The 56,295-nt window shown below is 42.5% G+C and overlaps 2 protein-coding genes across 3 annotated transcripts; one reads left to right on the top strand and one right to left on the bottom strand.

Moving 5' to 3' along the window:
* The first annotated feature begins 4,030 nt into the window (after positions 1 to 4,030).
* Positions 4,031 to 30,460, top strand: LOC139409597 (GTP binding protein 6 (putative)). The gene is made up of 10 exons (XM_071155002.1): positions 4,031 to 4,804; positions 5,323 to 5,460; positions 5,634 to 5,704; positions 5,834 to 5,964; positions 14,898 to 14,968; positions 15,466 to 15,624; positions 18,413 to 18,621; positions 19,452 to 19,600; positions 21,231 to 21,383; positions 30,173 to 30,460. The coding sequence occupies exons 1-10, from the start codon at positions 4,324 to 4,326 to the stop codon at positions 30,297 to 30,299; spliced, it is 1,689 nt and encodes a 562-aa protein (XP_071011103.1). The 5' UTR covers positions 4,031 to 4,323; the 3' UTR covers positions 30,300 to 30,460.
* Positions 30,461 to 30,703: 243 nt separating this feature from the next.
* LOC139409598 (phosphatidylinositol specific phospholipase C X domain containing 1) lies at positions 30,704 to 55,595 on the bottom strand. 2 transcript variants are annotated; one of them, XM_071155003.1, is made up of 6 exons: positions 55,250 to 55,595; positions 53,370 to 53,506; positions 44,240 to 44,368; positions 43,858 to 44,013; positions 43,193 to 43,376; positions 30,704 to 34,029 (listed from the first exon to the last, which is right to left on the bottom strand). In XM_071155003.1, the coding sequence occupies exons 1-6, from the start codon at positions 55,362 to 55,364 to the stop codon at positions 33,752 to 33,754; spliced, it is 999 nt and encodes a 332-aa protein (XP_071011104.1). In that variant the 5' UTR covers positions 55,365 to 55,595; the 3' UTR covers positions 30,704 to 33,751. The 2 variants fall into 2 exon arrangements, with proteins under 2 accessions (XP_071011104.1, XP_071011105.1); XM_071155004.1 differs by lacking the exon at positions 43,858 to 44,013 and having other exon boundaries at positions 33,611 to 34,029; positions 55,250 to 55,577.
* Positions 55,596 to 56,295: the final 700 nt, after the last annotated feature.

The raw sequence follows: 56,295 nt of genomic DNA, 5'->3' as shown, positions 1-56,295 counted from the left end.
TAGAGAGGAGTCTGGTATCCCGAGAGATGTTCTAGAGAGGAGTCTGGTATCCTGAGAGATGTTCTAGAGAGGAGTCTGGTATCCTGAGAGATGTTCTAGAGAGGAGTCTGGTATCCTGAGAGATGTTCTAGAGAGGAGTCTGGTATCCTGAGAGATGTTCTAGAGAGGAGTCTGGTATCCTGAGAGATGTTCTAGAGAGGAGTCTGGTATCCTGAGAGATGTTCTAGAGAGGAGTCTGGTATCCTGAGAGATGTTCTAGAGAGGAGTCTGGTATCCTGAGAGATGTTCTAGAGAGGAGTCTGGTATCCTGAGAGATGTTGAGGATACTAGTGATGTTCTAGAGAGGAGTCTGGTATCCTGAGAGATGTTGAGGATACTAGTGATGTTCTAGAGAGGAGTCTGGTATCCTGAGAGATGTTCTAGAGAGGAGTCTGGTATCCTGAGAGATGTTGAGGATATTAGTGATGTTCTAGAGAGGAGTCTGGTATCCTGAGAGATGTTGAGGATACTAGTGATGTTCTAGAGAGGAGTCTGGTATCCTGAGAGATGTTCTAGAGGGGAGTCTGGTATCCTGAGAGATGTTGAGGATACTAGTGATGTTCTAGAGAGGAGTGTGGTATCCTGAGAGATGTTGAGGATACTAGTGATGTTTTAGAGAGGAGTCTGGTATCCTGAGAGATGTTGAGGATACTAGTGATGTTCTAGAGAGGAGTCTGGTATCCTGAGAGATGTTCTAGAGAGGAGTCTGGTATCCTGAGAGATGTTGAGGATACTAGTGATGTTCTAGAGAGGAGTGTGGTATCCTGAGAGATGTTGAGGATACTAGTGATGTTCTAGAGATGAGTCTGGTATCCTGAGAGATGTTGAGGATACTAGTGATGTTCTAGAGAGGAGTCTGGTATCCTGAGAGATGTTCTAGAGAGGAGTCTGGTATCCTGAGAGATGTTGAGGATACTAGTGATGTTCTAGAGAGGAATCTGGTATACTGAGAGAAGTTGAGGATACTAGTGATGTTCTAGAGAGGAGTGTGGTATCCTGAGAGATGTTGAGGATACTAGTGATGTTCTAGAGAGGAGTCTGGTATCCTGAGAGATGTTGAGGATACTAGTGATGTTCTAGAGAGGAGTCTGGTATCCTGAGAGATGTTCTAGAGAGGAGTCTGGTATCCTGAGAGATGTTGAGGATACTAGTGAAGTTCTAGAGAGGAGTCTGGTATCCTGAGAGATGTTGAGGATACTAGTGAAGTTCTAGAGAGGGGCGCTGACAGTCCGGACTGTACCCTCAGGGGGCGGGCTGTGTCATTGTTCAGCCAATGAACAGGAGCTCAGGGAACACTCCTCTAGAGTGACATAGGAAGTGGGTCTCATCTCCCTCTGTGCTCCTGCCCTAACCCTACCAGTGTTTTTTCACCAGTACTACCCTACCTGCTGTCCTGGGGAACACTTACTTGACTCCTCTTAGCAGGGGGGTCGACTTGGGACAGCTCAAAGGAGAAGTTTCCCTTCTGTTGCGCATCGGCAGACTGTTTTTTCTGTACAACCAGTTCCATGTTTCTACGGTCCCCTTTCTCCACACTGACCCAGAAGAGGCTGGTGGGAGGAGCTAAAGGAGGACGGGCTCATTGTAATGGCTGGAATGAAATGGAACGGAATTCAAACGTGGTTTCCATATGTTTGATATGTTCCATTTCAGCCATTACAATGAGCCCGTCCTCCTATAGCACCTCCCACCAGCCTCCACTGTCCCGCCGCCATTTAATGGAAACATTCAGTGAGGTCAGGTCTGCTGCTCCATCATATATTCAGGGTAGCTGAGTGGGTGCTTCTGAAATACACTCTTAGAAAAAAGGGTTCCAAAATAATTATTCAGTTGTACCCATAGGAGAACCCTTTTTGGGTCCAGGTAGAACCCTTTTTTTGGTTGCAGGTAGAACTATTTTAGGTTACATGAAGAACCCTCTGTGAAAAGGAAACACAATTCTCATGCTAGAGTGGATAAATGGTAGTACCGGATGTTGCGTATCGTGTTCAGCCAATCAGGTCGCACAAGTGTGTTGTTTACCCTTGATCTGAACGCTGTACCCAATGTCAGGAAGTAGCATTAGCCACCATAGCATGGTGGTGGAGAATGGCGTTTCGTAAAGAAAGTACGCAAATTTTCCCCGTTTTTTTCTTCTTCTGTCATTAAATCGAGTTAAGGAGGAAATCGAAACCGTTGCAGCGTGAATGGAGAAGGTTGTATGTATGAACCGGTCAATGGGGTTTAGGAGTGCATAGCCGGCTCCATTCATTGCCTTTGGACCGTAAGAAAAGATGACTGAATATCGCCATCTGCCAGCCTTTAGGCGATGTGCGACCGTGACACCCAACGCCAAATCAAATTACATTTTATTGGTCACATACACATATTTAGCAGACGTTATTGCGGGTGTAGCAAAATGCTTGTAAATTAACTAACTGTCCGGCAGTGATCATGTTCCAACTTGTCTGACTTTCATCTTGTAAATGCAAATGTATTTGTGCAACTTTGTTCAAATGAACGACACTAGCTAGATTTCCATCCATTTGGCGACAGATTGTCATGTGACTATTCAAAAAATCTCATAAAGTGGTGTTCCCACCAAACAGACTTGTTGCAGATAAAAACCCGTGTGTGATGACGAGGGTGCACACAGAAACTCAATATTTATTGGAAAGGAGCATCAAGATCAACGTGCACGTTCACCACCTTGTGAAGTTCGTCACTAGTTTAATTTGTAGCCTAATAAACTGCATAGTTCCCTGAGTTGTAGTGAGAAGAAAAGCTTTTTTTCCACTAATTTATTTACGTCCCTGTTAGTGAGCATTTCTCCTTTGCCAGTATCATCCATCCACCTGACAGGTGTAGCATATCAAGAAGCTGATTAAACAGCATGATCATCACACAGGTACACCTTGTGCTGGGGACAATAAATAAAATATGTAGATTTGTTGCACAACACAATGCCACAGATGTCTCAAGGGTTAAGGGAGTGTGCAATTGGCATGCTGACAGCAGCAATGTCCACCAGAGCTGTTACCAGAAAATGTTATGTTAATTTCTCTACCATAAAACGCCTCCAACAACATTTTAGAGAATTTGACAGTACGTCCAACCGGACTCACAACTGCAGACCATGTGTAAGTAACCATGCCAGCCCAGGACCTCCACATACAGCTTCTTCACCTGTGGGATCGTCTGAGACCGGCCACCCGGACAGCTGATGAAACTGAGGAGTATTTCTGTCTGCAATAAAGCCCTTTTGTGGGGAAAAACTCATTTAATACAGGACTAGTAAAGACCCAGTACACTACTTTAATACAGGACTAGTAAAGACCCAGTACACTACTTTAACACAGGACTACTAAAGACCCAGTACACTACTTTAACACAGGACTAGTAAAGACCCAGTACACTACTTTAATAGAGGACTAGTAAAGACCCAGTACACTACTTTAATACAGGACTAGTAAAGACCCAGTACACTACTTTAACACAGGACTAGTAAAGACCCAGTACACTACTTTAACACAGGACTAGTAAAGGACTAGTAAAAGACCCAGTACACTACTTTAACACAGGACTAGTAAAGACCCAGTACACTACTTTACTGAAGACATTTCTCATTAAATATTAATATCTGATTTTACAGTGGGTGCTGCAGCACTGTCAGCACCCCTACTTCCTACGGCTATGATCCCATCTGTCATGATCCTTTTTAATAGAGGATGACTTTATTCACATACAAACTGTGGATGGAAACGTGGTTTATGTGACAATCTGGAGTGGCCTACATAGGAATGAAATAATCATGGAAGCTTCTTATATTTGAACGACTGCTTTTTATCATTTTACCAGGAAGCTGTGTCAGGAAGCACTTCAGTCGGTGTGATGCAAATAACATGGCTAACACCCTGGTTTTAATGTCTGTGGTTGGCTGAGGTATTGCGCCTTCTCTGCCACACGTTGTCCACCAGGAGATGCTGTCTGCTTTCAGAAACAGAAATAAAGCATGTGATACCGGAAATGTCTAGTCGACATGTGCAGCTTCAAAACAACACCAGCAAATTATTTTAGACCTTTTCCATAAGTCGCTTCTGTCATCAGAATTGATTGCATTTTCAGCAATGATTCAATATTGCGAAAAGGTTTTGTAGCTAATTTCCTAGAACTGTAGTAATAATGCGTTGTTTTGGTCTCACTCACTTCCCAGTGACATTGTTAGTGGCAACGTTAGCTGGCTAACGGTAGCTAGCTAGTTCGCTACATAGCTAGGCTACTAGCTAACGTTAGGAAACCGTTATCATGTCAACCATAAAGTATTGTATGTTAGGTAACAATGTAGTTACACGTTTATTCCACAAAAGGACCTATTCACGGTGTGTACAGTTGAAGCAGCAGCAGTTTTACTGCGCAGAGAACTGGCTTAAGTTACTAACAAGTTATAAATGCCATAAGAGATCACATCATGTCAATCAATCATCATATCAGTATATCTCACAATATGGGCTTCAACGTCACAGAGCTACAACAGTGTCATGGCAGACATCTATCCCCTTACAACACAGACGCTTTTCACTGTCAACATACCAGCTGAAAATTAGGGATGACGACCATACCCCAGGACATGAAAGCCTGGGCAGGGAGGAGGACGATTATATAGATGACAGTGAGATAGATGAGCTGTTTCAGCACCAGATCCCTATGGTCGGAGAGGGAGACCACCGCATCTTCATCGTCCATCCTGATGTGAAATGGGGAAGCAGGAAGCAGTACCTTACCACAGGTTAGTGGAAACTCAGGAGCTGGCCATTAAACCATGTAAGGCAGTTATGTCATTAGGGTGGGTATAATTTGTGGAATGTTCCAACAGGAATCTGTTCCAAAAACTTCGTAAAGTACAAGGTTGCCAACAAACAACGCATACAGAGTGGCATGATCAATTCAACTAGTTGACGAATAGGCATCAACTCACCACGTAGCTTGTTCTTAATTAATGTTTGTCCATCGGCTACCAGAGTGAGGACAGACATTTTCTGGAATAAACGTAGCCCACTCCCTACCCGGTATCTTATTCTGCCGCTATACAACTTTGTACACGTTGTTTGTTAACAACCTTGTTATTTACAACGTTTTTGGAACAGATTCCTGTTGGAATGTCCCACAAATTATACCCACCCATGTCATAATGAGTTCCAAATGACACCCTGTTTCCCGGGGTCCTCCTATGGACCTTGGTCAAAAATAGAACATTGTAGGAGGCCATTTGGGACGAAGCAGTTCTGTCATGTGTCTCTTTCACAGCCAATCTGATGATGGCGGAGGCAGTGGGTTTGGTCAACACTCTACACAACTGGAGTGTCATCGACAAGATCATCCTCTCCACCAAGACACCAGAGAAAAAGATGATCTTTGGCAAAGGCAACTTCCAGACGCTCACAGGTCTGCCTGTTTTAACCCCATAACTTACCCTCGCCCTAACCCTGTTTCATGAAGTCTGTTCTCTCTCCCTGACACGATTTGACAGGCAATGTTTGGTGATATGTAATGTGAGTCACTATTTAGCATTACTGTATTGAGTCCAGAATCCTATTGTGATTTTTTTTTTTTTTCAGAGAGAATCAGAAGAACTCCGGGAGTAACTGCTGTGTTTGTCAATGTGGAGCGTCTGTCCCCTGCCTCAGAGGTGAGAGTGGGAGACGAGAGCTTTACCCATGCACTACAGTGTAGATTGAGTCTTTATTGTCCCATAGACCTGTCACAATATGGCATATGGCTGCATAGACTTGACTCTGATAGTATGTTTTCCTTTCAGAAAGAGTTTGAGGAGGCGTGGGGGGTGAAGGTGTTTGACAGATACTCTGTGGTTCTCCATATCTTCCGCTGTAATGCCAGAACCAAGGAGGCCAAGCTACAGGTCTCCTTGGCTGAGATTCCACTGCTCAGGTAGCGTCCTAGTATTTTACCTATATATCACCCAAGTATTCATACTAATATAATACAATGTATAAAGTCAGAAAGGTAGAGGCGAAGCGAGAGGGATTACTGAGCCCAAAATCTGTCTTATCCAGCAGGTGGTGTTTTCGCACACCAATCAAGGAGATTTTGTATGGAGGTCAATGAATGGCGAATTTGGTTAACAGAAATTGGAATGGCTTATTTGCTACGAGTGGCTTATTTGATCGAATAGAACTCTCGGAATGATTAGGTTGTTATGAGTGTACTGATATAAGTAGGACACAAAACATCCTGGTAGGGCTGTACCTGAAAGAAGAAAAAAAAATCTTGGTTGACCGAAAGTCGTCTATTCCTTCGACCAATCGATTGCTCAACATTTTTAAACATGTATTTTACCATATATAGACACAGCCAATTTGTTTTAATATGATCAACGATGTGCTTTGAGTTTGTCTGATGCTTTAAGCTTACTGTTTGATGCCTCGAGGGCGCAAGAGTTCGAGATACCCAGAAGAATAAAACCTTAACCTGACCCAACTATTCTCCTCCTGCTCCTGCTGCCTCTCTCCGATTCTGCCATTACTCTCCTGAAGTTGACGCAAATAGTCTACACGAGGAGTTGGCAACCTTTCTCATGTGGAATGACAATATATCTGACCATTTCTACCGATCTGCGTGCCAGTTATGGTTTTCATATGCACATTTTTGTGAAACAGTTTCATTTAATTTATAATACACTTTGTATCTTAAAATCATTGTCATGTGGTTTTAAATTCTATCCAAATTAATTACTTAAAAATCATACAATGTGATTTTCTGGATTTTTGTTTTAGATTCCGTCTCTCACAGTTGAAGTGTACCTATGATAAAAAAATTACAGACCTATCTTCCGAAAAAACTCTTAAAGACCTAGTAATATTGTACATCAATAGCAGTCAATATTAATCGTCACCTTATTTCAGTTTTATTTATTTTATTTATTTTTATTTTACCTTTATTTAACCAGGTAGGCAAGTTGAGAACAAGTTCTCATTTACAACTGCGACCTGGCCAAGATAAAGCAAAGCAGTTCGACAGATACAACAACACAGAGTTACACATGGAGTAAAACAAACATACAGTCAATAATACAGTATAAACAAGTCTATATACAATGTGAGCAAATGAGGTGAGAAGGGAGGTAAAGGCAAAAAAGGCCTTGGTGGCAAGGTAAATACAATATAGCAAGTAAAACACTGGAATGGTAGTTTTGCAATGGAAGAATGTGCAAAGTAGAAATAAAAATAATGGGGTGCAAAGGAGCAAAATAAATAAATTAAATACAGTTGGGAAAGAGGTAGTTGATAGGGCTAAATTATAGGTGGGCTATGTACAGGTGCAGTAATCTGTGAGCTGCTCTGACAGTTGGTGCTTAAAGCTAGTGAGGGAGATAAGTGTTTCCAGTTTCAGAGATTTTTGTAGTTCGTTCCAGTCATTGGCAGCAGAGAACTGGAAAGAGAGGCGGCCAAAGAAAGAATTGGTTTTGGGGGTGACTAGAGAGATATACCTGCTGGAGCGTGTGCTACAGGTGGGAGATGCTATGGTGACCAGCGAGCTGAGATAAGGGGGGACTTTACCTAGCAGGGTCTTGTAGATGACATGGAGCCAGTGGGTTTGGCGACGAGTATGAAGCGAGGGCCAGCCAACGAGAGCGTACAGGTCGCAATGGTGGGTAGTATATGGGGCTTTGGTGACAAAACGGATTGCACTGTGATAGACTGCATCCAATTTGTTGAGTAGGGTATTGGTAGGATGGTCAGTTTTACAAGGGTATGTTTGGCAGCATGAGTGAAGGATGCTTTGTTGCGAAATAGGAAGCCAATTCTAGATTTAACTTTGGATTGGAGATGTTTGATATGGGTCTGGAAGGAGAGTTTACAGTCTAACCAGACACCTAAGTATTTGTAGTTGTCCACGTATTCTAAGTCAGAGCCGTCCAGAGTAGTGATGTTGGACAGGCGGGTAGGTGCAGGTAGCGATCGGTTGAAGAGCATGCATTTAGTTTTACTTGTATTTAAGAGCAATTGGAGGCCACGGAAGGAGAGTTGTATGGCATTGAAGCTTGCCTGGAGGGTTGTTAACACAGTGTCCAAAGAAGGGCCGGAAGTATACAGAATGGTGTCGTCTGCGTAGAGGTGGATCAGAGACTCACCAGCAGCAAGAGCGACCTCATTGATGTATACAGAGAAGAGAGTCGGTCCAAGAATTGAACCCTGTGGCACCCCCATAGAGACTGCCAGAGGTCCGGACAACAGACCCTCCGATTTGACACACTGAACTCTATCAGAGAAGTAGTTGGTGAACCAGGCGAGGCAATCATTTGAGAAACCAGATTGCATAGCAGAGAAGGTATGGTGAGATTCAAAATGGTCGGTAATCTGTTTGTTGACTTGGCTTTCGAAGACCTTAGAAAGGCATGGTAGGATAGATATAGGTCTGTAGCAGTTTGGGTCAAGAGTGTCCCCCCCTTTGAAGAGGGGGATGACCGCAGCTGCTTTCCAATCTTTGGGAATCTCAGACGACACGAAAGAGAGGTTGAACAGGCTAGTAATAGGGGTGGCAACAATTTCGGCAGATAATTTTAGAAAGAAAGGGTCCAGATTGTCTAGCCCGGCTGATTTGTAGGGGTCCAGATTTTGCAGCTCTTTCAGAACATCAGCTGAATGGATTTGGGAGAAGGAGAAATGGGGAAGGCTTGGGCGAGTTGCTGTTGGGGGTGCAGTGCTGTTGACAGGGGTAGGAGTAGCCAGGTGGAAAGCATGGCCAGCAGTAGAAAAATGCTTATTGAAATTTTCAATTATGGTGGATTTATCAGTGGTGACAGTGTTTCCTATCTTCAGTGCAGTGGGCAGCTGGGAGGAGGTGTTCTTATTCTCCATGGACTTTACAGTGTCCCAGAACTTTTTTGAGTTAGTGTTGCAAGAAGTAAATTTCTGCTTGAAAAAGCTAGCCTTGGCTTTTCTAACTGCCTGTGTATAATGGTTTCTAGCTTCCCTGAACAGCTGCATATCACGGGGGCTGTTCGATGCTAATGCAGAACGCCATAGGATGTTTTTGTGTTGGTTAAGGGCAGTCAGGTCTGGGGAGAACCAAGGGCTATATCTGTTCCTGGTTCTAAATTTCTTGAATGGGGCATGTTTATTTAAGATGGTTAGGAAGGCATTTTTAAAAAATATCCAGGCATCCTCTACTGACGGGATGAGGTCAATATCCTTCCAGGATACCCCGGCCAGGTCGATTAGAAAGTCTCATCTCAGTCTCATCTGAAAGTTGTAAATTCTTGGTTATCTTCACGAACCCTGGCTAACAAGTTGAATCAGCAATACAAAATTGGGTTTAATTATTTATTTATTAAATACCTAACTAATCACACAGAATTACATATACACAGAATGAATCATAACTTGATTACAAATTATGTCATAAAGGAAGACGTCCCTAGCGGACGTAACAGATATGACTACGCAAAGAAAGTGGGTTGGGTTTGAGTGAAAGAGCGGGAAGACTGAAGAACAAAGGGAGAAGCGATGTCTCTATCGGGCCGTAGGCAGCCACTCTATCGTAAATACAGAATCTTGTGCATTCTAAATTACCGCCTATTTGGGAAAGGAAAATATATTTACTCTGAGCTGCGCTTAAATAGGTTGGTGGTAGATGGAAGGCCGTGTTGCCCAACAGAGTCCTTTGAAGAGTGTCTCTGAACGGGAACAGGATACGTTGTAGTGTCGTCGACGGGATACTCTGTCTGTCCTCTCCTAGCTCACGTTTATAGCGGCTGATAACTAGAATCTGAATCTGATAACTATAATGTGTAGACTTTCCACTGTACCTTTTATGTCATCCTATCATTGATGAGAATGTCTCAGATGACAACCGAACTGACATCATACTCATTAAGTACCAACGCATACGTTCAACTGGTTGGATTACCAAAATATGTCTAATTTCTCCCCAGCTTCTGATGTTCCCAGAATCTCTATGTTAACCAAGGGATTTTCAATAGTCACATCAGTAGGGTAGAGAGAGGAAAAAGGGGGAGAGGTATTTATGACGGTCATAAACCTACCCCCAGGCCAGCGTCATGACACTGGGGTGCATGAGCGTAATTTCAGGGTGGAATCTCGTGATCTGGTCCATTGGACTGCGAATACTGCAGATCAGATGATCAGAGTCATGGCTTAAACAGTTAAACTAGAGGTTGGGAGAACCTGCCCCCACCCAGTCTAATATTCTGAATTAGTCTCTGACATTTACATTACGAGAGTCAGATAGGGGTTTGCTTGAGAGGGGACTCACTTTTATTCCTATACCTTCAGCGACGGACAGGGAGGCTCTGAGAAGGGACATTCATATCACAGACGTATGAAAATGTTGGATCATTTAACTACAGATTCAATACCATTTATAAAAAGATCAAAATGGGAACCCGATTTGGACTCTCTCTCAGCCAATACAAAGGCTCTTTAGGCAGGCCATAGAAGCCTGTTCTCGGATCTCATAGAAAAGTGGATAAGGACTGAGAAAGAACAGATAGCGTTCAAGAATTGAAGGAAAAATCAGGACATAAGTGATTAAACCAGCGGATAAGGATTCAAAAAGATTTATTTTGGATAAAACACAATATTTAATAGAGGCAAACAGACAATTGAACAATGTTCAGCACTATATACACTGCTCAAAAAAATAAAGGGAACACTGAAACAACACAATGTAACTCCAAGTCAATCACACTTCTGTGAAATCAAACTGTCCACTTAGGAAGCAAAACTGATTGACAATAAATTTCACATGCTGATGTGCAAATGGAATAGACAACAGGTAGAAATTATAGGGAATTAGTAAGACACCCCCAATAAAGGAGTGGTTTTGCAGGTGGTGACCACAGACCACTTCTCAGTTCCTATACTTCCTGGCTGATGTTTTGGTCACTTTTGAATGCTGGCGGTGCTTTCACTCTAGTGGTAGCATGAGACGGAGTCTACAACCCACACAAGTGGCTCAGGTAGTGCAGCTCATCCAGGATGGCACATCAATGCGAGCTGTGGCAAGAAGGTTTGCTATGTCTGTCAGTGTAGTGTCCAGAGCATGGAGGCGCTACCAGGAGACAGGCCAGTACATCAGGAGACGTGGAGGAGGCCGTAGGAGGGCAACAACCCAGCAGGAGGACCGCTACCTCCGCCTTTGTGCAAGGAGGAGCACTGCCAGAGCCCTGCAAAATGACCTCCAGCAGGCCACAAATGTGCATGTGTCTGCTCAAACGGTCAGAAACAGACTCCATGAGCGTGGTATGAGGGCCCGGCGTCCACAGGTGGGGGTTGTGCTTACAGCCCAACACCGTGCAGGACGTTTGGCATTTGCCAGAGAACAACAAGATTGGCAAATTCGCCACTGGCGCCCTGTGCTCTTCACAGATGAAAGCAGGTTCACACTGAGCACGTGACAGAGTCTGGAGACGCCGTGGAGAACGTTCTGCTGCCTGCAACATCCTCCAGCATGACCGGTTGGCGGTGGGTCAGTCATGGTGTGGGGTGGCATTTCTTTGGGGGGCCGCACAGCCCTCCATGTGCTCGCCAGAGGTAGCCTGACTGCCATTAGGTACCGAGATGAGATCCTCAGACCCCTTGAGACCATATGGTGTGGTTGGCCCCAGGTTCCTCCTAATGCAAGACAATGCTAGACCTCATGTGGCTGGAGTGTGTCAGCAGTTTCTTCAAGAGGAAGGCATTGATGCTATGGACTGGCCCGCCCGTTCCCCAGACCTGAATCCAATTGAGCACATCTGGGATATCATGTCTCGCCCCATCCACCAACGCCACGTTGCACCACAGACTGTGCAGGAGTTGGCGGATGCTTTAGTCCAGGTCTGGGAGGAGATCCCTCAGGAGACCATCCACCACCTCATCAGGAGCATGCCCAGGCGTTGTAGGGAGGTCATACAGGCACGTGGAGGCCACACACACTACTGAGCCTCATTTTGACTTGTTTTAAGGACATTACATCAAAGTTGGATCAGCCTGTAGTGTGGTTTTCCACTTTAATTTTGAGTGTGACTCCAAACCAGACCTCCATGGGTTGATACATTTGATTTCCATTGATAATTTTTGCGTGATTTTGTTGTCAGCACATTCAACTATGTAAAGAAAAAAGTATTTAATAAGAATATTTCATTCATTCAGATCTAGGATGTGTTATTTTAGTGTTCCCTTTATTTTTTTGAGCAGTGTATTACTCCCACATTCCTTACAGCTTGAAACTCAGAGGAAGATTAGAGAAATTATAAAAGATAAATATATTTCATCTAAACAAACGTATGGTCTACAGCGAGAAAGTTCTACCCATTGTTTGAAAGACATAAGGACCCAGGTTTATGGACGGTTCCCTTCCAGATACCCCCTCCCCTGACTGTCCCATTGTTTAAAAGACATAAGGACCCAGGTTTATGGACGGTTCCCTTCCAGATACCCCCTGACTGTCCCATTGTTTAAAAGACATAAGGACCCAGGTTTATGGACGGTTCCCTTCCAGATACCCGCTGGCTGTCCCATTGTTTAAAAGACATAAGGACCCAGGTTTATGGACGGTTCCCTTCCAGATACCCCCTGACTGTCCCATTGTTTAAAAGACATAAGGACCCAGGTTTATGGACGGTTCCCTTCCAGATACCCCCTGACTATCCCATTGTTTAAAAGACATAAGGACCCAGGTTTATGGACGGTTCCCTTCCAGATACCCCCTGACTGTCCCATTGTTTGAAAGACATAAGGACCCAGGTTTATGGACGGTTCCCTTCCAGATACCCCCTGACTGTCCCATTGTTTAAAAGACATAAGGACCCAGGTTTATGGACGGTTCCCTTCCAGATACCCCCTGACTGTCCCATTGTTTAAAATACATGTAATGTGGTAGAGTATATTGACTCCTTTCTCAACCCCTTATCTCAGAAGCATCCCAGTTATGTAAAGGATACTATTAATGTGTTAATAAGGAGCATCCCATCTATGTAAAGGATACTATGAATGTGTCAATAAGAAGCATCCCATCTATGTAAAGGATACTATGAATGTGTCAATACGAAGTATCCCATCTATGTAAAGGATACTATGAATGTGTCAATACGAAGCATCCTGTATATGTAAAGGATACTATGAATGTGTCAATAAGAAGCATCCCATCTATGTAAAGGATACTATGAATGTGTCAATACGAAGCATCCCATCTATGTAAATGATACTATGAATGTGTCAATACGAAGCATCCCATCTATGTAAAGGATACTATGAATGTGTTAATAAGGAGCATCCCATCTTGTTAAAGGATACTATGAATGTGTTAATAAGGAGCATCCCGTCTATATAAAGGATACTATGAATGTGTTAATAAGGAGCATCCCGTCTATATAAAGGATACTATGAATGTGTTAATAAGGAGCATCCCATCTTTGTAAAGGATACTATGAATGTGTTAATAAGGAGCATCCCATCTTTGTAAAGGATACTATGAATGTGTTAATAAGGAGCATCCCATCTTTGTAAAGGATACTATGAATGTGTTAATAAGGAGCATCCCGTCTATGTAAAGGATACTATGAATGTGTTAATAAGGAGCATCCCGTCTATATAAAGGATACTATGAATGTGTTAATAAGGAGCATCCCGTCTATGTAAAGGATACTATGAATGTGTTAATAAGGAGCATCCCGTCTATGTAAAGGATACTATGAATGTGTTAATAAGGAGCATCCCGTCTATGTAAAGGATACTATGAATGTGTTAATAAGGAGCATCCCGTCTATGTAAAGGATACTATGAATGTGTTAATAAGGAGCATCCCGTCTATGTAAAGGATACTATGAATGTGTTAATACGGAGCATCTCATCTATGTAAAGGATACTATGAATGTGTCAATAAGGAGCATCCCGTTCTATGTAAAGGATACTATGAATGTGTCGATAAGGAGCATCCCGTCTATGTAAAGGATACTATGAATGTGTTAATAAGGAGCATCCCGTCTATGTAAAGGATACTATGAATGTGTTAACAAGGAGCATCCCATCTATGTAAAGGATACTATGAATGTGTTAATAAGGAGCATCCCATCTATGCAAAGGATACTATGAATGTGTTAATAAGGAGCATCCCATCTATGTAAAGGATACTATGAATGTGTCAATAAGGAGCATCCCAGTTACAGGGGACTGCCCTTTCTGGGACCACCTCACCTATTGGTAAAAATGGTATCTTGGTTTTAACTAGAGGGTCATAAAATGAGTGGGTTAATTGTCTATGTGCCTGTCCACTCTGTACTCCTTGTGGGTAACAGCTTATTTTCCCCTTATGCCTGACCTCAACCCTAACCTCAACCCTAACCTCAACCCTAACCTCAACCCTAACCTCACCCCTAACCTCAACCCTAACCTCAACCCTAACCTCAAACCTAACCTCAACCCTAACCTCACCCCTAACCTCAACCCTAACCTCAACCCTAACCTCACCCCTAACCTCAACCCTAACCTCAACCCTAACCTCAACCCTAACCTTAAATTAAGACCAAAAAGCAAATGAATTTGGACTTTGTAGCTGTGGTAACTAGTGAAAAGCGTTGTGCCTGTTGTTCACACACATAGCATGGTTTTTCCTGATCTGAGCCTCCTCCCGACTGCCTTCCAAGACATTTATTTTCATTGTTAAAGCGGCTGTTAGAGTATCTGGTAAATATAATGGATAATATGTGGTAAAGTAGATTTTTCCAGTATGTGATCCACAGCACCCACTAGTGTCATTTTAATGCACCTCCATTGAAACAGATTCTTAACTGTTTTGAACACTGAAATACTATTGAACATGGTGTTTTCCAACATGTACACAATGTGTTCTTCTGACAGATCCCGTTTGAGAAATGAAGTGGCCAACTTGGACCAGCAGGGTGGGGGCTCCAGATACATTATGGGTTCAGGTAAGCCTACAGGAATATGGCTGCTCCTGGGAACCTGTGGATGTCTCTGCTTCCTCACTTACTGTACTGTAAGTTAGTCTGTATAAGAGCACCAGTTAAATTCCTTTGTCTAGGTGACTAACCCCTCCCTCCCTGTTGTCGAGGCGACTAACCCCTCCCTCCCTGTCTCTCGGTGACTAACCCCTCCTTCCCTGTTGTCTAGGCGACTAACCCCTCCCTCCCTGTCTCTCGGTGACTAACCCCCCCCCCCCCCCCCTCCCTGTCTCTAGGCGACTAACCCCTCCCTCCCTGTCTCTAGGTGACTAACCCCTCCCTCCCTGTCTCTTGGTGACTAACCCCTCCCTCCCTGTCTCTAGGTTACTAACCCCTCCCTCCCTGTCTCTAGGTGACTAACCCGTCCCTCTCTGTCTCTAGGTGACTAACCCCTCCCTCCCTGTCTCTACGTGACTAACCCCTCCCTCCCTGTCTCTAGGTGACTAACCCCTCCCTGTCTCTAGGTGAGACGCTGATGGAGGTACAGCAGAGAGTTTTGCAGGAGAGAGAGCTGAAGATCTGCTCTGCTCTGCAACATCTGAGGAGGAAGAGACACCTGCTCCGCTCCCAACGCAAAAACAGAGACTTCCCCATCATCTCTGTTATGGGCTATACCAACTGTGGTGAGATGCGTGGTTATGGACTATACCAACTGGGGTGAGAGACAGGGGTTATGGGCATTAACAACTGTGGTGAGAGACGGGGTTATGGGCTATACCAACTGTGGTGAGAGACGGGGTTATGGGCTATACCAACTGTGGTGAGAGACGGGGTTATGGGCTATACCAACTGTGGTGAGAGACGGGGTTATGGGCTATACCAACTGTGGTGAGAGACGGGTTATGGGCTATACCAACTGTGGTGAGAGATGGGGTTATGGGCTATACCAACTGTGGTGAGAGATGGGGTTATGGGCTATACCAACTGTGGTGAGAGACAAGGTTATGGGCTATACAAACTGTGGTGAGAGACGGGGTTATGGGCTATACCAACTGTGGTGAGAGACAGGGGATTGTGGGCACAGGAGGTTGGTGGCACCTTCATTAGGGTGAACTGGCTTGTGGTAATGGCTGGAGCGGAATCAATGGAATGGTATCAAAAATGTATTATGGATCCCCATTAGTTCCTGTCAAGGCAGCAGCTACTCTTCCTGGGGTTTATTATGGATCCCCATTAGTTCCTGTCAAGGCAGCAGCTACTCTTCCTGGGGTTTATTATGGATCCCCATTAGTTCTTGCCAAGGCAGCAGCTACTCTTCCTGGGGTTTATTATGGATCCCCATTAGTTCCTGTCAAGGCAGCAGCTACTCTTCCTGGGGTTAATTATAGATCCCCATTAGTTCCTGCCAAGGCAGCAGCTACTCTTCCTGGGGTTAATTATAGATCCCCATTAGTTCCTGCCAAGGCAGCAGCTACTCTTCCTGGGGTTTATTATGGATCCCCATTAGTTCCTGTCAAGGCAGCAGCTACTCTTCCTGGGGTTTATTATGGATCCCCATTAGTTCCTGCCAAGGCAGCAGCTACTCTTCCTGGGGTTTATTATGGATCCCCATTAGTTCCTGCCAAGGCAGCAGCTACTCTTCCTGGGGTTTATTATGGATCCCCATTAGTTCCTGTCAAGGCAGCAGCTACTCTTCCTGGAGTTTATTATGGATCCCCATTAGTTCCTGCCAAGGCAGCAGCTACTCTTCCTGGGGTTTATTATGGATCCACATTACTTCCTGCCAAGGCAGCAGCTACTCTTCCTGGGGTTTATTATGGATCCCCATTAGTTCCTGCCAAGGCAGCAGCTACTCTTCCTGGGGTTTATTATGGATCCCCGTTAGTTCCTGCCAAGGCAGCAGCTACTCTTCCTGGGGTTTATTATGGATCCCCATTAGTTCCTGCCAAGGCAACAGCTACTCTTCCTGGGGTTTATTATGGATCCCCATTAGTTCCTGTCAAGGCAGCAGCTACTCTTCCTGGGGTTTATTATGGATCCCCATTAGTTCCTGTCAAGGCAGCAGCTACTCTTCCTGGGGTTTATTATGGATCCCCATTAGTTCCTGCCAAGGCAGCAGCTACTCTTCCTGGGGTTTATTATGGATCCCCATTAGTTCCTGCCAAGGCAACAGCTACTCTTCTTGGGGTTTATTATGGATCCCCATTAGTTCCTGCCAAGGCAGCAGCTACTCTTCCTGGGGTTTATTATGGATCCCCATTAGTTCCTGCCAAGGCAGCAGCTACTCTTCCTGGGGTTTATTATGGATCCCCATTAGTTCCTGCCAAGGCAACAGCTACTCTTCCTGGGGTTTATTATGGATCCCCATTAGTTCCTGCCAAGGCAACAGCTACTCTTCTTGGGGTTTATTATGGATCCCCATTAGTTCCTGCCAAGGCAGCAGCTACTCTTCCTGGGGTTTATTATGGGTCCCCATTAGTTCCTGCCAAGGCAGCAGCTACTCTTCCTGGGGTTTATTATAGATTCCCATTAGTTCCTGCCAAGGCAGCAGCTACTCTTCCTGGGTTAATTATGGATCCCCATAAGTTCCTGTCAAGGCAGCAGCTACTCTTCCTGGGGTCCAGCAACATTAAGGAAGTTATAAACAATTTAAAAAACATTATAATACATTTCACAACAGATTTCACAATACATTAAGTGTGCTCCCTCAGACCACTACTCTACTACCACATATCTACAATACAATACTGTTATCGTGTGTGTGTCGGTTACGTGTGTAAGCATGTGTCTGTGCCAACGTTTGTGTTGCTTCACAGTCCCCGCTGTTCCATAAGGTGTATTTGTATCTGTATTTATAAATCTGATTCTCCTGCTGCATCAGTTACCTGATGTGCTTCTTCACCTGCATTGCTTGCTGTTTGGGGTTTTAGGCTGGGTTTCTGTACAGCACTTTGAGATATCAGCTGATGTACGAAGGGCTATATAAAATAAATGTGATTGATTGATTGATGTAGAAGAGAGTTCCATGTAGTCATGGCTCTATGTAGTACTGTGGAATAGAGTTCCATGTAGTCATGGCTCTATGTAGTACTGTGGAATAGAGTTCCATGTAGTCATGGCTCTATGTAGTACTGTGCTCCTCCCATAGTCTGTTCTGGATTTGGGGACTGTGTAGTCATGGCTCTATGTAGTACTGTGCTCCTCCCATAGTCTGTTCTGGATTTGGGGACTGTGTAGTCATGGCTCTATGTAGTACTGTGCTCCTCCCATAGACTGTTCTGGATTTGGGGACTGTGTAGTCATGGCTCTATGTAGTACTGTGCTCCTCCCATAGACTGTTCTGGATTTGGGGACTGTGTAGTCACTCTTATTTACTGACTATTACACCTCCAGAAGCACTTATTTAATATCTAATTAAAATATTGTCTCTTCTGCCTGTTCATTACTGTTAAACTCCTATCCCTCCTCCAGGTAAGACGACTCTGATCAAGGCGTTGACTGGTGACGCTGCGCTGCAGCCTAGAGATCAGCTGTTTGCCACGCTGGACGTCACGGTGCACGCCGGCACGCTGCCTAGTCACATGACTGTGCTTTACGTGGACACCATCGGCTTCCTGTCCCAGCTTCCTCACCGGCTCATAGACTCCTTCTCCGCCACGCTGGATGACGTCACTCACTCTGTATGTTACAACACTTTTCATTTCAAAATGTTTACAATTCATCCCAAAGGTGTTCCATAGCGTTACATTTTCCCTTCACTGGAACTAAGGGGCCTAACCATAACCATGAAAAACAGCCCCAGACCATTATTCCTCCTCCACTATGGGGCAGGTAATGTTCTCCTGGCATCCGCCAAACCCTGATTAATTAACCGGACTGCCAGATGGTGAAGTGATTCATCACTCCAGAGAACACGTTTCCACTGCTCCAGAGTCCAATGGCAGTGAGCGTATCACCACTCCAGCTGACGCTTGGTATTGCACATGTTGATCTTAGGCTTGTGTGCGGCTGCTAGGCCACGGAAACCCATTTCATGAAGCTCCCGAAAGGTTCTTGTGCTGACGTTGCTTCCAGAGGCTGTTTGTAACTCGGTCGTGATGCAACCGAGGACAGACAATTATTACGCTCTACGCGCTTCAGGACTTGCCGGTCCAGTTCTGTGAGCTTGTGTGGCCTACCACTTTGTGGCTGAGACGTTGTTGCTCCTAGACGTTTCTACTTCACATTAACACCACTTGCAGTTGACAGGGCAGCTCTAGCAGGGCAGAAATGTGATTAACTGACTTGTTGGAAAGATGGCATCCTGTGACGATGCCACGTTGAAAGTCACTCAGCTTTCAACGTGGCCATTCTACTGCCAATGTTTGTCTATGGAGATCGCATGGCTGTGTGCTCGATTTTACACACCAGTCAACAACAGGCGTGGCTGAAATAGCAGAATCCACTAATTTGAAGGGGTGTCCACATACTGCTGTATAGATAGTGTTCTTTCTCCTCGTTCTGTCCCCAGGACCTGATAGTTCATGTGAGAGACATCAGCCACCCAGAGACTGTGAACCAGAAGGAGAATGTGTTGAATGTCCTGAGGAACCTTCAGATCCCAGACAGACTGCTGAGCTCCATCGTAGAAGTCCATAATAAGATTGATCTGGTGGACAGGTGAGGAGAATAACATTCACATACAGTCTTGTACAGCTAACCTTGTGGGGACACACAATTCAGTCCCATTCAAAATCCTATTTTCCCTGAACATAACCCTAACCCGTACCCTAATCCTAACCTTAACCTGAAAGTCTAACCTTAAACCCAACCCTAGCTCCTAACCCATACCCTAATCCTAACCTTAACCTGAAAGTCTAACCTTAAACCCAACCCTAGCTCCTAACCCGTACCCTAATCCTAACCTTAACCTGAAAGTCTAACCTTAAACCCAACCCTAGCTCCTAACCCTAAAACTAACCCTAGCGCCTAACCCTAGCTCTTAACCCTAGATCCTAACCCTAAAACTAACCCTAGGTCTTAACCCTAAACCCAACCTTAGCTCCTAACCCTAAACCCAACCCTAGCTCCTAACCCTAAACCCAACCCTAGCTCCTAACCCTAAAACTAACCCTAGCTCCTAACCCTTAAACTAACCCTAGCTCCTAACCCTAAACCCAACCCTAGCTCCTAACCCTAGCTCCTAACCCTAGCTCCTAACCCTAAACCCAACCCTAGCTCCTAACCCTAGCTCCTAACCCTGAACTTAATTCTAATTCTAACCTTGACCCTAAACCCCACTATTCTTGTGGGGACTTTTGGTCCACAAGTAGTTAGAACGGTTAGATCAACACACTCAAACACTTCGGTGAGATGCAAAATAAAGTATGTTGAGGGGAGGAACTAAAGCATGTTGAGGGGAGGAACTAAAGCATGTTGAGGGGAGGAACTAAAGTCTGTTGAGGGGAGGAACTAAAGCATGTTGAGGGGAGGAACTAAAGTCTGTTGAGGGGATGGAACTAAAGCCTGTTAAGGGGAGGAACTAAAGTCTGTTGAGGGGATGGAACTAAAGCCTGTTGAGGGGAGGAACTAAAGTCTGTTGAGGGGAGGAACTAAAGCCTGTTGAGGGGAGGAACTAAAGTCTGTTGAGGGGAGGAACTAAAGCCTGTTGAGGGGAGGAACTAAAGCCTGTTGAGGGGATGGAACTAAAGCCTGTTGAGGGGAGGAACTAAAGCCTGTTGAGGGGAGGAACTAAAGCCTGTTGAGGGGATGGAACTAAAGTCTGTTGAGGGGATGGAACTAACGTCTGTTGAGGGGAGGAACTAAAGCCTGTTGAGGGGAGGAACTAAAGCCTGTTGAGGGGATGGAACTAAAGCCTGTTGAGGGGAGGAACTAAAGTCTGTTGAGGGGATGGAACTAAAGTCTGTTGAGGGGAGGAACTAAAGCCTGTTGAGGGGATGGAACTAAAGCCTGTTGAGGGGAGGAACTAAAGCCTGTTGAGGGGAGGAACTAAAGCCTGTTGAGGGGAGGAACTAAAGCCTGTTGAGGGGAGGAACTAAAGTCTGTTGAGGGGATGGAACTAAAGTCTGTTGAGGGGATGGAACTAAAGTCTGTTGAGGGGATGGAACTAAAGTCTGTTGAGGGGATGGAACTAAAGCCTGTTGAGGGGATGGAACTAAAGTCTGTTGTGGGGAGGAACTAAAGCCTGTTGAGGGGAGAAACTAAAGTCTGCCAGATGTATATGTGACTATGCTGTTTATCCATATATACGTTCTTATCATTCATTACATGGATATGTTGTCCTCCTCAGCTATGAGCCCTCTGAGCCCAACAGCCTGCCTATCTCTGCTCTGAGAGGACAGGGTCTGGAGGAGCTGAAGATAGTCGTAGAAGAAGCTATAATGAGATCTACAGGGAAACAGGCCCTGACTCTCCCTGTGGACCTCAGCAGCTCCCAGTTAAGGTAAGGTTAAAAGTATTGGAATCAAGCCACATACTGTGAGTGACTGCTACAGTACAGTAGCAGTCACTTTGAACAACCTTATTCATATGACATTACATGTCCACTTCTTCTGATTTTTCTTCTTCTGCTTCTTCTGCTTCTTCTTCTTCAGTATATACAGTAAGTACGGTGAATTCAGAAAGTATTCAGACCCCTTGACTTTTTCCACATTGTGGATTTAATATGGATTTTTTAAATTCTCAGCAATCCACACACAGTACCCCATAATGATGAAGTGAAAACAGGTTTTTAGATTTTTTTGCAAATGTATTCAAAACGTAAAACAGAAATACCTTATTTACATAAGTATACATAAGTAGAATGAATTGTCCGTAGAGCTCCGAGACAGGATGTGTAGAGGCACAGATCTGGGGAAGGGTACCAAAACATTTCTGCAGCATTGAAGGTCCCCAAGAACACAGGGGCCTCCATCATTCTTAAATGGAAGAAGTTTGGAACCACCAAGACTCTTCCTAGAGCTGGCCGCCCGGCCAAACGGAGCAATCAGGGGAGAAGGGCCTTGGTCAGGGAGGTGACAGAGCTCCAGAGTTCCTCTGTGGAGATGGGAGAACCTTCCAGAAGGACAGCCATCTCTGCAGCACTCCACCAATCAGGCCTTTATGGTAAAGTGGCCAGTTGGAAGCCACTCCTCAGTAAAATGCACATGACAGCCCACTTGGAGTTTGCCATAAGGCTCCAAAAGACACTCAGTCCATGAGAAACAGGGGATGGGGGGGGCTTTGGATCACTACTGGCTGTAAGCGAACGGGTGATGCGCGTTTGGAGCAAGGCTCAGCCATTCAATCACATAACAACAGAATGCAGCGCAGCACGCGACTGAAGAAACACGAGACAATCAATTTGGTAGTTCCAGTATCAACGCGCTCTGGAAAGAGCGGGAGAGAGGAAAGGCAGTTTGCCAGTTACAGCAGCGCGTCCCCTGAACGGTAACGAAGAGGTAGATGAGAAGCTTGACCATGGAGACCGGGGGTTGAGAATGTGACGAAGCCTACTTCATGAGCTGGTACTGAAAAACAACTGGCATTTGGAAAGTTTGAGGTGAGGAAGAAAGTGGTGGACAAGTATTGTTAGCATTGTTAAGTATCTTGCTAGCTGGATCGAATTCTCTGTTAGCTAGCCAGAAAAATGTTGCGCAACATTAGCCAATTTAACTGATCAAATAATTTAGTTTATGGTGTGAAATTATTATACAGGCTGTCATGGTAACAAGCGTTCTATTATAAATGCTGTTGTGGTAACAAGCGTTCTATTATAAAGGCTGTTGTGGCAACAAGCGTTCTATTATAAAGGCTGTCATGGTAACAAGCGTTCTATTATAAAGGCTGTCATGGTAACAAGCGTTCTATTATAAAGGCTGTCGTGGTAACAAGCGTTCTATTATAAAGGCTGTCATGGTAACAAGCGTTCTATTATAAAGGCTGTCATGGTAACAAGCTTTCTATTATAAAGGCTGTCGTGGTAACAAGCGTTCTATTATAAAGGCTGTCATGGTAACAAGCGTTCTATTATAAAGGCTGTCATGGTAACAAGCGTTCTATTATAAAGGCTGTCATGGTAAAAAGCGTTCTATTATAAAGGCTGTCGTGGTAACAAGCGTTCTATTATAAAGGCTGTCATGGTAACAAGCGTTCCATTATAAAGGCTGTCGTGGTAACAAGCGTTCTATTATAAAGGCTGTCATGGTAACAAGCGTTCTATTATAAAGGCTGTCGTGGTAACAAGCGTTCTATTATAAAGGCTGTCATGGTAACAAGCGTTCTATTATAAAGGCTGTCATGGTAAAAAGCATTCTATTATAAAGGCTGTCATGGTAAAAAGCGTTCTATTATAAAGGCTGTCATGGTAACAAGCATTCTATTATAAAGGCTGTCATGGTAACAAGCATTCTATTATAAAGGCTGTCATGGTAACAAGCGTTCTATTCTAAAGGCTGTCGTGGTAACAAGCGTTCTATTATAAAGGCTGTCATGGTAACAAGCGTTCTATTATAAAGGCTGTCATGGTAAAAAGCGTTCTATTATAAAGGCTGTCATGGTAAAAAGCGTTCTATTATAAATGCTGTCGTGGTAACAAGCATTCTATTATAAAGGCTGTCATGGTAACAAGCATTCTATTATAAAGGCTGTCATGGTAACAAGCGTTCTATTATAAAGGCTGTCATGGTAAAAAGCGTTCTATTATAAAGGCTGTCATGGTAACAAGCGTTCTATTATAAAGGCTGTCATGGTAACAAGCATCCTATTATAAAGGCTGTCATGGTAACAAGCGTTCTATTATAAAGGCTGTCATGGTAACAAGCATTCTATTATAAAGGCTGTCATGGTAACAAGCGTTCTATTATAAAGGCTGTCATGGTAACAAGCATTCTATTATAAAGGCTGTCATGGTAACAAGCGTTCTATTATAAAGGCTGTCATGGTAACAAGCGTTCTATTATAAAGGCTGTCATGGTAACAAGCATTCTATTATAAAGGCTGTCATGGTAACAAGCATTCTATTATAAAGGCTGTCATGGTAACAAGCGTTCTATTATAAAGGCTGTTGTGGTAACAAGCGTTCTATTATAAAGGCTGTCGTGGTAACAAGCGTTCTATTATAAAGGCTGTCATGGTAACAAGCATCCTATTATAAAGGCTGTCGTGGTAACAAGCGTTCTATTATAAAGGCTGTTGTGGTAACAAGCGTTCTATTATAAAGGCTGTCGTGGTAACAAGCGTTCTATTATAAAGGCTGTCATGGTAACAAGCGTTCTATTATAAAGGCTGTCATGGTAACAAGCGTTCTATTATAAAGGCTGTCATGGTAACAAGCGTTCTATTATAAAGGCTGTTGTGGTAACAAGCGTTCTATTATAAAGGCTGTCGTGGTAACAAGCGTTCTATTATAAAGGCTGTCATGGTAAAAAGCGTTCTATTATAAAGGCTGTCGTGGTAACAAGCGTTCTATTATAAAGGCTGTCATGGTAAAAAGCATTCTATTATAAAGGCTGTTGTGGTAACAGGCGTTCTATTATAAAGGCTGTCATGGTTAACTGCAATATTAGTGTATATTTTTTTCTCAAGACTTGAGTGTCATTTGCAGTAAAGTCTAGGCAACAAATAATATTGGATTGCTTTCTTTACATGTTTTAGCTGTGTGTTAGGTTCACATTAACCACTTTTTATTTTACACACAGAGACCTGGCATGAGAGCTCATGTGAGTCCAGTTCAGGTATTGCATGGTCTGGCCAGCTATGGGTGGTAGCTAGTCCAGTTCAGATGAAACATGGTCTGGCCAGCTATGGGTGGTAGCAAAATAGGTACAGATGAGGACAATGCACTCCAGCATTTTACAGATGGCATTTCGGCTGTTGAATGGCCTCCTGTTGAATGGCTTCCTGTTGAATGGCTTCCTGTTGAATGGCCTCCTGTTGAATGGCCTCCTGACACGTGGCAGTGCAGTTCCATGTCTCTGTCATTATTAACTGCCAGAGGGGAGGGCTCATGGTGAAGTGTGCCTATCGAAGATAGTTCTGGGAGATTCAGGATGGCTTTGACATTGAGGAGGTGCAATTCTTATCATATGTGAAGGCCCAGTAAGTTGATGGCATTTCTTGTCAATGAGTGTTGTGTTGGTTGATTGTTATGAACACCTGCCTTATGAGCTTGTTATCATATGTGGTTGCATTCTCCCCATACACCATAATATCACCAAGTTGACATGTACGGCAACTCCAGGGCAGATGTGTAGTCAGAGCATGGGTGGACCGACTGGCAAGTGTTTTCACTGACATCTTCAACCTCTCCCTGACCGAGTCTGTAATAACCTACATGTTTCAAGCGGACCACCATAGTCCCTGTGCCCAAGGAAACCTGCTGCTGCCTTCCATCGCTCAGACTGCTCTATCAAATCATAGACTTAATTATAATATAATAAACACACAGAAATACAAGCCTTAGGTTATATTCTTTCCTTTCATTAGAGCCTCCCAGTTGTAGAGCTAGGGAGAGGGTGTCAGGTTGGTCTATAGAGCCTCCCAGTTGTAGAGCTAGGGAGAAGGTGTCAGGGTTGTCTATAGAGCCTCCCAGTTGTAGAGCTAGGGAGAGGGTGTCAGGGAGAACCTTCCAGGAGGACAACCATCTCTGCAGCACTCGACCAATCAGGCCTTTATGGTAGAGTGGCCAGACAGAAGCCTCTCCTCAGTAAAAGGCACATGACAGCCCGCTTGGAGTTTGCCAAAATTCACCTAAAGGACTCTGACCATGAGAAACAAGATTCTCTGGTCTGATGAAACCAAGATTTAACTCTTTGGCCTGAATGCCAAGCATCACGTCTAGAGGAAATCTGGCACCAACCCGATATAACATCTCTGGAGACCTGAAAATAGCTGTGCTGCAACGCTCTCCATCGAACCTGACAGAGCTTGAGAGGATCTGCAGAGAAGAATAGGAGAACCTCCCCAAATACAGGTGTGCCAAGCTTGTAGCGTCATTCCCGAGAAAACTAAAGGCTGTAATCTCTTCCAAAGGTGCTTCAACAAAGTACTAAGTAAATAGTCTGACTACTTATGTAAATATGATATTTAACTTTATATAATTTTATTACATTTGCAAAAAATTCTAATAACCAGTTTTTGCTTTGTCATTATGGGGTATTGTGTGTCATTTGATGAGGGGGAAAAAACAATTTAATTAATTTTAGAATAAGGCTGTAACGTAATTTTTTATTTTTTATGTCAAGGGGTCTGAATACTTTCCAAATGCACTGTATGACTGGTTTCACATTTGTCTCCAGCTATTGTAAGGTCAAATATATCTACAACAAGTGTAATTTATATTTACAATCCCCTTCTCCAAAGGGATCATTTACCTAGCTCTTATCAATAGCACTTATCAATAGCTCTTATGAAGTTGTAAATAACGGTGCATGGAGAATGGTGTCTCATTTAATGCGGCATATCTGTAGACACACCTCCATTAATACAGTGTATCTGTAGACACGCCTCCATTAATACAGTGTATCTGTAGACACACCTCCTCCACACCTCCATTAATACAGTGTATCAGTAGACACACCTCCTCCACACCTCCATTAATACAGTGTATCTGTAGACACACCTCCTCCACACCTCCATTAATACAGTGTATCTATAGACACACCTCCATTAATACAGTGTATCAGTAGACACACCTCCATTAATACAGTGTATCTGTAGACACACCTCCTCCACACCTCCATTAATACAGTGTATCTATAGACACACCTCCATTAATACAGTGTATCAGTAGACACACCTCCATTAATACAGTGTATCAGTAGACACACCTCCTCCACACCTCCATTAATACAGTGTATATGTAGACACACCTCCATTAATACAGTGTATCAGTAGACACACCTCCATTAATACAGTGTATCAGTAGACACACCTCCATTAATACAGTGTATCTATAGACACGCCTCCATTAATACAGTGTATCAGTAGACACACCTCCATTAATACAGTGTATCAGTAGACACACCTCCATTAATACAGTGTATCAGTAGACACACCTCCATTAATACAGTGTATCTATAGACACACCTCCATTAATACAGTGTATCAGTAGACACACCTCCATTAATACAGTGTATCTATAGACACACCTCCATTAATACAGTGTATCAGTAGACACACCTCCATTAATACAGTGTATCAGTAGACACACCTCCATTAATACAGTGTATCAGTAGACACACCTCCATTAATACATTGTATCAGTAGACACACCTCCATTAATACAGTGTATCTGTAGACACACCTCCATTAATACAGTGTATCAGTAGACACACCTCCATTAATACAGTGTATCTATAGACACACCTCCATTAATACAGTGTATCAGTAGACACACCTCCATTAATACAGTGTATCTGTAGACACACCTCCATTAATACAGTGTATCTGTAGACACACCTCCATTAATACAGTGTATCTGTAGACACACCTCCATTAATACAGTGTATCAGTAGACACACCTCCATTAATACAGTGTATCTGTAGACACACCTCCATTAATACAGTGTATCAGTAGACACACCTCCTCCACACCTCCATTAATACAGTGTATCTGTAGACACACCTCCATTAATACAGTGTATCTGTAGACACACCTCCATTAATACAGTGTATCAGTAGACACACCTCCTCCACACCTCCATTAATACAGTGTATCTGTAGACACACCTCCATTAATACAGTGTATCTGTAGACACACCTCCATTAATACAGTGTATCTGTAGACACACCTCCTCCACACCTCCATTAATACAGTGTATCAGTAGACACACCTCCTCCACACCTCCATTAATACAGTGTATCTATAGACACACCTCCATTAATACAGTGTATCAGTAGACACACCTCCTCCACACCTCCATTAATACAGTGTATCTGTAGACACACCTCCATTAATACAGTGTATCTGTAGACACACCTCCTCCACATCTCCATTAATACAGTGTATCAGTAGACACACCTCCATTAATACAGTGTATCTGTAGACACGCCTCCACCACACGTAATTTATTTGATCTCCACCCCCAAATGATTAGCAGGTGAATAGCGGTTGAGTAGTGGGTGAATAGCAGGTGAATAGCGGGTGAGTAGTGGGTGAATAGCAGGTGAATAGCGGTTGAGTAGTGGGTGAATAGCGGGTGAGTAGTGGGTGAATAGCAGGTAAATAGCGGTTGAGTAGTGGGTGAATAGCAGGTGAATAGCGGGTGAATAGCAGGTGAATAGCGGTTGAGTAGTGGGTGAATAGCGGGTGAGTAGTGGGTGAATAGCAGGTGAATAGCGGTTGAGTAGTGGGTGAATAGCGGGTGAGTAGTGGGTGAATAGCGGGTGAATAGCAGGTGAATAGCAGGTGAATAGCGGGTGAATAGTGGGTGAATAGCGGGTGAGTAGTGGGTGAATAGCAGGTGAATAGCGGGTGAATAGCAGGTGAATAGCGGTTGAGTAGTGGGTGAATAGCGGGTGAGTAGTGGGTGAATAGCAGGTGAATAGCGGTTGAGTAGTGGGTGAATAGCGGGTGAATAGCAGGTGAATAGCGGTTGAGTAGTGGGTGAATAGCGGTTGAGTAGTGGGTGAATAGCAGGTGAATAGCGGGTGAATAGCAGGTGAATAGCGGTTGAGTAGTGGGTGAGTAGTGGGTGAATAGCAGGTGAATAGCGGTTGAGTAGTGGGTGAATAGCGGTTGAGTAGTGGGTGAATAGCAGGTGAATAGCGGGTGAATAGCAGGTGAATAGCGGTTGAGTAGTGGGTGAATAGCGGGTGAGTAGTGGGTGAATAGCAGGTGAATAGCGGTTGAGTAGTGGGTGAATAGCGGGTGAAAAGCAGGTGAATAGCGGTTGAGTAGTGGGTGAATAGCGGGTGAGTAGTGGGTGAATAGCAGGTGAATAGCGGTTGAGTAGTGGGTGAATAGCAGGTGAATAGCGGGTGAATAGCAGGTGAGTAGTGGGTGAATAGCAGGTGAGTAGTGGGTGAATAGCGGGTGAGTAGTGGGTGAATAGCGGTTGAGTAGTGGGTGAATAGCGGTTGAGTAGTGGGTGAATAGCGGTTGAGTAGTGGGTGAATAGCGGTTGAGTAGTGGGTGAATAGCGTTTGAGTAGTGGGTGAATAGCGGTTGAGTAGTGGGTGAATAGCAGGTGAATAGCGGTTGAGTAGTGGGTGAATAGCGTTTGAGTAGTGGGTGAATAGCAGGTGAATAGCGGTTGAGTAGTGGGTGAATAGCAGGTGAATAGCGGTTGAGTAGTGGGTGAATAGCGGTTGAGTAGTGGGTGAATAGCGGTTGAATAGCAGGTGAATAGCGGTTGAGTAGTGGGTGAATAGCAGGTGAATAGCGGTTGAGTAGTGGGTGAATAGCGGTTGAGTAGTAGGTGAATAGCAGGTGAATAGCGGTTGAGTAGTGGGTGAATAGCAGGTGAATAGCGGTTGAGTAGTGGGTGAATAGCGGTTGAGTAGTGGGTGAATAGCGGTTGAATAGCAGGTGAATAGCGGTTGAGTAGTGGGTGAATAGCAGGTGAATAGCGGTTGAGTAGTGGGTGAATAGCAGGTGAATAGCGGTTGAGTAGTGGGTGAATAGCGGTTGAGTAGTGGGTGAATAGCGGTTGAATAGCAGGTGAATAGCGGTTGAGTAGTGGGTGAATAGCAGGTGAATAGCGGTTGAGTAGTGGGTGAATAGCGGTTGAGTAGTAGGTGAATAGCAGGTGAATAGCGGTTGAGTAGTGGGTGAATAGCAGGTGAATAGCGGTTGAGTAGTGGGTGAATAGCGGTTGAGTAGTGGGTGAATAGCAGGTGAATTACATGCTGTTCTCGTGCTTTAGTTCAACTTCAGAATACGCAGAGAGAAAAGTGCATATAAAGGAAATGACGTTCCATTTATGCTTAACTCAGGTCGGAATGAGGGCCTTTCAGAATAGGTTTTACAATGATATTTATCATGTTTAAGGCTTAATTTACCCCCATTCTATATCTCTAACCATTCATCTCCCAACGAGCCAGGACACAGCCTGCCTGAGATCCTCTGGCAGGCCACTGTTGACCATTCATCTCCCTATAAGCCAGGACACAGCCTGCCTGAGATCCTCTGGCAGGCCACTGTTGACCATTCATCTCCCTATGAGCCACTATGATGTCAATCACTTTGTTACTTGTATTGAAAAGCGCAATATAAATAAAGTTATTAACTTCTCCTTCGTGTGTTTCCAGCTGGCTGTACAAGGAGGCAACAGTTCAGGAAGTGGACGTTAACCCAGATGAAGGTTCCGCTGTCGTCAAGGTGATCATCAGTGCTGCTGCGTACGGACGCTACAGGAAGATGTTCTTAGGTAGTTAGAAACACTGCAGGTCTAAACCCTGGATGATTGACAGGAGGCTTTATTGAAGCCACCGCGCAGCAATAGAAATGCATTTATTATATTACAGACACCTTAATGCAGACTTCAAAAATGTTTTATGTTAGCTTAACATACAAATAAAAACATTTTCCTTAATAAAGTATTTATTTTTTGAGTATTGTTACTGTCCCCACTACAGCAACAATAAATACTTGTATAATGGCTATGGTGTCTCAAAATGGACAAACGGTACTACCAGTATAGACAATTTTTTTTCTTGTTTTTCAAGCAAGGGTCTTTTAAGGGAGTATGGAGCACACTTGTTTGGTTCAGTTAGGCGAGTTTGGCCGAACTGAAGCATGCTGAAGCCTATACCAATAATCACTGTTACCGAGAGTTCCTGTTATAACATCCTTTTATTAGGGAACACACAAAAAGCTGTTTCACCAGAAAACCAAACTACTCTTGTTGTATGAATGATAAAATGTATTTAAATGTAAATATGTTAACAGGAAAGTGACATGGTATGACAGTATATTGATTCATTATTAACTGTCTATCATGTTTCACATCTCACCTGGGCTGGATCTGCTTGTTTCAGTGGAGAAACAATGCATGTGATCTCTTAAATTGAATATATCGTCACTGTAAAAAAAGTAGAATATTCCTGTACATATTTGAAAATCCATTGCATAGAAAAGGGAAAAACGGATGTCTGAATAAGAGGTAGCCTATTTAGTGGTTCTATTGGAATGACTTTTTGTGGGCTTTAATGACCCTCTAAAACAAAATATTGACCTGTACTGTAAGATTCATGTAACAGTTTTTCTGTTGAAAAACCCGTAGCATTGAAAGGGGAAAGGGCTTCAGGGAGAATTCATACCCCTCGCCTTACTCCACATGTTGTTGCAGCCTGAATAAAACAGTTATTAATTGTTTTTACCCATCTACACACAATACCCCAGAATGACAAACTGAAAACATGTTGGTTTTACCCATCTACACACAATACCCCAGAATGACAAACTGAAAACATGTTGTTTTTACCCATCTACACACAATACCCCAGAATGACAATCTGAAAACATGTTGTTTTTACTCATCTACACACAATAACCCAGAATGACAAACTGAAAACATGTTGTTTTTACCCATCTACACACAATACCCCAGAATGACAAACTGAAAACATGTTGGTTTTACCCATCTACACACAATACCCCAGAATGACAAACTGAAAACATGTTGTTTTTACCCATCTACACACAATACCCCAGAATGACAAACTGAAAACATGTTTTTTTGCAAATGTATTGAAAATGAAATACAGAAATATCTAATTTACATATGTTTTCACACCCCTGAATACATGTTAGAATCACCTTTGGCGGCGATTACAGCTGTGAGTCTTTCTGGGTTAGTCTCTAAGAGCTTTGCATACCTGGGTTGTACAATATTTGCACATTATTATTATTTTAAATTCTTCAAGCTCTGTCAAGTTGGTTGTTGATCATTGCTAGACAGCCATTTCAGTCTTGCCGTAGATTTTCCAGCTGATTTAAGTCCAAACTGTAACTGGGCCACTCAGGAACATGCAATGTTGTCTTGGTAATCAACTCCAGTCTATATTTGGCCTTGTGTTTTAGGTTATTCTGATGAAATGTGAATTAAATCTCCCAGTGTCTGTTGGAAAGCAGACTGAACCAGGTTTTCCTCTAGGATTTTGCCTGTGCTTAGCTCTATTCCCGTTTCTTTTCATCATAAAAAACTCCCTAGTCCTTGCCGATGGTAAGCACACCAATAACATGATGCAGCCACCACCATGCTTGACAATATGAAGAGTCGTACTCAGTGATGTGTTGGATTGGCCCAAAATATAACACCTTGTAGTCAGGACATAAAGATAATTTCTTTGCCAATTTTTTTTGCAGTTTTACTTTAGTGCCTTCTTTCAAACTGGATGCATGTTTTGGAATATAGTTTATTCTGTAAAGGTTTCCTTCTTTTCACTCTGTCATTTAGGTTAGTATTGTGGAGTAACTACGATGCTGTTGATCCATCCTCAGTTTTCTCCTATCACAGCCATTAAACTCTGTAACTGTTTTAAAGTTACCATTGGCCTCATGGTGAAATCCTTGAGCGGTTTCCTTTCTCTCCGGCAACTGAGTTAGGAAGGACGCCTGTATCTTTGTAGTGACTGGGCTTATTGATACACCATCCAAAGTGTAACTAATAACTTCACCATGATCAAAGGGATATTCAATGTCTGCTTTTTTTTTAACCATCTACCAATAGGTGCTTTTCTTTGCAAGGCATTGTAAAACCGCCCTGGTCTTTGTGGTTGAATCTGTGTGAAATTCACTGCTCGACTGAGGGACCTTACAGATAATTGTATCTGTGGGGTACAGAGATGAGGTAGTCATTCAGAAATCATGTTAAACTATTATTGCACACAGAGTGAGTCCATGACACTAATTGTGTGACTTGTTAAGCACATTTTACTCCTGACATAACAAAAGGGTTGAATACTTATAGACTTAAGACATTTCAGCTTTTCATTTTTAATTAATTTCTAAAAACATAATACCACATCATGTCAAAGTGGAATTATGTGTAGGCCAGTGACACAAAATCTCAATGTAATCCATTTTAAATTCAGGCTGCAACAAAATGTGTAAAAAGTCAAGGGGTGTGAACCATTTCTGAAGTATCTAAGGCTTCTATTGGAATGACTTTCTGTGGTCTGTATGATTCCCAGTGAAACTAAATAATGGCTGGTTGTCCTCGGTCATAACTTTGCTGATGTAGCAGTTTTCTGTTCTCTTTGAATTACTTACTTTTGATGGAATTACTCCCTAAACCAGGTATTTTATTTCTCATCTGTAGGTCGGTCAGTCCTCCTCTCCTCTAAGACTCCTCTCATCTATCCTCTCCTTTAAGATTCCTCTCATCTATCCTCTCCTCTAAGACTCCTCTCATCTATCCTCTCCTCTAAGACTCCTCTCCTCTATCCTCTCCTCTAAGAGTCCTCTCATCCATCCTCTCCTCTAAGATTCCTCTCATCCATCCTCTCCTCTAAGATTCCTCTCATCCATCCTCTCCTCTAAGAGTCCTCTGATCCATCCTCTCCTCTAAGATTCCTCTCATCTATCATCTCCTCTAAGATTCCTCTCATCTATCCTCTCCTCTAAGAGTCCTCTGATCCATCCTCTCCTCTAAGATTCCTCTCATCTATCCTCTCCTCTAAGATTCCTCTCATCTATCCTCTCCTCTAAGAGTCCTCTCATCCATCCTCTCCTCTAAGATTCCTCTCATCCATCCTCTCCTCTAAGAGTCCTCTGATCCATCCTCTCCTCTAAGATTCCTCTCATCTATCCTCTCCTCTAAGATTCCTCTCATCTATCCTCTCCTCTAAGAGTCCTCTCATCTATCCTCTCCTCTAAGATTCCTCTCATCTATCCTCTCCTCTAAGAGTCCTCTCATCCATCCTCTGCTGCCGTAACAGTTTTCTATTGAGGTTGATGACCAGAGGACAGAAGGGGACAGGTCCTATAAAGTCTCCTGCTATGATGTTGAGGTTGTTAGGGTGTGGTCCAGGGACCTGTTCCTCCAGCCACGGCCTCAGCTCCTTCCAGTTAGCCAGAGTTAGGGTCTGCAGGGACTGACGGGGGTGCAGCGCGATGTAGGAGCGGTCAGCCGTCAGGTTCAGACCAGACACAAAGAAACCATCTGAACAAAACAAAACGTGGATTAAAGTTTAAGGGCTCTATTCAATCCGTATCGCGGAAGTTCAGCATTACAGCGTGATTGAAATGTAAAGATTAATGTTGTGTTAGTGGAGAACACACCAGCGACACAGATTGAGCCATACAGGACATCTCTGAACACACTGCCTTCACATCAAATGGATTTTATAAAGCCCTTTTTACAGAGGCAGTTCACAACAGTATCACTAGACATTGTCATGGTCCTCTTGATATGTTGCTATCTGAAGAGTAATAACATACAGTGTCATGTGAAAGTCTACACACCCCTTGCACAGTCGTAAGGCCTAGATTGAATCAGATCAAGCATTAACCGACGGTAGCAGACACACCTTGATCACGAAGCCACACCGTCCTACTCTCCTTAGAAGTTCAAAAGGAGGAAGTGTACGCTATATACAAATAATTAGGCTCATATGTAAAAAATTATTTAAATACGGATTTCTAGAATCCTAATCGAGGTGTAGATTACATCTCCCATTCCAGTGTTCTAACTTGTCAACAAGGCTACATGGAATTTCTCTCCACGAAACTCTGTGCAGCCAATGGCAATGTCCGCTTTAGGTATAATCAAATCGTATTTGTCACACACGCCTTACAACAATGCAGTTTTAAGAAAAAAGAAAAAAAAAGGAATTGGCTTTTGGGGTGACCAGTGAGATATACCTGCTGGAGCGCGTGCTACGAGTGGGTGCTGCTATGGTGACCAGTGAGCTGAGATAAGGGGGGACTTTACCTAGCAGAGACTTGTAGATAACCCGTAGCCAGTGGGTTTGGCGACGAGTATGAAGCGAGGGCCAACCAACGAGAGCGTACAGGTCGCAGTATAGACTGGGTGTTACGGTACAGAGTCAATGTGGAGGCTCTATACAGGGGGTACTGGTACAGCTTGCCGTGCGGTAGCAGAGAGAACAGTCTTTGACTAGGGTGGCTGGAGTCTGACCATTTCTAGGGCCTTCCTCTGACACCGCCTGGAATAGAGGTCCTGGATGGCAGTAATCTTAGCCCCAGTAATGTACTGGGCCGTACGCACTACCCTCTGTAGTGCCTTGCGGTCGGAGGCTGAGCAGTTGCCATACCAGGCAGTGATGCAACCGGTCAGGATTCTCTCGATGGTGCAGCTGTAGAACTTTTTGTGGATCTGAGGACCCAGTACTCTGGCTCCTGAGGGGGGACAGGTGTTGTCGTGCCCGCTTCACGACTGTCATGGTGTGCTTGGACCATGTTAGTTTGTTGGTGATGTGGACACCAAGGAACATGAAACTCTCAACCTGCTCCACTAGAAGAGAAGACTAATTGATCAGATATTAAAATATCTGAAAGTTATATTAGGAAAATTATAACTTTGATCTGAATATTTTCCTTGGTGCCCCGACTTCCTAGTTAATTACATTTACATGATTAAGTTAGTTTAATCACGTAATAATAATTACAGAGAATTTATTTGATAAAAATAAGTCTTCAGTTGAATGATGCCAAAGACACGACATACAGATGCTCCAGTCATATATTGTGCTCCTTCTCTGGTTCAGGCTGTTGAAGAGCTCCAGACTGCTTTTCAGTCACTGCAGGCCTCCCTTTATGGTCTCAAACCAGTCTTGAATGTAGAAAAAATAAATATGACCTTTACCAGAGCTAGAACTCTGCCAGAGAAGGTTTGCATTGTCACATCTGGTGGCTTATCCATTGAAAACGTGTCATCCTACAAATATCGAGGTATATGGTTGGATGCGAAGTTGTCCTTTAAAAGTTTACATGGATAATCTTATGAAGTTTGAATTGAACTCTGTTTATCATCAGCCTCCTCTGTCTTACAGAGACTGGAATCTGTTTACCATGCAGCCTCCTCTGTTTATCATCAGCCTCCTCTGTCTTACAGAGACTGGACACTGTTTATCATGTAGCCTCCTCTGTCTTACATAGACTGGACTCTGTTTATGATGCAGCCTCCTCTGTCTGACAGAGACTGGACTCTGTTTATCATCAGCCTCCTCTGTCTTACAGAGACTGGACTCTGTTTATCATGTAGCCTCCTCTGTCTGACAGAGACTGGACTCTGTTTATCATCAGCCTCCTCTGTCTTACAGAGACTGGACTCTGTTGATCATGCAGCCTCCTCTGTCTAACAGAGACTGGACTCTGTTTATCATCAGCCTCCTCTGTCTTACAGAGTCTGGACTCTGTTTATCATGCAGACTCCTCTGTCTGACAGAGACTGGACTCTGTTTATCATGCAGCCTCCTCTGTCTAACAGAGACTGGACTCTGTTTATCATCAGCCTCCTCTGTCTGACAGATGCTGGACTCTGTTCATCATGCATCCTTGCACTTTATTACAAATGCCAAGTCACTCACCCACCATTGCACATTGTACCAAATGGTAGATTGGACCTCACTTGATATGCGCAGAAAGCTACATGTGTCTACAAAGCCCTTTTGGGTAAACTCCCTCTGTAGTCTGGTCTCCTTCACCACCAGCAGTTACCCCGTCCCCAGGACATTCACAGTATTAGGCAAGACTGCCTTCTTGTCTTGTGCACCAGAGGCATGGAATAGTCTACAATCCATGTTTCATCTGGATGTGTTAGTGCCACTGAATTAATGTAAAATAGAGACTCTGTTACAGAGGAGTGTAAAATGCTTTTTTTTTGGGCCGTATGATGTATGTTTTAATTCTGTAATGTATTGATTGTTGCTGCCTTCTTGGCCAGGTCTCCCTTGAAAAAGAGACTCTGGGTTTCAATGGGCTTTTCTTGGTTAAAAAAAAGGTTAAATAAAATTCAAAAAAACTGGTTACACCTCAACTGTTTTTACCACTACATCATTGGTTACACCTCAACTGTTTTTACCACTACATCACTGGTTACACCTCAACTGCAGAACAATCAGAGGTCAAATCAAATGTTATTGGTCACATACACATGGCTAGCCGATGTTATTGGTCACAATCTCATGGCTAGCCGATGTTATTGGTCACAATCTCATGGCTAGCCGATGTTATTGGTCACATACACATGGCTAGCCGATGTTATTGGTCACATACACATGGCTAGCCGATGTTATTGGTCACATACACATGGCTAGCCGATGTTATTGGTCACATACACATGGCTAGCCGATGTTATTGGTCACATACACATGGCTAGCCGATGTTATTGGTCACATACACATGGCTAGCAGATGTTATTGGTCACATACACATGGCTAGCAGATGTTATTGGTCACATACACATAGCAAGCAGATGTTATTGGTCACATACACATAGCAAGCAGATGTTATTGGTCACATACACATGGCAAGCCGATGTTATTGGTCACATACACATGGCAAGCAGATGTTACTGGTCACATACACATGGCAAGCAGATGTGAGTGTAGTGAAATACTTCTAGATCTTACAGTGCAGCAGTATCTAACAGGTAATATCTAACAAATTCACAACAAAACCTAATATCTAAAAAATTCACAACAAAACCTAATATCTTCCAAATTCCACCATAAACCCTAATACACACAATCTAGTAAAGGAATGGGATGAGAAGTATAAAATATATGGACGAGCAGTGACAGAGCAGCTAAGATGCAATAGATAGTGAAGGATACAGTATATACATATGACATGAGTAATGTGAGCTATGTAAACATTCTTAATGTGGCATTATTACAGTGCCTAGTGTTCCATTTATTAAAGTGGCCAATTATTTCAAGTCTGTAGGTAGGCAGCCGCCTCTCTGTGCTAGTGTTGGCTGTTTAACAATCTGATGGCCTTGAGATAGAAGCTGTTTTTCAATCTCTCTGTCCCAGCTGTGATGCACCTGTACTGACCTCACCTTCTGGATGGAAGCGGGGTGAACAGGCAGTGGCTCAGGTGATTATTGTCCTTGATGATCTTTATGGCCTTCCTGTGACATTGGGTGCTGTAGGTGTCCTGGAGGGCATGTAGTTTGCCCCGGTGATGCGTTGTGCAGACCGCACCAGTGGCAGTGATACAGCCCGACAGGATGCTCTCAATTGTACACTTGTAAAAGTTACTGAAGGTTTTCGGTGACAAGCCAAATTTTTTCAGCCTCCTGAGGTTGAAGAGGCACTGTTGCGCCTTCTTCACCACACTGTGTGCGTGGACCATTTCAGTTTGTCAGTGATGTGTACACCGAGGAACTTAAAACTTTCCACCTTCTCCACTGCTGTCCCGTCGATGTGGATGGGGGAGGGGGGGGGAGAGTCCACAATCATCTCTTTTGTTTCGCTGACTTTGAATGAGAGGTTATTTTCCTGGCACCATACTCGGAGGGCCCTCACCTCCTCCCTGTAGGCTGTCTCGTCATTGTTGGTAATCAAGCCTACCACTGTAGTGTCGTCTGCAAACTTGAATTGAGTTGGAGGCGTGCATGGCCACGCAGTCATGAGTGAACAGGGAGTACAGGAGAGGTCTGAGAACACACCCTTGTGGGGCCCCAGTGTTGAGGATCAGAGGAGTGGAGATGTTGTTTCCTACCTTCACCACCTGGGGGGCGGCCCATCAGGAAGTCCAGGACCCAGTTGCACAGGGCGGGGTCGAGACACAGGGTCTGAAGCTTAATGATGAGTTTGAAGGGTACGATGGTGTTGAATGCTAAGCTGTAGTCAATGAACAGCATTATCACATAGGTATTTCTCTTGTCCAGATGGGATTGTGCAGTGTGATGGCGATTGGGGCCACCAGCAAATGGAATTGGGTCTAGGATATCTGGTAGGGTGGAGATGATATGATCCTTAACATCTCTCTCAAAGCACTTCATGATGTCAGAAGTGAGTGCTACGGGGCAATAGTCATTTCGTTCAGTTACCTTTGCTTTCTTGGGTAGAGGAACAATGGTGGCCATCTTGAAGCATGTGGGGACAGCAGACTGGGATAGGGATTGATTGAATATGTCCGTAAACACACCAGCCATCTGGTCTGCGCATGCTCTGAGGACGCGGCTAGGGATGTCGTCTGGGCCATCAGTCTTGCGAAGGTTAACACGCTTAAATGTCTTACTCACGTCGCCCACGGAGAAGGAGAGCCCACAGTCTTTGGTAGCGGGCCGTGTTGGTGGCACTGTTTTGTCCTTAAGCGCGCAAAGAAGTTTAATTTGTCTGGGAGCAAGACTTCAATGTCCGCGATGGAGCTGGTTTTCTTTTTGTAATCCGTGATTGTCTGTAGACCCTGCCACATACATCTTGTTTCTGAGACGTTGTATTGCGACTCCACTTTGTGTCTATAATGACACTTTGCTTGTTTGATTGCCTTGAGGAGGGAATAACTACACTGTTTGTATTCGGTCATGTTTCCAGTTGCCTTGCCATGATTAAATGCGGTGGTACGTGCTTTCGGTTTTGCGTGAATGCTGCCATCAATCCACGGTTTCTGGTTCGGGAAGGTTTTAATAGTCACAGTGGGTACAACATCTCCTATACACTTCCTTATAAACTCGCTCACGAGTTAGTGTATACGTCAATGTTATTGCCTGAGGCTACCCGGAACATATCCCAGTCCACGTGATCGAAAGCAACCTTGAAGCGTGGAATCTGATTGGTCACACCAGCTTTGGATAGACCTAAGCATGGGCGCTTCCTGTTTTAGTTTATGCAACAGGAGGGGAGCAACAAGATGGAGTCATGGTCAGATTTGCCAAAAGGAGGGCCTTATATGCAGCACGGAAGTTAGAGTAGCAGTGGTCAAGTGCGTTTCTCGCTCGTGTACTGCAAATCCTGCACAGTTTCCTAAGGACTTGAAGCGAAGCTGGCACCTCTATTGGCGCCATCTTGATCTGCTCATAGGTCATGCTGAGAGTTGTGCCTCTGAAATCAAGCAATAGTTAATGTACGTTTCATCTGGTTACTTGACTTTAACATTAATCTGAGGACTGATATTTATCTAATTAACTAAAATATGTTTAATTGTTAAATTCATCATGTAACAATGAACTCATTAGGATCTGGGGCACCACGAGAGCGGTTCTTTAAAGAGTTACCATCTCCCGAATTTACCTATCACATCTATAAACAGTCAATTTAATCATAACCTCGTATCATATTACCATTCTGAACAGTCGTAACATTGCATCTGCAAAAACCCGAGCCTTACTTTATTCAGTACTACAGAAATTGGTTGAATTATTATTTACTAGCTAATTAAATGGGAACACAGGATAAACACACATACTACACCGATATTGACTGGAGACATAATACGCTGAAAAAGGGTCCCTAGCGGAATGACAACATGGATGCTTGTTAAAGAAGAGATGGAGAGAGGGGGACAGAGACACTTAACATTGCCACATTCAGAAACTACTCTACCCTACATTAACCATATACTTTGCACATGAACCACCGCCCGCTTTGAGCAAGAAATCATGTATGTATTTACGTGAAATGCCTGGTTTCGCCGGAGATCTCACGGTGAACGGGGCAGCCTTAGAAAGGGATTTGGGCCTTTTCGCGGCACGCTTGTAAGGTTCCGATTATCCAAAATAGTTCCAACAACTGTTGTCCTTCTTTGTTGTTGTCCGGTATCTGGTGACTTGTCGTGTAGTACTGAACAGAACTACAGAGTCGATTTTCCATTTTCTGGTCCAATGTGTTTTTTTCTAAACCCATCATTTATACCTTTTGCTCGAAAGGGGCGGTTCCGGCAGGCCGACACGCTCCCTGACCTCACTCAGGGCGGTGATTAGTCATTGTGCAAAGTTCTGGAAAACAATTCTCTTAAAACTTCTCAAATCACATCCCTCTCTTAACAAAAACAAAAAATTACAAACAAAAAGGACATTAGTGTTCTATAGATTGCCTCTGACCATTCCCCCCCGTTCTACGTTACAGATGTTCCACTATTTGCTTTTGAGCGTGTTAAGAGTTTCAGCAGGAAAAAGGTCTGTTGAGACAAAGCACATTCCTTTGGTGAATTTGGATAGTACAGGCCTGGATCTTCTCCCCTGATTTACAACAGTATGTGGTTGTTAATCCCAACTAGTTCTTTCCTTCCCCCTCTACGGGTGAGAGGGGGTCTGATTGAAGTTATTCATTGCAAACCTGATCTGACCTATTTGGATTCTCGTGGACAGTCATGACACATGGTAGGTGTTTTTCTAACCTCAAAGTGTGATAACCAGTTCTAACATATGGGTTTGTGCTCTATGGAAGTGCCCGTACTCTATTTGCTATGCAAATGTCAGCTAAAGCATATCTGATTGAATACAGCCCTAAATGTAAAATAAAATCATACTGATCTACACAACCTAAAAAAATGAATGAAGATATGTTGTTTGCGTATGTCTTCCCACCCCAGAGCGAAGATTGATGGAAGCGTCTTTGTCAACCATTACAGATGTTAATCATTTTAAATAAGATTCTACCAATAACTCTTAGGGCAACATATTGTACATCCATTGTTTTTTTTCTCAGTAAATTTGGTCAGGAGTTATTGGTGGACAGCAATATTCAAATCATTCAGAAACACATCTTGAAAATCCATTCTGGTGTCTGTCATACATTTTTTTGTAATTGTCCCACTGAAAAATACAACACTATTGGAGGGTTAGGTTTACAGAAGACTACGGTGGGTTTTCATTTAGGTTTTTACCTGGGCTTTGCTCCTTCTATATTTATTCTAATCGTGACAAACTCCCCAGTCCCCGTCAGTGAAAAGCATACCCATAACATGATGCTGCCACCACAATAAATACCCATAGCATGAAGCTGAAACAACAATAAATACCCATAACATGATGCTGCCAACGCAATAAATACCCATAACATGATGCTGCCACCACAGTAAATACCCATAACATGATGCTGCCACCACAATAAATACCCATAACATGAAGCTGACACCACAATAAATACCCATAACGTGATGCTGCCACCACAATAAATACCCATAACGTGATGCTGCCACCACAATAAATACCCATAACGTGAAGCTGACACCACAATAAATACCCATAACGTGATGCTGACGCCACAATAAATACCCATAACATGAAGCTGACACCACAATAAATACCCATAACATGAAGCTGACACCACAATAAATACCCATAACATGAAGCTGCCACCACAATAAATACCCACAACATGATGCTGCCCCCACAATAAATACCCATAACATGAAGCGGACACCACAATAAATACCCATAACATGAAGCTGACACCACAATAAATACCCATAACACGATGCTGACACCACAATAAATACCCATAACGTGATGCTGACACCACAATAAATACCCATAACATGAAGCTGAAACCACAATAAATACCCATAACATGAAGCTGACACCACAATAAATACCCATAACATGAAGCTGACACCACAATAAATACCCATAACATGAAGCTGACACCACAATAAATACCCATAACATGAAGCGGACACCACAATAAATACCCATAACATGAAGCGGACACCACAATAAATACCCATAACATGAAGCTGACACCACAAATACCCATAACATGAAGCTGACACCACAATAAATACCCATAACATGAAGCGGACACCACAATAAATACCCATAACATGAAGCTGACACCACAAATACCCATAACATGAAGCTGACACCACAATAAATACCCATAACACGATGCTGAAACCACAATAAATACCCATAACATGATGCTGACACCACAATAAATACCCATAACATGAAGCTGACACCACAATAAATACCCATAACATGAAGCTGACACCACAATAAATACCCATAACATGAAGCTGAAACCACAATAAATACCCATAACATGAAGCTGACACCACAAAACTTGAGTTGTGCGAAGTTGGTTGAAGCTTATTCAAACCAGGTTCACAGCTGTAATGGCTGCTAAAGGCTCTTCCACCAAGTATTATCACTTGGGGTGTGAAGACATACCCTAACCCTACACAATTAAGACATCTTCATTTTTGATTAATTTGAAAAATGTTCAAATCAGAAATGTGGAGTAGGTTGTGTAGATCTGTAGGAAAAATATATAATTTAATCCCAAAAAATTATTAAATTAGAAGACGGCAAAATGTGAAGACTGTGCAAGGGGTGTTTAGACTAGGCACTGTAACATGTCTGAACCTCAAAGTCCTTTATTACTTTTAGTCTAGGGCTTTTCACATACCTGGGCGTCCCATGTCTTTCTGCCAGTCCAGATAGCTGACCACCCCGCTGGCCGTGTATTGGTTGGCCCACCAGTACGGTATACCTGGCCACAGAGCCTGGTGTCGTGCTGCTGACTGGTCATCATACGACAGCAGTACCTGGTAACCCAATGCCCACAGACCACGCAGGGTCACCACTGTCTCCTGGAGGGAAAGACAGAAGAACAAGTAGCCTCTGTTATCGGCTGTCCATATGGCACCCAATTCCCTGTATAGTGCACTACTTCAGCCCTGGGCAGAGAAAGGAAAGCATCCTAGTGATTTGTGTAGGTAGCATTGGGCAGCTAGTGATTTGTGTAGGTAGCATTGGGCAGCTAGTGATTTGTGTAGGTAGCATTGGGCAGCTGGTGATTTGTGTAGGTAGCATTGGGCAGCTAGTGATTTGTGTAGGTAGCATTGAGCAGCTAGTGATTTGTGTAGGTAGTATTGGGCAGCTAGTGAAGCCTTCTCTCATGCTGAACATTAAATAAACATCTCATTTCATTTACTGAAGAAATACAGTATTTTCAGTAAAGCAATCCAATTCGATAGAGACCTACTGGTAATGCTTAGAATTTTTTTTGTATATGTATCAATCTTTTCAGCTATTGACATTGACTACAGTTATAGAAATAACAAAGCTTACCTTGCGAGGACAGAGTTTAGACCCAAAGATTTTCTTCAGTGAGAAAATTAAATGTTCATGTAGTTTGTCGTTGAGTCCTTCAAAGTGACTGCATGCTAGGATAACAACCTCCCTGGAGTGAGACTCCAACCACGAGGCTACGGCCCTCAGAGTTTCCTGTACAGCCACCAGTCAGGAAATATTAAATATATGAGAAATGATCCTCCCAATATTGCGTATTCTTTTTAGAGAGCTCTTCTTGGCCATTGTGCTCTCTCTCTCTCTCTCCTGTTTCTACTTGGTCTTTGGGGCTTAGGCTGGGTAACTATAAAGCTCTTTGTAACAACTGACGATGTAGTAAAAAAAATAATTAATAGTTAGGCATAGTATTCCTTCTACTCACCACCACTGTCAGATGAGTGTAAATGACGTGTGTAAAATACAGTTCGTTGGACGGGTCGTACGGTTTGTGGGCGATTCGGAGGTCGAAGTATCGAATCCCCTCTGATAGCTGCTCCACAATACCTTTTTCCTGTTTGAAGGGCAAAAACAAACAAAACATTATTTAAATAAATAACTTTCCTGAATTCAGTTCTCGGTTTTATTTTTATTTGTTTATGATTTGTTTCTGTTTTTTACTCTCAATATTACAATTATTGATATAGAAACACTGAAAATTGGTTTTCAGGGTCCACGTCAATGCTTTCAGGAAAGTTTTCAGACCCCTCGACTTTTTCCACATTTTGTTACATTACAGCCTTATTCTAAAATAGATTACATTTTTTCTTCTTCAGCAATCTACACACAATACCCCATAATGACAAAGTGAAAAAGGTTAAGAAATTGAAGTAAATGTGTATTAAAAAAACAAAATTTACATAAGTATTCAGACTCTTTTCTATGAGACTCAATATTGAGCTCAGGTGCATCCTGTTTCCATTGATCATCCTTGAGATGTTTCTACAACTTGATTGGAGTCCATCTGTGGTAAATTCAACAGATTGGACATGATTTGGGAAGGCACACACCTGAATAAAAGGTCCCACAGTTGACAGTGCATGTCAGAGCAAAAACAAAGCCATGAGGTCGAAGGAATTGTCTGTAGAGCTCCGAGACAGGATGTGTAGAGGCACAGATCTGGGGAAGGGTACCAAAATATTCTGCAGCATTGAAGGTCCCCAAGAACACAGTGGGCTCCATCATTCTTAACTGGAAGTTTGGAACCACCAAGATTCTTCCTAGAGCTGGCTGCCTGGCCAAATTGAGCAATCGGGGGAGAAGGGCCTTGGTCAGGGAAGTGAAGTGACCAAGAACCCGATGGTCACGCTGACAGAACTCTAGAGTTTCTCTGTGGAGATGGGAGAACCTTCCAGAAGGACAACCATCTCTGCAGCACTCCACCAATCAGGCCTTAATGGTAGAGTGGCCAGACAGAAGCCGCCACTCAGTAAAAAGGCACATGACAGCCCGCTTGGAGTTTACCAAAAGGCACCTAAAGACTCTGACCATGAGAAACAAGATTCTCTGATCTAATAAAAACTTGTTGGCCTGAATGCCAAGTGTTACGTACGGAGGAAACCTGGCAACATCCCTACGGTGAAGCATAGTGGTGTCAGCATCATGATGTGGGGATGTTTTTCAGCTGCAGGACTGGGAGATGCGTTAGCCCCCGCAGGGCTGCCGGCCCAGCATCCCTAGCCACAGAGCTGGCTGCAGTGTTTACGGACATATTTAATATTCCGTGTTTACGGACATATACTTATGTAAATGTGATATTTCAGTTTATTTTTAATACATTTGCTACAATTTCTAAAAACAGTTTTTGCTTTATCATTATGAAGTACTGTGTGAAGATTGATGAGGGAAAAAAACAATTGAATCAATTTCAGAATAAGGCTGTAACATAACAAAATGTGGAAGAAGTCAAGGGGTCTTAATACTTTCCAAATGCACTGAACATCACACCAGAAGACAATTATTTAGGTCTGGGGGAAAAATATTTAGATGTTTTTGTGTAATTCCCCTTTAATTGTGCATTTAGCAAGAGAGGAGACTATGTCGGTCTAGCAATGTTTCTGCCGTTAAAGGTCAGACTGTCAAACGTTCGCCAGACTACAGTACTTAGCACCTGTGGGCAGTCAATCTCTTTTGTGTTCACACAGCAAAGACCTCATCAGCCACACAGCCTTGTTAAAATACTCCAAACCAGAAGGTGGCAGTAACGTTGTTTGACAATATCTGTGTCTTTTACTTATGGTCTAGATTCCCAGCTATCTGCACCAATGTTGTTATTTTGTTGATGCAAGCCTAGGGCTGTTGCATGACCGTATTACCGCCAGTCATGACCGTTTAGTCACTGTAATTAGGCTTTTCCAAGCTCTGATGCTACTGATGGTCATTAGTAACCACCAAACTTGCTTACTGCATGGTACTCAGCACTTTATTGTCCCTCTAATCACTCTGACATCAATGCAAATGTTATGGAAAATCTAATCAAACACTTCATGAGAGCCCATGAGCTCATGTTGCTCAACATTTCTATAGGCTATGCATAAGAAAACAGAGTGATGGCCTCTATTAAAAAGAGGAGGATCCTACCAGCTTTCTATAGGCTAGGCCTACTATATTTATTTCTCAACTTTCCTAATATTAAGCACATTGCTTATATTTACAACAAGAGTATAGCCTACTTGGCTGGCATGTAAATAAACCACGGGGAAAAGCATCTTCTCTTCGCTATTTAAGTGCATAGATTATATTTTTTCCGCTACCCGTTTCAATACAGGTGCATGATAATGGTCCATTCTAAATCAAAACAAATTTCACACATATAATATTTAGTGTATGTAAAGACAAGATTAAATCAAGAATAGTCTGATGAGTGACAACATAAGCCTATAACTTGTAGCCTAGCCCGTAGGCCTATATGTTTTAATAAGGTTAGTATCACACCCCATGTAGTCTAGCCCATAGGCCTATATGTTTTAATAAGGTTAGTATCACACCTCATGTAGCCTAGCCCGTAGGCCTATATGTTTTAATAAGGTTAGTATCACACCTCATGTAGCCTAGCCAGTAGGCCTATATGTTTTAATAAGGTTAGTATCACACCTCATGTAGCCAAGCCAGTAGGCCTATATGTTTTAATTAGGGTTGTATCACACCTCATGTAGCCTAGCCAGTAGGCCTATATGTTTTAATAAGGTTTGTATCACACCTCATGTAGTCTAGCCCATAGGCCTTATGTTTTAATAAGGTTAGTATCACACCTCATGTAGACTAGCCCATAAGCCTATATGTTTTAATAAGGTTAGTATCACACCTCATGTAGACTAGCCCATAGGCCTATATGTTTTAATAAGGTTTGTATTACAACTAAAGGCCAAATAACTTTTTTAAATGAAGCACATTAATCCGCTTTACAAGGGGTGTAGAGCCTAACTGGCATACATACGCAGAGCGTGAGGTTCCAGTTTGGGGAAGATCATTGTCACCATAAAAATCCACCTTTATAATAAAAGCATTACATGCATAATTGCATTCGTGGTCATTTTTGATAATGGTGTTTTCCGCTAATTGGTGCTAATAGCCTACTACCATGGGCGCATTATTGCGCTTATAATGTGAAGAAGTAGCATAACAGTTCAACATTTTAAGCTAAATCTTCTGATCTGTTGCGTCAGCCACATTGCATAAAACATGTTTTTTGATGGTAGTGGTTGTATTAATTTGGGATCTATCCCTCAACTGTCCTAGACTATGTTTATTTGATTATGATTTGATTATTTATTTCTCGCACAGAATGTCGACTTTTATACTATGGGGTATAGTAGATTGACATAGGCTAGTGCTTTTGCTGTACGTTAGGCCTACTCATCTTGTTGGCTGACGAAAAGTAATCTATGTGGACAGTTCTTCCAATATCTTCAATATGCACCTCGGAATTGGATAAAGACACGTGCAGTTGCATCCCCGATGTGTCTGTCTTCACTTGTAGCCTGTGAGAAAGACCCGATCACATGATGGAGCGCGCAGCACTCAGGGAGAAGGGCACAACGGCCACTGGCCGACAAACGGCATGGATTTTTTTTAGGGCACATTACGACCACACAAAGGGGATGCTGCAGTGAAATTCTAGGCATTATCAAGTGCTTGTCTCATTGTGAATGAGAGACTGATGAAGTGTGTACAGCCTGCGCAGAAAACAAAGCAGAGCTCATGCCTTTCAAGTGACTTTTTTCAAATCATCATTAGTCTCATCATGCAGCCTTAGAATGTATTAAACATCAAAACGTTTATAGGCCAACATGTGTAGAACAACTAAAGTTACATTAATAACTCTACATGAAGCTTATAGGAGGACCTGTTCCTTTGTTAACCACTCAACACAGAGTGGCTACAGCTGCACACTCCCTCAAATCTTTTGGAGAAAATATCCTTTCTATTTTATTCAGCTTTGTTCAATTGTGTTCTTCATACTATAAAATAATATCAAATAATTCCAAGGAATTCTAAGCAAATCATGTCTGCTAAATGAACAAGTGTAGCCCACAGCCATATGGCATAACCAGATCAGGGCCTAACATGAGGACAACTCAGAGTATGCTATTCTGTTCTTCTGAAATAAACTACATTTTCTTCATATCATGTTTCTTTAGACCTGTCTAAAATAAATAATGGATTTATTGTGATGGTGTAGGTAGACTATATTACATGGATTTATTGTGACGGTGTAGGTAGACCACATTACATGGATTTATTGTGACGGTGTAGGTAGACCACATTACATGGATTTATTGTGACGGTGTAGGTAGACCACATTACATGGATTTATTGTGACGGTGTAGGTAGACCACATTACATGGATTTATTGTGACGGTGTAGGTAGACCACATTACATGGATTTATTGTGACAGTGTAGGTAGACCACATTACATGGATTTATTGTGACGGTGTAGGTAGACCACATTACATGGATTTATTGTGACGGTGTAGGTAGACCACATTACATGGATTTATTGTGACGGTGTAGGTAGACCACATTACATGGATTTATTGTGACGGTGTAGGTAGACCACATTACATGGATTTATTGTGACGGTGTAGGTAGACCACATTACATGGATTTATTGTGACGGTGTAGGTAGACCACATTACATGGATTTATTGTGACGGTGTAGGTAGACCACATTACATGGATTTATTGTGACGGTGTAGGTAGACTACATTACATGGATTTATTGTGACGGTGTAGGTAGACCACATTACATGGATTTATTGTGATGGTGTAGACTATATTACATGGATTTATTGTGATGGTGTAGACTATATTACATGGATTTATTGTGATGGTGTAGACTATATTACATGGATTTATTGTGATGGTGTAGGTAGACTATATTACATGGATTTATTGTGACGGTGTAGGTAGACTATATTACATGGATTTATTGTGATGGTGTAGACTATATTACATGGATTTATTAGACTTTTTAAAATGTGGATGTTCCAAAGGACTGCATCAGTGGCTTGTAGGCCACAGCCCTATACATGTCAGATGGCCACAGCTAGGTAACTACCAAGCAAGATGACGAAGAAACAATTTAATTCACTTATTGCCAATGCCAAATGTTTAAACTAGCTAGCATAACATATCTAACTAGCTAAGTACACTGCACTAACTTGGCAGCTAACACTAGCTAACGTTGTCTGACGGAGATGTGGACAATTTTTTATAGAAAGTTAGCAAAAATAGATAAGATCTTGCTACCACGGAAAGGAAAATACCTGTCTATTGGTGGAAAAATCACCCTGATGAACTCTTTCGTCATATCATAGTTTACCTATTTGCTTATGGTTTTGCCTACACCTTTTGATCTGCTTTTTAAATGATATGAACTAAAAATATTGAAGTTAATTTGGAATGGCAAACCAGACTAAATTAAACGGGCCTATTTATATAATGAATATGAATTCGGAGGGCAGAAATGGTTAAATATTAAAGCATTAGACCTCTCACTAAAGGCATCAGTCATTCAAAAGTTATACATAACTCCAAACTGGTTCTCTAGTAAATTGGTAGCAATGTCTCATCCTATGTTCAAGTATAGCCTTTTTCCCTTTATTCAGATTACAACCTCTCCCTTTACTCAGATTACAAACTCTCCCTTTACTCAGATTACAACCTCTCCCTTTACTCAGATTACAACCTCTCCCTTTACTCAGATTACAACCTCTCCCTTTATTCAGATTACAACCTCTCCCTTTACTCAGATTACAACCTCTCCCTTTACTCAGATTACAACCTCTCCCTTTACTCAGATTACAACCTCTCCCTTTAGTCAGATTACAACCTCTCCCTTTACTCAGATTACAACCTCTCCCTTTACTCAGATTACAACCTCTCCCTTTACTCAGATTACAACCTCTCCCTTTACTCAGATTACAACCTCTCCCTTTACTCAGATTACAACCTCTCCCTTTACTCAGATTACAACCTCTCCCTTTACTCAGATTACAACCTCTCCCTTTACTCAGGTTACAACCTCTCCCTTTATTCAGATTACAACCTCTCCCTTTATTCAGATTACAACCTCTCCCTTTATTCAGATTACAACCTCTCCCTTTATTCAGATTACACGTGCTCACTTTCGGTTGTTTGAAAAGGAAATAATCTCCAAAATATCGTTATTTTTTAAACTAGCCTTAGAAAGCTGGTTGCAATTTCAGTTTAATCCACCTGAAAAGACAGAACAAATAATACAACAAATATTGTGGTTAAACTCAAATATACTAATTGATTTAAAAAAATGAATTTTCTGAAGAAATGTTTAAGAAAGGTATAATTTTTGTGAATGATACAAATAGGACTGGTGGAGTTGTCACACATGCAGCTAACACCGACATGGAAATGTCTGCTCTACCCAAAATTACAACCAACTAATTGCAGCATTACCACAAAAATGGAAGAGGCAAGTAGAAGGGGAAAAAAGTAAGGAACTTGCATGTCGGCCCTGCACTAAATGGTTAAAGAAGGGTGTGAAAAATAAAAACATATACCAATTTCATTTAAGGACAAAAAAAAAACTGACAGCTGTACCATATAAATTGCAAAATAGTTGGGATGAGATTTTCGATGTACCCATTCCATGGCACATGGTTTATGAATTGATACACAAAACACCTGAATCAAAACTTCTAATTTTTAAATTTAAATTACTATACAAAATTCTTGCAACCAATAGAATGTTATATAGCATTTCGCTACACTCGCATTAACATCTGCTAACCATGTGTATGTGACAAATAAAATTTGATTTGATATATATGGGAGATACAATCTTCCCAGCTCTGCAGATTTTGCTGTGAGGAGCCAGAGTCATTTATTTTGGTATTGTCCGTATGTAGCTCGTTTTTGGTCACAGGTCCAGGAATGGCTGAAGAATTGCAACATTTGCCTAGAAATAACACTGCAGACAGCAATACTGGGTGATTTGAAAAGCCATAGTCAATCAATCAATAATATAATTATTTTAGCAAAAAATATATATTTTTAATGTACAATCTGTAGAAGCTATGAGAATAGAAAGGTTCAGTACTTTTGTGAAGCATCACAGCACAGTTGAAAAATGTATGGCAAATAGAAATCCAAAATGGATGGTGTTGAGAGATAGATGGGAGGGGTTGAATGGAGCTGAAGGGTGGGACTGGATGGTGTTGAGAGAGAGATGGGAGGGGTTGGATGGAGCTGAAGGGTGGGACTAGATGGTGTTGAGAGAGAGATGGGAGGGGTTGGATGGAGCTGAAGGGTGGGACTAATAACAAGATAACCAATGTAAAACATATGGGGTCTGTCAAATGTATATAGGTTCAGAACTTTTGTGAAATAGCACAGTTACAAATAGAAATTTAACTGGAGGGACATCAGAAATAGAGGAAGAACTAAAAACAAACAAAATATAACTATTGTAAAATAGATTGTGTCTGTAAAACGTGTATAGTATGTATAAACTGAAGGTAGAAGCCTAAGTGTCATTGTTAATTAGTTTACTCCAATTGGGGGAGGGGTGGTAGGGTTTGGGGAATAATAAAGGTATATTCTAAAAAAATATATGTATATAATGATGTATGCATGGTTTACTGGAATCCTAGTCTTCATAATGATATATGCAGGATTTACTGGAATCCTAGTCTTCATAATGATGTATGTATGGTTTACTGGAATCCTAGTCTTCATAATGATGTATGCATGGTTTACTGGGATCCTAGTCTTCATAATGATGTATGCATGGTTTACTGGGATCCTAGTCTTCATAATGATGTATGCATGGTTTACTGGAATCCTAGTCTTCATAATGATGTATGTATGGTTTACTGGAATCCTAGTCTTCATAATGATGTATGCATGGTTTACTGGAATCCTAGTCTTCATAATGATGTATGCATGGTTTACTGGAATCCTAGTCTTCATAATGATGTATGCATGGTTTACTGGAATCCTAGTCTTCATAATGATGTATGCATGGTTTACTGGAATCCTAGTCTTCATAATGATATATGCAGGATTTACTGGAATCCTAGTCTTCATAATGATATATGCAGGATTTACTGGAATCCTAGTCTTCATAATGATGTATGCATGGTTTACTGGAATCCTAGTCTTCATAATGATGTATGTATGGTTTACTGGAATCCTAGTCTTCATAATGATGTATGCATGGTTTACTGGAATCCTAGTCTTCATAATGATGTATGCATGGTTTACTGGAATCCTAGTCTTCATAATGATGTATGCATGGTTTACTGGAATCCTAGTCTTCATAATGATGTATGCATGGTTTACTGGAATCCTAGTCTTCATAATGATGTATGCATGGTTTACTGGAATCCTAGTCTTCATAATGATGTATGCATGGTTTACTGGAATCCTAGTCTTCATAATGATATATGCATGGTTTACTGGAATCCTAGTCTTCATAATGATGTATGCATGGTTTACTGGAATCCTATGCTTGAGAAGACAGACAGGCAGGCTGTGTCATAGATACTTTAAGTGATGAACCACCATCGCGTGAGAAGTTTGGCTGAGAGAGGAAGTGAGAACACTGCCACCACAACTCTGTGGCAACCTACTGCCTAACAACCTGTCTGTCTCAACCAACCCCATATCTCACACTTGACCTGACCCGCTTATCCTGTGGCACACGGTTCAACTTCCTGTGACTCCAACTCAACCTGTTATTCTAATCTGTACCTAAATTCTATTAGGACCAGAGTCCAGTTGTTGCATGATTCCAAAATTGTTATCCATTTGCATCAGTTTTAATGTAGGCCTTTTATTTTGAAGGCAAACCACCGATTCCACTATTGTTGCTCAAGCTAACGCTATTCACAACACAACCGTCCATTTTGGTCTCCGACAAGAAGAGGCTATAGCGTTCATACTATGCTCACCCTACCTAGCCATTAGTCGTCTATTCAAAGCCTCCGGGCAAACCAGTTTTTTTTACAACAGGTATTAGCAGGCCCTGTACCTGCGTGGTAGACCACCTGTAGATAGCAGGTCTGGTGAGGCAGTAGAAGAGACCATCCAGGAGTCTAAAGGTGTCAGACTCAGAGCGGATCAGAGGAGAGTTGATGTCCAGGGAGTAGCTCATAGCATCATGACTTCCTAAATAGGGATGAATGAAAGATTGTAATTTGTTTACAGAGGTAAAGACAGTTTCAGGTTGGATATTCGATCGATATTCGCGCTTTCAAACCTCAATAGCTTTCAAACCACTTGAGCCAGACTCCAAATAAGTGTCATGATGTTGGGGAAACTGTGCACAACATTGCACAGGTCTTATTTTCACAATTTGGACATTCATTCGCTTTGAAAAAGCTGATAAACATGGAAATGTGAGCAGCCTTTTGTATTCCTAGTTGAATTAGTTAGGGAGTGTAAACAAAGAACAAACTTTTTTTATATTTGAATTTAATTTAGCTCCTTGGTCATGTGACCTATTGATCTCACACAAGGTTCAGAATGTCCAATCACTGGGCCGACACATTGCACACCCTTTAGTTAGTCCATTTTCATCTCATTAGCTCCTTGGTCATGTGACCTACTGACCTCAAACTACTTTCAGAATGTCCGGAGACGGGCGCCGCAAAAGCTTCTAGTGTGGTAACGCGACCGATCTCAGAGAAGCTGGCAGGAGCCCCGGGGAGAGTTCTCTTTTCTTTGTGAAGGGCGCCCTGGAATGGGTTCGCCCCGAGGGACCCAAGCCCTGGAAAGCTTTGCGGTTTCGGCGGTGTCTGGTGAGCTCTCGCTGGCCCTTGAAAATCCTGGGGAGAGGGTGTAAATCTTGTGCCGGGCCGTACCCATATCCGCAGCAGGTCTCCAAGGTGAACAGCCTCTGGCAGGTGGGGAGTTTGACTGGGGTCTTACCTGTCAAACGGTAACGCAGGTGTCCTAAGGCGAGCTCAGGGAGGACAGAAACTTTTCGTGGAGCAGAAGGGCAAAAGCTTGCTTGATCTTGATTTTCAGTATGAATACAGACCGTGAAAGCGGAGCCTCATTATGAACCTTGTTTAAGTCCAGTAGGTCACATGACCAACTAGCTATTGAAATTAGAATGTTTACAAAATTAATGTAAAATTGTGTGAGTTTAATGGGCAAACTAAAGGGTGTGCAATGTAGAATGGTAGTCAGTGGGCATTCTGAACCTTGTTTGACGTCAGTAGGTCACATGACCAAGGAGCTATTGAAATTATAAACATTGAAAAACAGAAAATGAATGTAAAATTGTGAGATGAAAATGGACAAACTAAAGGCTGTGCAATGTAGAAGGGTAGTCAGTGGACATTCTGAACCTTGTTTGAAGTCAGTAGGTCACATGACCAAGGTGCTATTGAAATTAAAAAATTTAAATAAATAATTTAAAATAGTGCGAGATGTGAATCGACAAAAAAAGTGCGTGCAATGTGTGTCTATCCCATCGGGTTAGCTAGAACCCGTTTTGAACGTTTTAGGAGTAATGGTTAAAGAGCTATTGAAATTGGAAGAATTTGACTTGTCACTATGTTGATGGTCCCTAACTGCTGTTGGTGGATTTAAGGAAAATTACAGGCAATATCCAACCTGAATCTGTCTTTACCTCGGTAATTTGTTTTGTAAAGAAATTGTAATTGTAATGATGGTTATATACTTGTAAGAATGGTTATATAATTGTAAATTGTAGGGATGGTTATATAATCATGATTAGGCTACAGAATGAAAATAATGTCTCTTTAGGCAAATTAGTTTGGCTACTGAAGATTAGAGAGCCTATCGCAATTGGCCACCTGTCAACGTGAAGAAGAGAGGATTGTGGACGTTTAATGAATTAATTTAAACATGTACAGTCTGCATGCAGTTGAATAAAGTTACCTGGTATGGCGAGACTTGAAAGAGGCACATCCCACAGCTCCTCTGGCAAACTTGTCATCCAGTCCTCATAATTCTGGTTATCCTCATCAGAATACATTGCAACTTCCGTGGACATTCATTCGTGTCAGTGCTCTGTCTCCCGAAGTTCCCACTGACATGCACAAGTCGAAACCCAGTGGTTTCTACTCATGACACCACTTCATTGCAAATAATTCCCATCGGTTCCTCTATCAGTTCCAGACAGAAACTCTCAAACCGAAATAGTGACACCTCTATAAAAGCGAACAACAATGTGGGAATATCACCCAAGTTTGCATTTCCTGGTTTCGCTATTGTGTTTACGCTCGACCGTTTAAAAAAATGCCTTTACTTATTATGACTGACTCTGGATCAACTGTCGCTAGCATTGCTTTAAAAATGAGCGTTGATCCAAACAACAACTGGCTCTAGATCAGTTACTAAGAGGTCGTCGGTACTCATGTCGCTCCGCCTCTGTCACCCCAGAGAATGTCTAAAAAGTTATTTCCCACAAAATTGCGAAAAAATTGTCATTTCAAATCATCAACACACATAGGGATTGATTTATGCGAGTATTGATAATTTCACTTTTTCATTCAACAGTATTGTGGGTACAAATATTCCTGTAGTAGCTTCCTTTTTATCACACATAATACATTTAGGTCTATAAAATGTGGGATCCATAAATTGGTCTGATACAATCACGCTCAAGTTCAGTTAATGTCATCAGTCATATCTGTTATTTACACAGACAGTAATACTATCCCAAGAGAACAAAATTACCTTAAGAATTAGAATACTGTAGCAATCCTTGCTATGAGTCAAGTTACAATTTCCACCACGCGGGTTAATCTTATTGGCGCAATGTGTAGGATGTTTGCCGTTCACGCCAGCGACCCAGATTCTCATCCGCTCCATTCATAATGTTTGAACATTTCAGAAAAGCTCAAATCAAGTATAAACTTAAGTTGCAATTAGATGCATTATTTGCTTTGAACCTGAGGTGTCCTGAAATTGTTTCGCCTGTT

The sequence above is a fragment of the Oncorhynchus clarkii genome, chromosome 5, assembly GCF_045791955.1.
Source record: "Oncorhynchus clarkii lewisi isolate Uvic-CL-2024 chromosome 5, UVic_Ocla_1.0, whole genome shotgun sequence".
Classification (NCBI taxonomy): Eukaryota; Metazoa; Chordata; class Actinopteri; order Salmoniformes; family Salmonidae; genus Oncorhynchus; species Oncorhynchus clarkii.
Note: the sequence above shows the minus strand (reverse complement) of the source record. Positions and strands in the feature narration are given on the sequence as shown.

What these genes read in the sequence shown, in the direction of transcription:
- LOC139409597 (XM_071155002.1), top strand. Translation starts at nt 4,324, where the DNA reads ATGTCAACCATAAAGTATTGTATGTTAGGTAACAATGTAGTTACACGT. An exon ending in TGGATGACGTCACTCACTCT is followed by an intron (nt 18,622 to 19,451) that starts GTATGTTACAAC and finishes TTCTGTCCCCAG; the next exon opens with GACCTGATAGTTCATGTGAG. An exon ending in CTCAGCAGCTCCCAGTTAAG is followed by an intron (nt 21,384 to 30,172) that starts GTAAGGTTAAAA and finishes GTGTGTTTCCAG; the next exon opens with CTGGCTGTACAAGGAGGCAA.
- LOC139409598 (XM_071155003.1), bottom strand. Translation starts at nt 55,364, where the DNA reads ATGTCCACGGAAGTTGCAATGTATTCTGATGAGGATAACCAGAATTAT. An exon ending in ACACTCATCTGACAGTGGTG is followed by an intron (nt 44,014 to 44,239) that starts GTGAGTAGAAGG and finishes GTGGCTGTACAG; the next exon opens with GAAACTCTGAGGGCCGTAGC. An exon ending in CTAAACTCTGTCCTCGCAAG is followed by an intron (nt 43,377 to 43,857) that starts GTAAGCTTTGTT and finishes CTTTCCCTCCAG; the next exon opens with GAGACAGTGGTGACCCTGCG.